The sequence below is a fragment of the Corvus moneduloides genome, chromosome Z, assembly GCF_009650955.1.
Source record: "Corvus moneduloides isolate bCorMon1 chromosome Z, bCorMon1.pri, whole genome shotgun sequence".
NCBI classification, from domain to species: domain Eukaryota; kingdom Metazoa; phylum Chordata; class Aves; order Passeriformes; family Corvidae; genus Corvus; species Corvus moneduloides.
In genome coordinates, this window is record NC_045511.1 from 14,080,705 (window position 1) to 14,152,793 (window position 72,089).

Below are 72,089 nucleotides of genomic sequence, written 5' to 3' on the forward strand. Positions count from 1 at the left end.
ATTCAAAAGGGGATTTTTTTTGTGTGTGTAAAAATGACATTCCATGCTACCATTTTATTTTTTAGTATATTTTTAATCTTGTATTTTTCTATTAAAGTATCTATTTTTGCTTTGGTAGGATTAAAAATTAAGGAAGAGGATGTTTTGATGACATATTTTTTATGATAGGAGTAATATGCAGGGAAAGTCAACAGCTGTAAATACATTTTAAAACCAGTATTTAGGGGAGGAGAAATGACTTTGTGGATCGTAACAGACTTTTTGCCCCATTTTTTTCTCCAGGCATGTGCAACATTCAAATAGTTACTTAAACAACACAAATGGAGTTATTGAATTGGTGATCCTCTATGTGAGGATCACCCTGATGCTGTAAATAATGCATTTTTCACATGTTAAAGTGTCCTTCAGAAGTCGGTAAGATTTAACTATCCATGTTAAACACCCAAGGAACTACCTTCAGGAACTGTGTGTTGAAACAGTGTTCTGGGGCTTACTTTAATCCTGATGCCCTCAGTATCCCTGTAACTTTTGCCATTTATTTCACCAGGAAAAAAACTGAATCTGTGATGAATTAGCTAGTGACAGGTTATTTTATACTAGACAAAGCAGAGCTTTGCACTTTCTAGTCAACAAATGGAAATGAACAGTACTTACTTTAAATGTGGTGAAGAAGACCCATGAAAGTATTGTTGGTGGGGAAGCAGAGCTATGACTGTGGTTCTAAGAGTGCATGAAATACTTTGGTTTATTCTACTCTGATTTCATAAGCAGAGCTTTCTGGTCTTAGCTGTTCTAGTTGGACTTGAAAGTTAATCTCAAAACTGGCTCTGAAGCCTGATGTCTACAAAACTTCAAAGCCCTGAAAAGCCAGAGTATCAATTTTGAGGAACCACTTTGGGGTACCTGGGAGTGAACAGCCAAAACTCACATGTCTGCTTTCTGATGCCTTTTATTTGTTGTGGGACAGGTTTTTTTCCTTATATTTCACTTCTTTCTTAGCATATGGAGGGGTTCGTCACCTGCCCTTGTGAAATACTGTCCTATGTCCCAGACAGAGGACAAAGCTTCCTGACTGTCAGGGCAGCTCCAGTACAGGAAGTAGATTTCCATCATCCCATTTCCCAGTCTGGGCCTGTGTGACATCTACAAAAGTGCTTTAGCCAAAGCAGCACTGATCACTGGACAGTTTTCTGAAGTACTCTCCTTATTTCATGGGCACCAGAGAAGAATGGTATTCCCTTTATTTCATGGGCACCAGAAGTAGGCTAGAGCAGCAGTCCTTCTGCTATGGACTTGGGGAGGAAAAAAGACCTCCTGATTAGTTTTTGGATTTTTTTTTTCCCCAGGCGGTTGAGTTTGTCTAGCCCCTGGGCATGCTTAAGGTTTGGGGGTTTTTTTAGATACTTCCAAAGTGGTTTTGATCTGCTTCTGGTTTTGCAAATAGGCCTTTCAGTATTTTGACTTTCTTTTACCCGCTTGATTACTCTGTCACAGAAAAAAAGGCAGGGAAAACTTTTAAATGTGTAGACGAAAGAGGGTATGATTTGAAGCATAAGCTTTTTTTGAAATTATTTTTGTTGTGACTTGCTTTGCAGTATGAACTAGTGCTCAAACAGTGACTAGTTTGGCATCAAGGCAGTTGTGTAGATGTGCATTTTTCCTGTGCCATGCACAGTTGAGTCACACCAGAAGACAGGAGATCTGGCTGGGACAGTAAATTCTTCTGACAGTTTATTTATTGTGTCGTTTTATGATAACTATAAAAAAAAAAGTATAGTGAAAGGTCACTTCTAATTAAAAAGTAGTAATTCTGATCCTTGGTTTTATGTAGGGTTTTGAATCATGACCTCAATAAGTGTTTTTATGAGGTCTCTGCTGGTGGGATGCTCACAGAGGCTTAGCCAAAACTGTACATCCCAGCACCTCCCAAGAAACGTGAACCTTCTTTGCACCGTAGAGCATTTTAGATCAATGGGCTTTAATGTTTGCAAATTGATGCACACAAACATACGCGGTTTTCCCATGGAAGTGTGGAGATCATTTAAGACATTTCACATAAGTAGATTCCTTCATAGCATAAATAAACTTGCTCTTCTTAGCTGCCTTTCACATCCCTAATGCTAATAGTTCCCAGGTCTTCCATGGACTATAGATCAGAAGCTGCCTAGAGTTTAGATTATTCGGCAGAGAGATTCTTTACTGGCTAATGCACTTTTCCTTTCTGGTTCATCTGCATTAGCTCAATGCCACAATGTTTAGGCTCTCAACTCTGTAAGGGAATGTCTAATCAAAATAATAATAATTGATTCTCTTTGAAAGAGGTTTCAAAACCTACAGTTTTGGCTTCAACAAATTGGCGGTATTACAAACATTCATCTGTATTACAGAGAAGCACAAGGAGACCCTTGACTCAGCTCAACACTTCAGAACACTCTTAAAATATGCTCAACTTCAGCTTCTAAGTGTTTTGCTCACTTGGGACCAAAGGGTATGATCCTGGCCGTGGCTGAACCAAAGGGAAATTTGCCATGTGCTTGAATATAAGAAAGGCTGGCCCTGTAGGCCACATTTATTGCTACGTCTTACAGTTGGGCCTGTTAAATTGAAATTGAACTAGTGGCTTCATACTCTGTTTGTCAAAGTTTGACAAATTCTGCTGATTTAGTATTTACTAAAATTACTAAATAATGGTCAGCTTAATATCTGATTCACCTCAAAATCCTTTTCCTGAGGGTTCTATGACAATTTTCCTGCCTTTTTACCCTCATAACTTCAACATCTAGGTTTCCACTGCAAGTGACAAAGATGAAGCAGAGCTTTCAACAGTATCTGTGATTTAGTTCCCTGAAACCCATCAGAGCCAGATGTCTAGGTGCTTTGTCCTGGGCCACTGGTAGTTCTGGAAGTTTTGTGTGTCCTGAGTTGTCTGAGATGACCACTATCATCAGTTAATTACCAGTTCCTGCTCTAGTGTGCTTCATTGAAGACCACACCCAGCTCAGCTCTGAAAACATTCCGTCTTTGGTAAACCTTGTGATTGGGAGTGGTCTGCACCTTGGAAGATTGTGGCCAGAATTTGTTTTATTAAAGAATTGCATTAATTTCTGAAAATAAATCATGTTGATCTATTTTCAATTTGTTCTTAAGCAATGCACCATTGAATTATTGGAAGTATTTGGTTGGGTTTTTTAGTGGAGAGTTATTAAAGGTGTAGCCAGTGCTTTGAAAACATTTGTGCTGGACAAAATAAAAGTGTTCTCCCAGACAACATGTTTTACTGGGAGGTTGATCTCTGATTCATTTTTTGGCTTAGAAATGCAATCACACTCTCATTAAGCTGACAAAAAAACCTTCTTACTGATTCAGTGGAAGTAAACTTGGGCCCTCATTGGTGTGTCCTCAGGCTTGAAGCAGTTCAGAGTTTCTCGGCTTTGCACTAGAACAGGCTCCATCAGCCTTAGCTGACCTTGGCTCCAGCGATGTTTTCACCTCATGAATGCCATAATGCTCCTGGAGAGCCAAGAATAGACATCAAAGACAGGAAGCTAATAGTCCTGGTCATAAATTTCTTTGGCAATTCAGTCCACCTTTTCCGGACCTGAAGACAGTTCCACATCCTTCACTGCCCTCCTCTGTGCTTCAGAGTGGAGCCATGTAGCCATTCTGGTTCTTTCAGTAAAGCAGTAAAGGTTGTTTTTCCTATTTTCTCCCAGAGTAGAGTGAACAGTCTTTAATTCCCCATTTTTTTTCATGGTCTTTTGTCTAGGTTCAGAAGTACTTTGAAAAGAGGACAGCCATTTTCCATCATTTAGTCAGAAATGCTCCTTCTTCACTGAGGGTGTTGGCTTTTATGTAATTTCAGACATGGTTCATTGCTGCCACACTGCTCAGCTGTCAACACACCTCATGTTGGCCCATGGCCACACCAGCCACTCTTAGAGTTCTAGACCTAGAATTGCCTGTTGGGGATTTTTTATCCCTCTTGTTGCTATAAAATGATGTCAAATCTAGCAACCACCTTCCCCACAGCAGGGCACAGGCGAACAGATACACAAGTTTCTAATGGTACGTTACCTTTTCTGCTGGTTAGCAACATACCTAGTAACTCACCTCACAGCAGTGAACCATAAAGGGACAAATTTCAAAGAGCGTGTTTTGAAGGAGTCAGTTTTAGCTCTTTTTAGAAACAAAGAAATACAGGAGTTACTTCTTGAAATGTATTTTTAAGGACATGCTGGGAAGAGTTTTGCTTTCAGATATGTTGTGTGTGTGTCACCTCTCCTCCCCCCCTTTCCTTCTTGCTGTTGAAAGCACAAAAAGATTTGTGTGTGAAACCTTTCAAGTGGAAGAATGGAAGAGTTTGCACTGTGCATACCCCTGCTTAGAGGCAGAATCAGATGGCTTGAGGGCTGAGTTGTTTTCCATTCTCAGATACCTTTTAACATCTGAGCTCTGAGACTGATGAAAAATGATTGCTGAAATTAAAACAAATAGCTGTTTGTGAGAGACCTCAGACCTGGCTGTCTACAGGGTCAGCAAGCTGTGCAGCAGACATTGATGGTATCTGTTCTCTTCTTAAGAATAACAATAGAAAGCCTGAGCACTGTAGTTTGCCCCAGTGAAGCCTCAAGTCTGTCATAAATGCAGCTCTCCCTTTATCTCAGGCATAGAGGAAGAAAGGAAGAAGGCTAATGTTAGACTTTTTATGAAGTTACTGCTGGTTTTGATCAAGAAGATAAGGCTGCCACAGTTTTGAGGCTTTCTTGGGCTAGTGTTTAATTGTGTCCAGTGTATCACTATATAGACTTTTATTATTCCATTACTTCTTCCAGAATTTACCTTTTAGAAGGTCCTAACTGACATACAACAAACTTGCAGTGTAGAAAACTAGCAAAAAGGAGAGGCTTACAGTTCCCCAAAATCTCTCACTAACCACTAAGTTAATATTCTTCATCAAAAGCAAATTATTCTGAATAACCTGACACTTAGTTTGTATCTTAAGCTATATTCAGAAATCTTACGTGGATTCATTAGATGAAAAATCTTTGAAAGGTTAAAACCCACTCTGTGTGAACTGTTCCTTGGTGTTTCTGTCACGTGAATGTTTCTAGAGGACACTTGAGCAAGCAAAAGAAATGTACCAAATGGGTATTTAAAAAAAAAAAAAATCTTGTTTTAGGGGTTTCTTTTGTAATCTCAACTGGTATGCACAGGGAGCATGCAATTCTGTCCCCCAGCCCCCAAGTGTAAACAGAAGTTTGGCTGATGTTGTGCATTAGCAGCAGGCACAAGGGGCACAGCTACGCTGCTTTCTACTTGGGGATGATCTGGACTTCTCTTTCTCTCAGAAAGGAGAGTCTTTACTGTGCAGGTCTGAAAGTTCTGAGAAAACTAGGAGAGGCAGGATGAAGGCAGTGGGTAGAATTTGCCATGTTTCTTGTGCATAAGGTGTAACAATCAAAAACTAACAGGACTTGGGAGAGACACCGTGGACAGGAACTTTGTCCCCTTTTTCATGGTGATACTGTTCCCTATTAATGGAAAAAAAACTGGACAGCAGAGAAACCTAGTGCCAGTCTAGCAGAAGACAAATTGAAAGCTGCACAGTATATTGTACTGATGTAAGTAGAACTATTTGCATATAATGTAATTTTATTTATTGTTGTTTTTGTGTAGAGGAGAGTGCGTATTCATGACTGTGGATATAACCTTTGTTTATTTGTGTAATGTATTTTATTTCTTCTATGACTTGGTCACTTAAAATATCTACATTCACTGGTGTCCTTTGACTTTTTATTCTGTGCATTTTCTTTCACACTTTTTAAAAATGCAAGAATATCACATAATCTAAATTGTAACAAAATGTTTCCATTAAAGACATAGGAATATATTATCCCTGTTCCTGTGGTTTCTTTTGTCATCTATTTACTACATCCTTGGTCTGTTTCACATAGGAGGGTACTGTCAGATGGTACAGAGTTAATAACAGGAGGGTTATTCTTGATCTAAGACACTGTATAAACCATTGACTTTAATGATAATTAGCAACTGATTAAATCAGGAATCAGTCTAACCTTTCTTTGGGAAGAAAGTTCCTCAGTTGCATTTTAAGATCTGGGAAAGGTTTTAATCAGTGAACTCCAAATGAACTTTGAATACTTTTGTATTTATTCCCAGTTGTCTAGAAATACAAATAATCATGAACCAAATTATTTAAATACATTGGAACCTTAACTAGTAAGCATTATTTTTTATAGCCTGCAGAGGGGCAAAACTTACATATTTCACAAAGCTACAAGTTCATTTCTTTGCAGCAATCTTATCAAATTTGGGGAATTTGATTCTGTTTCTTTCCTGTGTTATTAAATACAGTCTTCACATTATCCTGTTTTGTCTAGCCTTCTGCTTTCTGTATGCATGTGTCTCTTGGAGCAATGTTGCCAGATTTAAGATCTGTGCTTGAGAGTATGCCAGGCCTTTATAAGCTGAAATAACTGGAAATGAGTGTGAGGAAGAAGTGTCTGATCACACTTGTATCAAAACTACAAATACTGAGAATTCACTGGAGAGTTGATGGAGAGACAGAAACATCCTCTGGGTTAACTATGGATCTCTCTACAGCCCAAGAAAGAAAAAAAGCAGAGTAAAAACACGGATTTGGAGAGGCCCATTCAGTTAGAGGAGGGTTAAACTAATACCTAGTAGCAGTGCCTTTCACTGGTAAATCTCTAAATATTTCACTATATTTAATAAGCTCAACACTGAAAAAAAAACCAAAACAAAAAACCAGGTTGTACAGCTGATTAAAGTCCAAAGATATTAATCTCCTGGAATTGTAGATCAGACTCAAGTTTATTTTAAATCTACCTCCTCGTAGATACACTGATATGCATGTTGTACAAATAAAAATTACTATTTCTCCTGCTTTTCCTTGATGCTTATGCTTTTGTCTTCATCCCATTACAGACAGGAATTCTTCGGAAGTACCTATCAATTTTCCAGTATTTCTGTATAAAACATCGTAGAAAAAAAAATGTGCAAATAGTCTTTTGTGTTCTAGATAACTGCAGTAACCATTAAAGATGTTTTGTGAACAAAAGTGAACATTTTACATGACACATCTCCGGTCTCTTCAAGCAATTTAAGATTCAGGTCAGGGTAAGCTAAAGATTAGTGTACTAATATTTGCTAATTTTCTAAATTTTCTAGAGCTGAGAGTAGTAATGGTTAATGCTTTACCCCTTTGTAGGGATACCTTTTCGGGGTAGACAGCAGGAAGACAGACTTTTGACATCTTGCCTTCATTGGCAGCAATGGAAAAAAAAATCTCGTTAGCTTTTCTAAAATGAAGTTTTCACTCAGGTTTGGGAATATTTTCACTCAGGCGTGAGAGATCAGTGACTGAATTTATGTTCAGTGTATGACCCTCAGTCAATCTATCATTACCTTCATAGTGACAGGACTGTCTTCCACTGTCACTAGGTTGATTTTTTTTTAATAGCTTATCCTTCAAAATAAATGTTTGAGACAGGTGTGATGAATTTTGTACAGGTATACATACATCAAAGTTTATGAAACTGTTCATCCAAACATGTCAGGGATCCCTTTGTCAGAGAGCATCAGCCAGTCTGACAGGTAAAAATATCATTTGGCAAAATTACTTAAAGCAGTTGATCTTCAGTGGTAGAAACTTCTGGATATCATTTTAGATACCCTGAAACATAGCTGGACACATTTTTGTGGCTTCCTTAGGAAACTATTTCTTGAGGAACATTCATCACATTTCTGAAAAATTGTGGTGGCATTTGAGCCAAATCTTGGTCTTGAACCTCAGCCAATGTTTTATTGAGTTGAAAGAGCACTGCCAATAAGAAGTAATTGTACAACTGACAGAACCTCTTTTCTTTCCTCTTAGGAATACCATAATTTACAGTCTGTAAAGCCTATATGAGCCAGGAAGGGTCTCCCTGTATACATATGCTACTCTTGGTAAGTCTTCCTGTGTCATTTTAGGGTTGGTTTGATGGTCTTTAGTCCTCTGCCTCAGAAAAAAATAATCATATTCCCCTTGCTATAAGTAAGTACTCTGCCCAGTTAGTTGTTCTGGCAGTGTGACAGTTTATTATCAGTGTCTGTTACTTCTTGATGCTGCCATTTAATTCAGACGACAAATCCCTGCTTTCAAGTTTTTGATACCTGTGTATATAGTTCAAAAATAAGCTGATGGCAAAAATTGTAACTGTGGATTTATAATTGTCCAGGACAGGGGACATAGGAAGCTCATGTCTGTGTAAGCTCTGTTTTTTTCCCACCTGCATTTCTGTAGTATGAAAACAGACAATGTCCCCAGCTGCTCACAACATGAACACTTCCAAAGACAAACAACCGCTACTGTGCTGCCTGTAAGCCAACAACCTTCCCCTTTTGGGGTCTAGCAGGCTAAAAGCACCCTTAAACCATATAAAGCATGTAGGAGAAGTGGTGCTTGTGCCTCTTCCTCTTGTCTTGCCTAGAGCAGTAGTGATGTGATTGGAGGAAGACCAGCATCCTGCATTTGGATGAGGTGTAGAACTGCAGTCTTCCTGCCTCCTAAGAGAAAAAACATTAATGCTATTTGTAGAACAGTGTGTACTCAATTTACTGTTGCATAAAAAATGAGAATGCCTCAGGTGAAGGCATTTAAAAATAATTTTCCCATAATGTACATACCTAGACTACCAGACTACAGCAGACATTTCTCACTTTTTATTTCTCTTGCTGCAGCAAAACAATTTTTTATCATTATTTAACCTTCAAAGGGGAGGAGTGAGAAGACAGACTACACTGTAGCACATGGGCCATTTTGACAGCAATATGGATTTAAATCCCTCTTCAACCCTTAGAGAAGAAAAATTTGCTACAGCCCTAGTAACTAGTATTTGTTAAAATGACAGTTTTAGGAGCAGTCCCTCTGAGTGCGACTTAACGTGTCCTGGCCAAGTTAGATGCCTGAATCAAGGACTGGAATAATGTCTCTGATATCTGAAGAGGGAGGACCCTGCTGTCATAATGAAGAATTTCAGATAGTGAAAAAGTCCTCGCAGCACTGTCTGTCACTGACCTTGCACACATATATAATATGTCCCTGCTAAACAGAATCGCCAGTAACCATTAAGCTGGAGCTTTGCTTGGGCAGTGTTAAGGTGTGGAGTACCCCGAGACTCCCCTGCAGTACTTGGCTCCATGTGCAGGATGGAAGAATTCACAGCCCCTGACTAAATCCTTCTGTGCAAGATTTCTTCAGAACAAATGAAGGGATCCCACTTGCTCCCATTTGATTACTGCATAGGATATATCAATTGAAATAACAGCTTAAGAAATACCTTTCTTTCTTAAGAAAAAATACGTAAAGAAGTATCTCTTGTGCTCAGACATCAAAGGAACCAGTGCAATAAAAACAGATTGATAAATCCCTCAAGTAAGGGGGTACAAAAAGCACAGCAACAGCCTGATGAGTACAGGAAATTAAACTGGAGGACTTAGGCTACTGGGTAATGACTAGAAAAAGGCATATTGTAGATTGAGATGAGGGCTTTAGTCTCTGTTCTCAGGATAGATTTACCAGAGCGGAGGATTGGCCAGTATCCAACCTCCTACCCTCCTGGGATAGAGAGAAATGGGGCTTTCTGCTGGGTCCTGGGCAGTTTCAGGGAAGAAATAACGGAGCCTGTCAGGAAGGCACCAAAAGGTTTAAAGAATGCGGAGTAGTCTCTGCCTTTTTGCATGCCTTCTTAAACAGAAATAAACCTCAGAACCACCTGGGATTCACCCAGCACCAGTTATAAATATGAATAACGGAGTAAAGACATCAAACAAAGGAAAATGCAGGCTATGCATCAGGAAAAATTGTGTAAGACTGTGATCTATTAGCCCTCATGCACTCCTCCCGAAGGGGGTGGAGGTGGAATTTCTATTGCTCAAAGTATTAAAACCCCAGGCCCAGGGGAGGACCAATTCCACACTGACTGGAGGGAGGATGAGGTGATTTAATGGGTGGTCATTTCCACCTTCAAATCTCTTTTATGTACATGCCAGGGTGCCTTTAGTGACAAGCTGCAGTTCAATGCCAGAGCTGAAAGCAGCCTGGACACAGCTCGAGAGAGTGATTCAGAAGAAGTAGACAGGAAAAGAGGTATAGAAAGAGGGGTGGGGGTGTTAATTTAACTGAGACAAGCCAAAGTGCATAAAAAATTTTCCAGTTCAGTTTGGGATGGGAACTGAGGCTGAAATGAAGGAAGAGTGGTTAAGTGATCCCATCATTACTTAAATATTTATAGACACATGTCACATGGCAGTGGCAAGTATGTTAAAGTCTCATTAGCTTGCTTTCCTTCGTCAAGGCCTGAAAAATTATTACCAATATTAAGGGTTTCTGCCTTGGACACAGGTACTGCTGCTCCGTAACCCCTCACCTGGGTCTGACGAGGGGAAATTCTTTCTCTGCCTGAGCTGCAGCTGAAACAAAAGTTTCCATCAACACCAGCACCAAACACTTAATTTCCTCCTCCCTACAGCTCCCCCTTCTCTGCCAAGGAAATAAAAATGAAAGAGAAATAACCTTTCCTAATCATGAATGTCTGCATAAGAGATTATGTTTTATTTCGCCTCTTTACATTGTCAGTTGTTTCTATAGCCACTCCTTTCATTACTTGTTTTCACTTTGCCATTTTTTCCCTCTGTTTCCTCCATCACCCTCTCCAGTTCCTCTACTCCACACCTAACCTTTGTCCTTCCTTCTCCTGCCGGTTTTCCTAAGTGCTTTCCTTCTCTTTCTTTAATGCCGTTTTTAGAATTGTTGTTGACGTACTTTAAAGAGCCCCCCTGGATTGTATACTCCTGGAGGAAAAGCGCCAGCCAAGCTGGAGGCCTGACGCAACAAATCTCAGTCCCAGGAGTCTTTCCACTGTGTCCCTCAGGCTGTGCTGAGGAGTGCTGCATCCTGCTCTTTTGTCATTGGCCTGCTCCGAGTGTTGCTGTACCCCCTTAACTGCAGCAGGGACTGATCCTGAGGGAGAAAGTAGCTTTCTCTGCTTCTGTGGGGCTCTGATTTTATTTCTGGCTCACAGCAGAAATACAACTAACTATGAAAAACTCCATTCCTTCAGGGGACATTGCTTCTGTCACCTGTCCATTCATGGATATCAGACAGTGTCATGATTTATTTCTTTCTCATAAAAAACAACACAACTTTCCTTAGGATATTTTTATTTTTATTTACTAGATATAACTGGCTTTGCTCTGATTTATCAGATTGTAAGAATGATCAAAATCCAATTGCAATATAGCAGCAATTGGATTTTGATCATACAGACCACCCGTTGGAAATAAAGTTTATTGTTTGTCAAACAAACATCATTAGGAGGTTGTGTCCTGCTAGAACACGATGTACCTGATTTGGCAGACTAATGTTAACAGGACAGGTACCTGGTTTACTAAAGGAGTGGTAAGGGAATGGGATTATGCACTCCAGGAGTTTGTCCATCAGTGGGAACGTTTGAAACAGTTGTTTAATTTCAACTGTGTTTGATAGAAGGGGATGAGTCTTAAAGATACTTGGGATTCAGAGATTTCATGCAAATGGTGACTAAGTACAGGGAGGTGGTAAGAGTGGGAAGCAGAGAGAAACAGCCAAAGGTCTCTATTAATGGAAGGAATCAAAGCTGGGTTCAGCATTTATTATCTCTCTTGTCCTGGTGCTGGCCAGGTCAAATCCAAGCACTGAGCTGGTGGTCAAGCAGCCATCCCAGGCTGATTTCACAGTAACAGTTTTGAATGGTAGTGTAAGTTGGAGTCATTATTTTTCATTTGGCATTGAAATAAACAGAGGAAAAAGACAAGGAAAGGCAAGGATAAACATTTTTGCAAAACACTTCTAGAACGCTAATGAGCATTAAATCATTTCTACAGCGGTTTGCAAATCAAAGGAAACAAGGAAGAAACCCTCCTAAGTTTGTTAGATTGGGAACAAGTACTATTATTTTGTTTTTCCACTACTATCTGGAATTTTCCTTCTTCCTAACTTTATCATTTTTACCTTACGTTTAAGCCTATGCAAAGTGTGATTTAACACAGGAGACAGAAAAACAGAGAGGTCTGTTTCTCAGTATCAGGAGCGTCTCTGTTGTGGAAAGTTGTCAGCTCCCAAACATTGTCTACACTGCATAGATCTGTGTGCTTTGGCAGGTTTATAGCTCTGAATCTAACTCCCCAGAGACCTGTTGCAACTTGTAAACCCATAAGGAATTTTTCAGGCCAGTTCTAAACCTAATTCATTCACTTATGGGAACAGTTTCATTATAAGAGTTTTAATAGAGATTTTCAAATGATTGTTTTTCTTTGTCATTCTTGCAGTGACAGTGATTTGAAACATGGAAAAAAGATTTCTGAACCAGGTCTGGATTTCAAGGTAGAATTGCTAAAACTTCGGGGTTATTATCTGGGATGCAGAAAAACAGAACAAAAAAGTATTGCAGCATTTGTTCTTCACTTTTTACTTGGATTTATTTCTAAGTGCACTTCTTGCCCTCTAGGTCAAATGCTTATATCAGCTGTACAGTTGGACAAAACAATTCTAACTGTAAAGGGCAAAAAAAGTGAACCAAGTAATCACCAGATGAAACATTTTATTTTATATTTAGCAGTAGACTTCCAATAACCTGAAATATTTTGGTGTTTTTATTTGTTCCCTGCTGGGAAAACAACCTGGTTTCATTTAATTTTGGTCTGAATCTGTTTCTCTGTCTGCAGATATTTTCTTATCACTTAATTAATTACTAATGAAGAAAAAGCACAAATTGGGCTGTATATTACAAGATCATTTAATCCTACTCTTTCATTGAATGTTAAAATATTCCAAAATTTTCAGGGGAAAAAGAATCAGCTTCTTTTTCAACTAGATATTGTGCAGGAAGTCCCATTTGTATGAAAACTTAGCTCAGTAAATTACTTTACACTTTGTCCCAGGATTATAGCTTCTTTGTATGCTTAGTTTGCTTGGCTGGATCTTTTATCTGTTCTTCACATCAGTGGCTTCCAGTTTTCCTCTCTTACTCTTTCATGTTTTCTCTCTCCATTCTGTAGGACCTTTTCTTTGTAGTCTTAAAGCCACAGATACCAATTGTTTTTCCAAAAGACACATCAAATCTCGACTGATTCCTGAATACCAGGAGTAAATTGCGAATTATTTCCCCCACTATTCCAGCAGGATCCTTCTGCACAGAGATGGGGCTTGCATTCAGTGTAGACGTATTTCATGACAGAAAGAGGATATTTTGGAAAAGTTTAGGGACATTGTTAGAGTACAAGCTTTGCTGTACTCTGACAATCCCTTGGGCTACTGCAACTAGAAAGCAGAGACCCTGCAGTGCAGCTCTGTGCCTGCCCAGGGTGAGAGGAGATGGTGATTTACTGATGCAGCTGATGCTTTCGCAGCCCTGCAGAGCTCCAGCATACCTGGAGCTCTGCCTCACTGGGACCATGAGCAACTCTGGGATCAGCCTCTGGAGGACTGGCTGCCAAATTATTCAAACAGCATTGTATGAAGCACATTTCTGATAAAGTATTTACATACTAGTTTATAGTGTTTTCATGTAACCCATACTTCCTCCTATTCAGCTCTGGTTCATTTACCCTGTCCACATCCACAGTGAGTAAGAGTGTCCAGAGACAGTGTGATTACATCTGTTTTATCAATATGCACCATTCTGTGGAAATGGGAGCAGTAATTAAAATTAAATTATGCTGCTTTTCCCCTTTGAAATAATTGATGAAAAAATAATCTAAAAATATTATCTTAACCTTTTGCTAATATCGCTGTGAACCCTTGGTTTAAGGTCTCTTTATTTAACTGTTTAAAAGAGGAAATGATAACAAATGTTTCAAGGATCATTGTTCCCAAAGATGTAGGAACTCTGTCTCCAAGCAAAATACTTCACCACTTCTTGTTTACAAGAGGTATTTTCTGATCTTCTTTTCTGGTCTGAAAAGTTTCAAAACCTATGTTAAAGAAAAGCAGAGGAGCACCTCTATGGAAGTCACCATAAAATCCTCCACTTGCATTGTAGCTGGGTTGATACAGCAATGCAAGAGAAGATTTGAAAAGTACCCAACAAGGAATTTTCTCATAGGACTACACTCTGGAGTACATAAGCACAAGGAAAGTCAGTAACACCTACCCAAGTTAAATTGCAGTTAAGCTAGAGCCTTCTCTTATTGAGAAATACTAGCTGACATTTCTAATAGAGATTTTTGAAATTGAATTGAAATAAGTAATTTAATGCTGCAAAATGTTTGGAATTTGTTAACTACATTAACTTCTTTAAATAAGGAAAAAAACCCCTACAGATACTACTAACTGGTTTTTGTACAGTGCTGGATGTTATTTTTATCCACATTCTCTCCATGAAGTTGATGGAGCTGAGTGGAAGCAACGTGGCACGTGAGAGGAATCATCACTTTAATTTGATTTACTTATCAAGGCATGTCTAGGAACCTGCAGATTTGAGAGGTTTTGGTCACCAATCTTTAGTTTCAGAAATAGTACTACGGCAGCCACAGGAGAAGCAAGTGCCCCATGGGCTTTCCTGTCCTATGGAGTGCATGCTAAAAGAACTCAGCACTTCTGGAAGGGATAGAGCTCTTGAAACCTCTAAGTATTACCAGTTGAAATGATTTTTAGGATTTATGCTGCTGATGTGGAGAGCATAACCTGGCCTGCAAAATTTAGTTGCTTCCTCAGTTTTCTGCAGCTGTCCTGGACAGTTGTTGACTCTGGTCTCTTATGGGATTTCTCTGTTGAATACTTTCTGACCATTGGACAAAAAGACCCTTGTTTAGCTGTGTTCTTCTTTGCAGTGAGAAGAAAATTCACTGTACCAGCTAGTTTGAGGAAATCTTGAGATGGAGAGAGGAAGAAAACTTTTAAAGAGGGTGATATTTAACATTTTTAAAGGTGAAGAAAACATGCGAGCAAAACTTCTGACCACTCATAGTCAGCATAAAAACTAAGGAACATAAATTTGTTTGGGGTTTCAGTTATTCCCTTTTGAAAGGCTGTAGTAATTAAGTGAAGTCAATAAGGTGACTTGAAATAAGGTTTCATTTTTAAGCCTGGATGTGGATAATGGGTTAATATAGAAAAAGTTCTTTTGCTGTAGCTGGAAAAAGAAACCAGGGAGGCTGATGCTTACTGATGAGGGACATTATGACTTTTTTGATAGTGAGAAATGTATGCATTACTCAGGAGAAAGTAATAATGAGAAAGAACTTGAATTTTCCGATGGATCTTGTAATTTCATTGCATTTACCCTGTGTTCTACAGTGGTCAGATGGTTTAAAGAAAGCTGAAAGAAATCTCATGACATAAAGCCTTCCCAGAGGAGGAATTTCTCCCAGTCTGTATAAGTTAGTGATTATTTTGTGTCCTGAAGGAAAGGATTCATATATAAATGTAAGCAACAATTCCTTCTTTGAATTAATGCAGTTATCTGTCTGTGAAAAGATAGCATTTTCTATGATGGGTTTCCAGAATATTTCTGCCAGATATTCCTGAGCCTTGGGTAATTTTGAAAAGCAAATTAAAACCCATTATATAGTGAATCTGTGAAAGTGGGATGTGACACAATTTAAAAAATGAGCTCTTTGGACATTTTTTCTATGCTAAAACACCACAGTGGGTCTAGGTGAAGGTTGCATAGTACAGTGCACACCTAACATGAAGAGTAACTAAAGGAGAATTGCAGGCTGTACAAACCGTTCACAGCTTTCCTGAGAGAGGCACTTGAACACTGCAACAAACACAGCACGAAGCCTCAACAGTAACTCTGTCCCAGGGCAGGTCTTCAGCCGGATTTAGAGCTTTCACAAGATTACATGGACATGAGGAAATGCATCTTGATTTTTGCCAGCGCCTTGTGTTGTAAAAAAAAATCTGTCTAGCCATTCCAGGAGGAATTTTTGAGGTGATTATTTCTCACATAATTTGACAGTTTTTAAATGATTCTCACTTTCATGCAGGTAGAAGGAAAATGATAGTCAGGACAGCAAGCCATGCAACAGAAGGCTGACCCTGATGGTGTTGTCCTTAATAAAGCTGAAGTGCAAATCATTCCTCATAGAAAATATTTCCTGTCTGCTGGATGTATTCCCACAGCACTAATAGAGAGCTGGTATATTGCTGTAATTGAAAAAGCTTATGTTGTCTAGAAGGCTAGCTTTGTATAAAATGCAACACAGAACCTTTGCTATCAGATAACAGAAAATTCAGAAGTTAATCCAAACATGTCTGTGTTGCTTTCAGCTTAAAAATAAAGAAGTTTCATACATGGAAAAACTAACACATGCTGCTTGCCCTGTGCATTATGCTATGCTACCCTTTTAATAACCCTGACTCTCTGACCCTTTCACAAAATCACTCTTTGCTCTCTCATATTTACCTTAAAAAGCATTTTGTCATTCATTCTGATCTCACCCCATTTATTTTCCTCAGTATTTTCCCTCTTTCCCACCTTCTCTAATGCCTACTTATGCAGAGTTTAATGCTAGTTTAACTCCATGTATAAATACTAAGTGTATGTCATATGCATCAAGTGCATATTAATTGCTTTCATATTTAGTGGAACTAGACACAAATCATCCAGGCACCAGTTATGGTACACAGACTTCAGTGTATAGCTGTTTATCAGACCTGCTGTGTATTCATTCATGAATACTTAAAATGCAATCTACAGCAATTAGGCATACCTGTCTGTTTGTAGGGGTACTGATCTAAATCAACCCTAAATCAAATTGTTAAAAAAAACTCCTACCTCCTTCTCATGCAGAAATTTACAGAGTACTGATTAAAAGCTATTACCCTATAGTGCAGCCAAAAACTCCCTGTCTCAGGCAATGCAAACCGGACAACACATTTGCATATTTGCAAGCATCCTTTCCACTTCATTAAAAAATCTGAAGAGAAAAATTGAAGGGGTTTATGCTATGTCAGAAGGGGACTTCTGCAAAGTGTCTGTCCTCAAGAAAATCATAAATCCACCACTTTTGCACATTCCTAAGTTTGCTGAGAATAGTAAAATGGCTATTCTGTTCTTCCCTCTGATTTTGGTGCTTAATAACCCATTTCTGAGAGCTGGAAGCCCATGGTCCCTGAGTTTAGACACTGTGATTAGTACAGCAGCCACAGGCTCCCCAGTGCCTGAGCAAAACCCTTCACTGCATAACTTTCATTTCATGGGCAATCTGACTTAGAGGTCATGTCTTCACGGATGCACGATGGTGGAAGCAGACAGACACAGGCCTTGAAAAAGATCCAAATCTATTCATCTTTACTTCTGGTAGCACAAGTGATCTCCAAACCCAGACACACAATAAGCCATCTGTATATATTTGCCTGTTTCAGTTTCCTCATGCTTAAGCATTCTTTGGGGTTAAGTTATTCTTCTGAGGAGTTTAGTATTTTCTTCTTCCTACTGTACTTTGAGTTTTCCTTCAAAGCACAGAGTTGAAACAAGCCCTTCCCTAAACTTACCCAAAATGCCCACTAGAAAAAAAGAGGGGCTTTTTAAGACTTACTTTACCTTGACAAGATAACTAACTGTATTTAATTTCTGTCTTGAGGCTCTCAGACATGCAGAACTAGTTTGTCCTGAGCAACAGTTCTCTGCAATGCTATTTGAATGCACAATCATCAAAAACTTCAACATATTATCATTACCTTCTATTATTATCCCTTTAAGGACTGCAAAATTCTTTCTTGGCATTGCTGCCAAGGTTTAACTTAGTAGGAAGGCAAAGGACAGCAGCAAAAGAAGTCAAGCACCACTTCCAAAATAGATGTTGCAAGCTGACCAAGTCCTGTGCATATGGAAATCTCATTTCACATGGACATTTTCAGTGACCTTTCTTGCTACCCTATTGCAGAAGTGATATTCTGCAATAGCTGCGTCCACATGGCCAGCTGTTTCCTACTTAATTTCTATAACAATGGCATAAAGACAGCAGGGGCCTATTTCTGGGCAGGAGTCCTGTGGTGTTTTTTCCAGATGGTGAGCTAGCTGTTTGTGTTCTGGATCTTCTCTTGCAACATGTTGTGACTGCATTGCAGGGCCAGCTGGAATCAGCCAGAACTGCAGCACTCATGGTCAAACTACACACTTCCACTGATTCATCCCCTTTTGGTGAACCAAAGCATTTTCAAGTTGCCATCAGTGGCCGTGAAGGGCCATCCATTCTGCCATGGCCCTAAGAGCCTCTCAAACAAAGAGGTTGACATCTCCACACTGAATGGATTTGTCTGCGGAAAACACACACCATTCTGACAAGCTCATATAGCAGCTCACACAAGGTGATGGCACCAGGAAGAGGATGAGAATACTAAGCAGGAATAAACTGTTTCTGAAATGAATTTGTTTTCTGAGCATAGGTAAACGATTGAACATGCTGGGGAACTGCACTGTACTGCAGATCTGTCATGCTTAGTGGGGAAAATAACAACACAAGAACTGTGATGATTTCTGTTCTTGGGATCTCTGCCATGCCATCTTACAGATAGGGCACCAGCACAGCAGCATGGACATAAAAGGCATGGGAGATTCCTGGTGGTATTACTGCTTTTTCCCATGTGATTTTAATGGCTTAATGGCACCCATCTGCCTGTTCTTTGCCTGCTGTGCCAAGATGAAACATTCTAAAGAAATGTGGTTAAACAGATGTTTCTCTGTAGGTTTTGATGGCCTGCTTGCTCAGTATGGCAGCTTCTCCAACACCAGAGCCACATGGTATCCACTGAACAAAAGAGAGACATTGCTCCAAAATTCACAGGGGATACTCACGGTGTTTAAATTTTTGTTACTGTTTTGGAAAAAAAGACCTACCATTCCCCTTGCCCTTAAGCAAGAGTCCTGCACAGAAAGGTGTATTAGTCTTTCGTGAGAAACTACAGATTGATAGGGGAGTGTATTTAAGAGTTGGAGCAGGAAAAGAGTGCTTAAGTGGCTGACTGTGAACACTACCTCCCTTGTAAATGCCTGCTTGCTTGTTCTAGGTTGATGAGAACAAAGAAGACTGTTTTTCATGGAGGCAAAGAACAAGGTGTTCCCAGATGGCAACTGGCAATGACAACTAATTCAGAGAGCATTTGTGTTCCTAGATGGAACATCAAAATAAAGTGACTTTATTCCTCATATGCATCATATGCATGGGAATTATGCTTTTAGGGAAAATAGAATGACTTTTCACAGAACAGCATGTGTTAAATATATTGCTTTGGCAGTAGAGACCACTGTATGCACCGTATTTTGCTGATGTGTGTGAGGATCAGTGCTTTTATCAGCCCCTCATTGTGCATTCAGCCTGAGGTGCTTTGCCTTACAAGAAACAAATCAGATGTTAACAGCAACGTTGTTACCAATCAAACATCAATTGGACATGTAAAGTCTATACCCACTGAAAATAAAGAATAAAGATCTGGAGAGGGTCTGATTTTCTATCAGTTTCTTGATGAGTTCAGCAGCATAATGAAAACCTCATTTTCAAGCAGGTTATGTCCCATCCGCAGCAGCTCTGCCTGCCATGAAGGGAGCTGGAGACACACAGACAAAGGTGTGACAGAAAATCTCGCCTCTGAGCAGGCAGCATTCTCAACAATTCACGTTTATGACTGGATTGTTTCACTGCCTGAAACAATCTGAGAATTTTTCTCTGAGAAACCAGCAGTAATAAGTGCACTTGTATTTGCCTCTTCATCAGCTTCAAGAGCTTCCTCTGGTTGCCTCTGCCCTGTGGGTACTATTGTAGTGCAGGTAAATGCTCTCTCATATCAGAATTCTGCTGCCTAAAGCCGTCACATAGATCCTTAACTTTCTTTCTTTCTTTCCTCCTGAATAAGATGTCACCTTTTTTCACTTTCTTCTGTAATTTTCATAGATTTCTGGCCTATCTTCTTTTCTCCATCTCACTAGGCCAGTAGTTAGCAGATAGTAACAAACCTCACCTTCGGTGTCTTGGCATTTTGTTTATATTGGCAGTAGAAAATGGTTAAAAGAAGGAAAGGCCCTGTCTCGGGTGTTAACGTTTCCTTGCTTAGGCTGAATTTTCTCCAGGCCAAATTATGAATCTTCCTACCATGAACCACATACTGCTACTGGTTGTGTGAAGTAATGGTCTGGACCAATGGGCAAGAGCATCTGGATTTACAATGTGAAATGGGACACATTTAGCACTCAAACCATGAAGCAGCCACCGGCCTTGAGTGTGAGGCAAGGGGAGAGTGGATTGGGTGGGGACAGGTCAGTAATTACCCCTGCATGTCTGCAGGCAGCCCTAACAGTGTTGGGTATTAATTTTTGGATTTAATGTTATTAGAAGAGGCTCTTCCCAATACAGAGAATATTGAAGAGATGTGCAAAAATTATGAACCAAGTTAGCTCCTCCAAAATCTTGCTGGAAGGGAAATGCCTGCTTAGATGTCATTGCTATATAGCTCTGCCATGCTGTCTGTCTTGTGCACTGAATGACAACACCCCTCTGGTTCTTCAGAAGGCTAAAGATTCACTCATCCTCCTCAGGTTTCTGCACAGATGTCCTAAACATTTGTGGGAGTCACTGTGTCAACAAGATGTCCTGGCTTTCAAGGAGGAGCTGCTTATCGGTAATAACTAGGCCATACCTCATTAGTCTCTTTATTGTTGTCCTCCACAATCCTGGATGATGGAACAGCCATGCATAGAAGAGCAGAAGAATCATTGGGATGCAGAGAGTACCAGCCAGGAAGACAGGGGAGAATGAAAAAGTTCTGGAAGACAGATACAAACTGCAAAGATTAGTCAGCAAATAATAGTCAGTGAAACACAAGGAACTGGAACCTCTCTCAGTGTAGTCAGAAAAGGTCACACCAACTGGCAAGTAAATTCTCAAAGAAAAACGGCAGAAAGAGTAATGTGGCAAATAGTCTGATGCAGGCATGCCCACTGATACTGACAGAAAGTTCCCACTGTCAAAGTTCCGTGAACAAGGCAAAAATTTCTCTTAGCATTTAATATGAAGTTACTTGTCCAATTTATGTGTGTAAACACTGCACAAACTGGACCTCAGGTTCATAGGCTTTTGAAAATGCATGCGATTATGCTAAACAATCAGGTGTGAAAAATTCAATTCTAGATATTTCCATATTGCCCTGTGTAAGTAATTGATTTTTCAGTTGGCTAGGCCAGCCTTTCTGTTTGATTTCACTTGAGCACCCAGAGGAGATACAGACTGCTCATTAACATGGAAAGAAGAAAAATTTCTTAGTCTTTGTACTTCAAAGACTCCTATAAGTAACACAGACTATATCTTGATACAGTCAGAGTAGGAGGTAAGGTTTAGGTCATCATCTAAGATTCTGTTTCTCTCTGTTTTTAGATTTACAAATATGCTCTTAATTTTTGAAAACTGTTGTGTTGTTGATGTTCAATGTAAGTTATCTGTGGAGAGATGTGACAGACAGCAAATGCAGGTAGTCTTAGCTTTGGTATGTCCAGATGAGGTCCATTTTTTTAACAAAATTTTTCAAGAAGCAGTTCATTCATGTTTAGGTTAATAGGCCGACGTCATTTTCTTCAAGGGCAAAAACAAATACAGGGATAAAATGAATTAGGCCAGCTCATACACAGATTCCACATCAATGACGTCTCTTGCAATAATATCCCACAACCTCTGTAGCGGAGATTTGTTACAACACAATGGCAGTGTGACAAGGCCCCAGAAACCACACTTATATTTTTATTAAAACAACACTGCCCAGGCTGGCAAATGTAAATGTCCATATGTGCACCAGGAAAGAAAGTGAAAAAGCACACGTTGTTCATCTTTAGCTACGAGGAAAACATTTTCATGCATAAGGTGGCAACGATTTCCAGATATGATCTCAATGTCAAGGTCATGCTGGCTTTTGAAAAAAGGATCATGCTCAACTTCAGAGTAAGTAAATCTTGGTGATTTGGTAAAAGATTTCACACGACCACTTCTATTTTCAGTTTGCATCTATACTAAATAAAGCATTTCACAAAAGGGTTTTGAATTGAGGCTTGTAGGTAGTTGACATGAGTGGAAATTTTTCAGCGTGAAATTTGCTTAAGAGAAATCATGTTAAGCTGACTCTTGGGATGTGCACCACGGGAATCCAAGACTCATGCTGAATGCAAGGCAGAAGGGATTAAGTGCTTTCCAGTCTCAGCACTGTGCCCGTGACTCAGCTCAGCTGCAGTTTCTGGGGTATGTCTGGGAATGGAGCTCACATACACACCAAATCTCTGTAGTATCTAGAGGTGTGATCTGAGATTAAGTCAAATCCACACCTGCATGGCATTTAATTATAACAAGTGGTGAATTGTATAGTAAATTCACAGGTGTCAAGGAAAGGATTCCTGTGAGCCTCAACCCTGACACCTGGATAACACAGGGTAGTGAGGTTGTGATCATCTGACTTACAGGAGCATTAAAACAAAAGTACCACTGAGTTCAGTGAGCTGATATACTTTTAGCAACTACAGTTTATTGCTTTTTATTGAAAAATTTTCATGGAAAATACACCTCCTTGATAAGAGAGCTTGATTTTCAAGTATAGTTAGCTGAATTTGGGCCAGGGACAGCCCTAGCATCATCTGGAGTTAATCAAGGCAATGGATTGCTGGTGTGAACAAATGACCATGACCCCACAGTTTATGTATTCATGCTGAAGGAACCTTTAAGCATCTCTGCTGCCAGAGGTGAGTGCCAGAGCTCACAGGACAGCAGCTGTGGCTGGGTGAACCTCTGCACCTCTAAGCGAAGACAGCTACCCTGTACCCTCTCCACTTCATGTTAAGAGCCTCAAACCTTCTTCCTTCTCACCATTCCTCTTCCACAGTGTGAGCAGCTCGATCCAAGTCAGGAACATGCCACTCACCTACTGTGCAGTAAAAAACAATACTATGCTGCTAAGAAACCTCCACTTAGCTCCAAGTCAGGAATATTACACTTAGATCCTTGAAAATAATAAAGCATATCTTTAGATTGCTGACAGGAACCCCTGGACCTTGTATTAATTGCTATTTATTAATAATCCCAACCTAAAGTCTATAGGATCAAAAATTCCTTTCGGAAGTAATGCCAGGCAGTCAGATTTCCAGTGTACTTGGAATTTTGCTTCCTGTTGCCCTCAGGTGAAGCATGAAAGGACTAGGAACACTCATGCCACCAGCCAAAGGACTCAGAGGACTATTACCTCATTTTTACTGCATACCGTAAAGCAGAGATTTATAATGCTATATGTATGAGGCCTTTGAATTTCTAGTGTGCTGTAAAGCAAATTCAGACATTAATTTAAATATGTGAAGATTCGACTGTGCAGCTTGGTGAGATATGGCCCTCATGGACAGATATCTGTTGATAAACAAGTGAAGCCTTGGATTTTTTGTTGGCTTCACTCCATGTTGGGGTTTTCTCCAAAGTGGCCTGTGGGTCTCAATGCCTGCTATTTCTGTGTTTTCTTTTAAATAAATGTATGTTCTTATGCACATAGAGTAAAAGTCAAATTTTCACCCAAGGCATGTGTTTCTAGGCACAGTCTGGGGTTTGGAAATACTATGGGCTACATGCTGGAAGGGAGGCTGTTCCATGGCATGCTGCCACATCTCTTTTGATTAGGAAGCTCACAGCTGGATAACTTCTGAAAACAGGAAGGTATGACAGCAAAACTTTATTTTGATTAAATAGCTCCTATGTAAACACAGGAATTCCACTGTCATCCCTGCTCCTTATCCTCAGCAGGTTTTGCAAGGACAGACTGGCTGGGTGACAGGTCTGGTGGCTCTGTGCTGGCCACAGGTCGCTGAGAGCAGGTTTCTTACCTAGCTCAGCTGACAGCTGAATGAAATTGTCTGAAAAGTCACAACACAGCCACTGTTAGCACAATTTACTATTCTTCTGTGGATTTAGTAATTTTTTAAAATTTTCATGGAGACCTAGGGGAAGGCTTTCAACACATGGATCATCTTATACACAAAATGTCTGCCACCTTCCCTTACTGCCAGTGGTTTGGGAGACAACAAATAACTGCCCTGTCCCCTCATGGCATGTGAGAAGAACAAATGGAGTGAAGCACAGGAGAGCAGGGGAGGAGACAGCAAAGAGTGAGGGCTGGAAGACGTTATGACAGGGAGTGGGACACTGGGGCTGGACTGGCAGTGTGTGGAGGAAGGGCACCCCTTCAGGTGCCATGTGGGTGCATGTTCAAGGCTAGGTTTTAACCTTAGAAGCCAGTGGATACTTTGGAAGTACCATCCCCCTTAAGCTCAACTGAAAAGCCCTAAAAGTAGATTAATCTAGCGTATCAGCAGTGATTTTTGATGCGTACTTCTGTTTGTTGGGGGCCTGGCTGAAGTCAATGAGTGGTGCCATTTTAAATGCTGGCAGCTGCTGACTAGCAAAGTGTGGTTTTTAAGAATTGTTTTTTGTGTATTTCAAACATTATGAAAAAAACTCAAAGATGTCTTTGAAATTGAAAAGAAGTATGTTCTTTCCCAGTTTCTGGTGAAAGAGATCACGTCCTCTCAGACATATTCCCTCTCTTCTCACAGAGCAGTGACAGCTGTTTTGGTGAAGGAATTTAGAAGGCTGAGGACACCCAGTGAGCTACTGCTCCCAAATCATAAAACTCAATCTCACACAGCAAAAAGGTGAAATTGAACACTTGGTGTTCATGAAGCAGTATTACATCATTTAATTCCATATTTAACTCACCTTTTAACCACAGTGATGCTTTCAGTATTTGTATACTTACAATGTATTGCAGTTTGAACAAACCTCTTTAGAAGTTGCAAATATTCAGGTGAGAATCAGGTGGAAGAAAATAAGAACAATATTTCAGAATTATTATTTAATTTCTACTGTCTCTGCATAAAATTTTATAATACTAGTGGAAAACTGGTTTCTTAATAATTTAATCCTCATGCCTGCTGTTAACTCTCTGCTATGCAGTTCACAAATTAGTGGGTATTAGACAAGGTTTGTCATTCCTTCCACAAACTCACGTGGGTTTTAATTACAGACAAGTCTGAAAATTTTCTGTATTTCCACCATTGTGATACCATTCTCACACTGGTGATAAATTCTGAAAAGTACCTTGTACAGATGAATTAAAAATCCATCCTCAAAGTTGCCCTTAATAGTCATACATTGTTTAAACATACTGTGCAAACTGTGACTCCTTAGAACAATTATACAGATCAGTTGCCTATATTTCTTTATAAACAATACTGAGATTAATTAGTTGGAATGGCTTCCTTTGCTTCGCCTCTGATGTCATGAAAATGCTCTTCCTTGGACAGAATAAACAAGCGTATCTGATATGCAAGCTAATATAATGTCCTTTATTTACATGATTGTAAATCCTGTTAGCTTTAAAACAATTTTGAATTTAGGAGAGAGCCAAAAAGGAGAATAACAAAGGAGAGAAATGACCTCAGTGATTCCACAGTGACGTATCTTCAGCCTTAGAACTGCCATGGGAAGGTTGTGTTATCAGTTGGCTTGGGAAACCTGAGTGCTGGCTCTGCCATTCTGCCCAGAGCAGGACATAAACAACTGCTAATTGTTTCAGGAGCTCATATCTTTTACCTGTATCTCAGTTATGCTTTCTGTGTAGCATGCATAGGGTTTCAGACATACTGAATACAGTTAATCCTTTAAAATGAGCCAAACTGGGATTTTAGAGCTTCATCTACTAACAAACTTTGTATTCAATACCCAAGTGTTCTAGGCTTCTACTGTAACATCCATGAGTATTTTTTCAGTGGCTGCACATCATATTAGACAAGTTGTTAATTTAAGTATGTAAATGAGAAATCTAACCTCTTTCAAAAATGATGATCATATTCCCTATGAAAATATGGCTGTATGATACAAAAATGCCATGAAAGATCAGCCAGCTGGTGCTGTATTTGTGACGGAGTGCTACCCAAGCTTAAGCTCAGGCTGATTACCTAAGCACTCTTACTAGTTTATTTTGAAAAGTGTAGGTGTTCATGTTTCTTCACAACATGAATGAGCATATATTGTGAAAGTGATGAGCGTTTAGCACACTTCGTCTATTTAAACATATCTTTTCAGCTACATTCCCCACTTTGTTGTGAAATTGTTAAAGACCAACTCTTGAAGATTACAAATAAAGAACCGGGGTGGAAGCCAGATCCATACTATGAATGGCAGAACTCCTAGTTTTTTCAATGGAACTGAGGGTTCAGCCCAGCCTTTGTCAAGGAAGAACTCACAGAGAAGTGGCTAGGACTTTTTTCTTGTAAGATCTTGGGTTTGCCTCACCCGTAATTGGTTGACATCAGGACTTCATTTGCACCCAAACATTTTTTTCTTCTATTGCAGTACTTACATTTAAGTTTACAGAATAACCCAAATTATATAAGGCTGGGGAATTGAAATTGTGTTCAAAGATATCCATACAGGTTAATATTTTTTTAGAAAAGCACAGAACAGCCATCTTGCCCAAGGTCTACCCAAGCCTCCTTTCATCAGAACAGTGAACAGAGAACAGTGGCAGCATGACAGACATTTTACAAGTACACAAATATTTTGATTTTGGGGACTTCAAAAATTGTCCTGTCCCCAAAGGTAATTATTCCCTAATGCATGCATAAGCTATGAATGGATGCTGAGGCAATGACCCACGTACTGAATTCAGCCCATTAAAGAGAATCTTCTGGCCTACACCCCATGTCCCAGGTGTAATAATCTGTTTTTCAGCCCCTCAGGAGGTTTGCCTGTGTGCATGCATTCTGTCAGCACACACATGGTGAGCTATGTTGGGTCTTCTACACAGGGATCTGTTCTTGTTCAGAAGGTCTGGTCATTTGTCAGGGAAAGGATAGTGACACTCAGGCTCTGCCTGCCTCACTTGCAGGGGATGGAGGCCACTGTTCTTGTAAAAGCATTCCCTTTCTGTAGTAAACGTGTGATTTATGGGATCAGCCTTACCATGGTATATGCAAGATTAACTTTTGCTGATATCAGTGACATTCACCTCATGATCTGGCACTCTTCCTTTCTAAGAAAGGCACAAGAAAATAACAATAGAAAAAGTAAGTTGTTGTTTTATCTTAAAAAAAATTAGCATAGTTTTTGTTTTTTCTCTCTCCCTTCATTTTTCCATGACAGAAATAGATAGAGTTACCATGGGCCATATATTACAAAGAAATTAGAAACTGTTCAGAGACTTAAGCTCTTCCCAAAAACCTGGGAAAATGTTTACACATTAGAGAGCTTGTAATATTTAATTCTGTGTGGTAAATATTCTTCAATTTAAAAAAAAGCCCACTGGGAATTTCCAAGTATAAAGTTGAGCCTGAGTTGGGACGTGTTAGACTTGTGAGTAATCAGAGGGTTCCAATTTAGCAGAGTGAAAAAATTAGAACTGGATTCGGTCTTTATAACTTTGCTGTGAATTTGCATTTTCCTTCTGGACTCCATGTCTCTTGAGTGTGCCTGAATACTGTATAACTTTTGATACATAATATAATTGTGATAGAATTCCCAAAGCCTATGCCATCTATAAGAATTAATACAAGTATATGTAGTTGTATTTAAATTTATTAATGTGCTTAATGTACATTAAAACATTGAGAATTCTGCTAAAGTTGGCTTATTATGCAAACTGGTTTTTAAAAAGGCAGCTCACAAGAAATCTAAATGCACTTATTTCCATTTTGTTGCAGCTTTTCTAGAGGAATGACTAGTCTTTAAGTGGGTGCTTCCCTATTTTACCCAGGCTAGGCCCTGTGGGCAAGTCTGTGTGACACCAGACTTAAAAGCCTGGTGGAAGAGAAGCTGCTGGTCTGGTCACAAGTGAAATAGTGCCTGTTCTGCATTTCCTCATCTCAATTAACATTAAAACCATGGGCACACTCTTCTCCCCCCTTGCCTCTGCCCATTTCCAGTAAAGGAATTTTGTCTTTCTGGTTTGTTTTCTGCTTTCTGCATCAAATGTTTAGCAGAGCCCTGTAACCTTTTCCAGCTACAAGAAAAATTGGATGATAGATTCAAGTGTTTTTATTTGCAAAGAGTGTTTTCCTGAATGAGAGATGAGACTTTTTTTTTTTTTTTTTTTACTGTAGTGAGCCCCATTCCAGCCAGCTCTAAGTCCCCTAACTGGATTGTATAGTTTCCTGTTTTATTCTTTGGTGTTTTGTTCTTGAGGGAATATTTTGAGTTGGTGTGTACTCAATTCTATTGAGTTTCAGTTTGTGTTTGCTGTGTTTGTGTTTTCTGTTGGTGTCTTTTACTGTTGTAGTATTCATTCAACAGAAAAGCACAATTTATCCTTACAGATTTGCTGAAGGAGACCTGTGCACTGCAGTCATTATCTTTACAAGGTTTAGCTCAATGCAAGGGATCACTCACTCTGGGATATGAAGGACAATAAAGAACAGGCAGAAAGCAGTGTGAGGATTACTAGAAAGTCTTGAAATTTTAAGGAATACTGCCATTTAAAATGGTGTTCAATTTCATGTGCAAAGCAGATACTTTTGACAGGATTAAGTCCTCTAAGATTTTCAGAAAGCATTTAGATTAAGAAATTGAAAAATTTGCCTGTTTATTTTTATGTATATAAAACTTGCTTGTTTTCACTCTAATTTTTTTAGACTTTTTTTTATCTGTTTGTTTTGCTTTATTTTAATATTGTATATTCTTTTATCAGATGATGAATTGCACTCTATAACCATCTGAGTTACGTGTGCTGTTCACTATCCTGACCCAGGAACAGGCCTGGACATGACATGATGTAGCAGCCAGGCATGCTGTCCTAAGGGCTCATAATTAGTGCAGGACATTAGTAATTGGAATGCCACTGTTTCATGGGTCTGCTCTGTGGTCTAGGACAAACTTTTTAACCTCTTTCCTTCAGTCTTGGAGCTCAGAAGATGCAATACTGCAGACCTATCTATTTCCATGCGGAAAAACCCCACCAATTTCTGAGTTTCTTGGTGGTACATCAAAGACAATTTGGTCTCCAAGAACATTAACAGAGACAAGGGAATAGAATGTTGTTCATTCAAGACTATTGGCTGAAATCTAGGGTTTAGTTTGTTGGGTAAGGTTCTTTGTCTCTCTAATCCTCTAAATGTAGAGTAGACATAATGTAGTTTTCCTTCTCCCATCTTCTTTTTGTTGGTGGTTATTTATACGATACCTTTTTTCTGTGAGTTCTACCACGTGCGTGTATAATTTCGTACCTCCAACATTAAATGAAGCTTTGACTTTTTAAAAACTGCTTGAGGTCTTGAGGTTTGGGGTTTTTTTTCCCGCAGAATCCACAGTAAAATTTGTCTTTATGCGGTTTTTAGCTTTTTCAGAACCATTTTCTGCTCTTCTATCCAAAGTGAGTCACTCTATCCTCTGATATCTTCTGGAGAAAATAAATGTTCTGACATTCCAGCTGTTTCAAAGTGCAAATAAATCACTATTTGCACCCAACACATGACCTCTTTGCACTGCCAATATTAAATCCATGGTTTTCATTATTTTAAGCTACTGGTATTGCAAGTACTGTCTAACTGCAAAGCATTTGGTCTCAAGATCTAAATGGCACCACAGAGGTATGAAATATTATTGCACTGCCATTTTGTTTTATTGTTAGGATAAATATAGCAGTGATGTCAGGAGAGATGTATGTCTCACAGCAGTTCTTGGAAAGTAGGTTGTGGTCTGATAGAGCATAAATGCCTTTTTTCTCCATTTTTTCTTCCATTAAGGCTGGCAAAAACAGTAAGCAGGACAGGACAAATCCTAGGGCATGGTGAATTATGACTTTTTCAGTGACACTCATTGTCACTGAAAGATGAAGAGCAGGATTTTTAGTTCTGAAACAGGAGGCCGTAATGTTGGGATGAATAAAAAAAAATGCCAAGGGATTTACATATCATTCTACATCTTTGAACTGTATGTTTCTAAGCTGTGCTTTAAATGTTTTTCGGTACACCACAAACTATTTAGAATAGTACTTGGATTGTAACATGTCACATTCCTGTAAAGATGCCGATATCTGAGTTATTCATTACTATTTAAGGAATATTATTTGACTCCTTTCTGTTTCTTCATGCATCTTTACATCTTCTTCCTTCTGAAATCCACTTATGCCTGACATTTTTCATTGCACAATTTTAGCCGGAGTTGCTATAATTTCAGAAAACTCAGTGTATTAGACAGTAATGTCTTCTGCTGGAGACCTGACCTTTAAAGATGAAAATCATTTGAAAAGCAGGGAAGGTGAAGATGATATTACTGCATCTCAAATTTGGGTCTCAAGGAGACTGAGGAACTGACTGTGTGCAGTCACAAATCACAGCAATGTGCTCTGGCTTAAGGCTGTTTTGATCTGCCCTGATCTGATTGCTGACTTGCAAATGGTTGTGAGAGCAGCAAGAGTGTCCTGTAATTGCCATGACATTCACATTCAGATCAGCTTTAGGTGAGCACTGAAAAAGGATGACTAGGATATCTCTGCTTACAAACGTTCAGGGATGAACTTAGAAGCTGACACCAAAGAGAGCTGCAAGTGCATACAAGTTATTAGTGCTAATACCAGCTTCTGGAAGTAACTTGCACTGGTTTTGAAAACCATCCTTAGTATGCACTCCAGCTACTCAGAATCACTACATGGCAACGTCATTTACAGCCGTTCTGCCTCATTTGTTACTTTCAGGACATACCTATATATGTATGTTTATAAACTCTGTAAATAGACACCTATGCTGAGGTCAAAACTGATTCTCCTTTATTATTGAATTATTTAGTCTCTACCAATAAAACCTCTGAGCCATTTCACAAATTTCTTCAAGGAACAGCTGGTGTCTCATGGTGTTTCTAAACACATCATCAAGCTGTGGAGAAGAGACCTGCCAGCTTTCACCTGGCCTATAGCCTTGATCTTCCTCCACAGGGAAAGGCTGTAGATCTGGGGTCATTCCTTGGTCAAGTTAACACCAAAGATGATGGATCCCTGCAAGCAATATTTCATTAATTGGTGGGTTCCTTTTGTGAAGGAAATGGCTGGAGCACAGGAATCTCACTCTCTCTTTCACCCTACCATTTGTACTTTTTCTCTGTGTCCATTTTTGCCTAATCTTTTATCAAGTGAAATCTAAAGGCAATTGAAGAAAGAGAAAGGATAACGATATATCTTGAAACTGTTAGTGTGAATGAGGATTGATTTAGGACTCTGCAGCACCAAAGCGAAGAAAGGAGGCTCTGCCAGCAGGTGAACCTAACGGAAGACTCTCTTTTAACTGTCACATTGTGGAAAACCTTTACCCTGACTTCTAGAAATGCTGAATCAGATGCCAGAGAAAACCATGATAACTCTGAAAAGATGTCTCAGTCAGTATTTGTTGATTTTGTATTCAATGTCATCTTGGTGCTCACTAGCCTAGAAAAAAAAAGTCATTTTTCTAAACTCATTCTCAGAGGTCACTTCAGGCTTTAGGATATATTGAACTTCCAAGTACTTGCATTGTTTTTTCAAAGGGGCAGGAAATGATTTATAAAATATCATTCTTCCTCACAGAATTTGTGCCTGGAATTGGAACAGGAAGACGGCTGCAATTCTTCCAGCATTTCCATCATTGCTTTAGCAGCTTTGATAGCTCAAAGAAACTCAGAAACAGGTCTTTTTTATACCTATCTGTATGACGTTCTAGATCCTATTCTCTGGACGCCTGTTTGGTGTTTAAAACATTTTCTGCACGTCTTTACAGATTGGCATGTGGGAGTTCATTTATTAGAAAAGTAGTAAATCTGTATAAAATATTCTTTTAAAAAGTAAGGACCATACATGTTTGCTTAAAGTCTTGCACAGTTTCTTCATGAACTACCTTTTATCCTTTACCATTATCTTCTAATGTGTTTGATCACTGGCATGCTGCCAGCTGTCTCACACAGACCACCCACCCTTCACAATGACGTCAAGGAAGTCCCCAAGTTTGCATTATTCAATGGCAAGGAAGCCTTTGCTATCTTTGACTACACAGATGGTGAGCAAAGGGATGGGAACCTCTGCTTTGGACTGCATCCCTTGACTCTGATTTGTTTTCTCTTCTCAACAGAGCCCCTCTGTAACAAAGAGATCTTCTGTTTCGTATACTTGCAATAAGAAAAAAAATGCTACGATCGATGACAGGTGCTTCTCAAAGTGCGTCACACCGCTAGGAAAAAACCCAGCTGAAAAATGCATGGAACTTTAAAAAGCCTTTTGCAAGTCCTGCTGTGCGATCCCTAGGAATGTGCTTTACTCAGCTGAGCTCAGTGCAAGGCTGTTTGCTTTTACTTTTTTACCCTACTTCTCTTTCCTAGCATCGCTGTAGTGCCCCAGTCTGTGCATGTGCAAACAGGTTCACAAGGGCACAGAATTACAGAACAGTTTGGGTGGGAAGGTTGGTCGTCAAGTCCAGCCCCCCTGCAACAAGCAGAGACATCTTTAGCTGGATCAGATTACTGAGAACCCTGTCCAGTCTGACCCTGAATGCTATCATTTGTAGCGTGCACTAGAATTCTGATTTCCTTCTTTGTACTCCGCATCCTCTGCCATCTGCTCTGGGAGTCTTCCTGATGTTTTTAAGTTGCAAAACTCTTTGAGACAGGATGTTTTCCTTTTTATTTGTTAAGGACCTAGTGTAGAGTAATGATAAACAGGAATCTGAGGCTATGATGGATATCAAGCTGCTGTATTTTCCTGGCATTGTGGAATGTGTCAGTTACTCAGGTGTGTGGGACTGATGCAGACAAGAAGGAGAGAGCCAAAGATCAGCTAATACTTAAGAGTGAGAATGATACTAAAACTACTAACTTTTTTTGATTTTGCATCCACATGTCTCCCTATTTTCAATTAAGAAAAGTCAAGACCTGTAAATTCAGATTAAAGGACTTCTGGAAAATGAAATGTTTTGAATATTCATATACGGGAGAACTGAAGGGTGGAAAGAGTTTGGTTTCCATCTATTAAGCCAGGGTGAAAGACTGTGGTTGCATCAAAATTTGCCTTCATTCAAACCTGGTAAGCACTTAAATGTGTGCTTCTACCTTTGCTTTCCTCCCAACCTCAAATTCAGAAGATGTGGGAGGCCAAATGATCAGGGGTGGATCAGGCCGCCCTACAAAACTCTTTTAAACTAGGCAAGCCCTACTCCTCTCCAAGGGTTAGAAAGATTCTAGGGTGAAATAGATCTTTGCTTGGTATCATATTTCAACTTTCTGTTTAGAGAAGATTCCCTTCTGTTTAGAGAGCTGCTTGGTGACTGTATAGTCCTGTTCAAAGGCACACAGAGCTGCAGATTAGATTTGCAGAACCACGAGAAGTTAGTGCTTAGTGCAAAAGGCATAACCCAAGAAGAAAAAAAGGACAAATTTTACCTTAAAATCAGCTGAAATATTAAGCTAGAGTTGTGGAAATATGTGGGGAGAGAACAGGTGGGGACCTAAGACAAAGCTTAGCTCCTCAGAACACCTCAGAATGGGGTGGTTTGTTTGAAGGAACATAGTAAACCTCAAGATCTCCACTGACCAGCATGCAATGACATCTCTTTTTTACCCCTTTTTATGAAAATTGAATTGTAAAAGCTTGATTTATAGAGTTCACCTTTACAAGTGTAACGCATTTTGAAGTAATTTGCTTCAGATGACAGAAATTTTATGAGATGCTAGGGAGCAGAATGGAAGAATCATGATTTACTTTTTGTGTTCTAACCATTAACACATACTTTATCTTCCTGGACCAAACAGGAAGAATTATTGAAACCTGTTACATTAATTAGGCATGCATTCGGAAAAAAAATTGCTCTAAGGCTATTAAGTGGCCATAATCTATTCAAAATTTCTTTTACAGCTTTTTTGTAATAAATATTTGTTGGAACAAGTGTAAGGGGAACTCAGATTTACATATGTACCTTGGACAGATCTAAGTTTCAACAGATTGTTGAAATTTAGTTGCATGAAGAGACATGATTTACATATTAAAGAAGCATGTACACATTAAAAAGTGTGTACAAATTCTGAGCATCCTGTTGAAAATGTGAATTTTCAGTTTAAGTGTCACTGCCTGAAGGAACACTGAGAAAACCAAAAGCTTAATACAAAACAATTAAATAAATTGGCAGTGAAATTTAAGTCTGGCAGTCCTAAAACATGTATCTTTGGTTTAGTTTAGTTTCAAACAGGAGCTGTGAATGGAAAATAAGTGTGGGGGAGATTGGTTCAGTAGTACAACAAAATCCTGTAGGCCTGGATTCATTCCACTTAACTGGAAGTGCTTATTTGAGTGGCCCACTACTAAAGACACCTTTTTCTCAGTCTGTTTTCTGATCAATGGAGGGAAAGGCACCATAAATTAGTCAGCCACCTTTAAGCCAAAATCATCTTTGAAAATTATCAGCCATCTACTGTCTATTAATTATAGAAAGAATCTGGAGCAAATGAGCTGGTAACTTAGTTACCTTATGGATACTCCAAAAGTCAGAGAAATGAACCCAAACCTAAATGGATGTCATAACAAACCTGGAGCAGAAATTTGCTTTTCCTTTCCGTAGATTCAAAAGCAAATAGAAAGCATCAAATGAGTTGATTACCATCTTCTAAAAATCTTTCAGCTTCTCTTTCTAAGCCCTAACCCTTTGTTCATCTCTGTAATATGCAATTTTACATTACAGTCTCTAATAACACAAGTGGGAGGGATATTAGGTACTGCCTTTCTACTTTGGTTTCTCATCAAGTACCTGCTAATTAAAAAAAAGATCTGGGAAAGAACCAAGTGAGAGAAAAATTCTGAAAAATGCCATAAATATGTTTCTACACTCTTCATAAAAGGTATTTCAAGTTCTGGTGAAACTTGGGTATTTCCATTAACATTAAATTATTTTTCTCAAAAAAAAGAAAAAAAATCCCATCTTTCAAGGAATCTCTATTTTGGAGTTATCCTATTTTATTAATAAAATATGTGGAAGTAGATCCAATACTGACAGTTTGGAATTGATTTATTTCCACTGGGTTGAACTAAAAATCAGCTATGACACATCATATGCTCCTTCCAATGAATTAGCCATTTCTTCCAAACTGAGAACTAAAGTAATTATTGTGCCTCCCCTAGAAAACAGGAAGAAATATTTCTGAATCTTGTTTGAACAGTACTTTCCGTCACTTTAAACAATAGATCAACTTGTCTATTGAGTTACTTTCAGGCAACCACTTCTGTTCTTAGAGCTCATCAGCTGCATTTCAAACCTGTTCTTGTTTCTGTCCTCTGGCCTTCATGTCTGCAGTAGCAGTGCTCTCACCTTCTTGATAAGCAGTAACAAGTTTCTTTCCCTGCACATATCTGCCGGCCAGGTAAACACAGCATAGCGCACATGAGCTGGCAGTAGTTCAGCAGTTTTTCTTGATACATCCACAGCAACCATTTTGGTCTAAAACCAGCACTGATTCCCGATTGCTTAATTTCTAATGTGCTGTCATCAGTATGTGAAAGTGTGTTTGCTGATTAGAAGCAAATGAAGTGTGGGAGCTGGGAGATCTGGCTGAAAGAATTCCTCAGGCCCTGTCCAAGCCCTTTTGGCTTCTTCCTCTGGGCCCTTTGTGTTTCTGTCATGAGGCCACAGAGAGCAGAGGCCCAGGGTGTGCAAGGGTACAATTCAGTGTTTGTCCCAGTTGCTCTTTCAGAGCAGAACCTGCTTCCTGGTCAAAGGAATGCCATGATCAGTTAATAGGCGTCAAGGCTGCTCTTTGGCTCTAACAGAAGAGTAGAAGATCTCAAGAAACTGGAACTTGAATTTCCAGTTTAGGAGTCATATCAGTGACTGCTGTAGCAAAGAAAGGAAATGCATAATGTAGCAAGATGTCCCTTTTACAGCTACTATTTTCACATGGAAAACAGCCCTCAGCTGCTACAAAATGGGGAGCAAATTACATTCCTTTTTGTTTTGGAATTCAAAACCAGGCAGAGATATCCTCTTGCTCCAAAAATGGTTCATTTTCACTTGTGTCATCTCTTGCATCTGTGCCGGCTAAGGATAAATTGCTGCTGTTCTGATTTGGTTGAAATTACTTTTAAACTGCCAGAGGCTGTAGCAAACCAAATGGATCAGGTTTGTATTTCACTTATCCCCAGGCAACCCTAGTGGGTTCAGCAGGTTCACAGGGAAGTGATTAAAAATCAAATTCAGTCTGTGTCTTTTTTACAGGGTTATGTGCAATCTGTCACACATGCTTCTCTATTTTCACACAGTTACTCTTTGTATTACACTCCAGCATCACATTCATTTCAGTTTAACCACAAACACTAGCTGAGAAGGAGAATTCTCTAAAGAGTTTGTTGCTCAGTCTCTCCTGATATGATCTATACCATGCTCAGGTTGAATGTTTCTTTAGGTATGTCCTGCTTGTCTCTAAGAAGTATAAACAAGCTTTTATCCAGATACTCATGAAACTGGTTAAGAGAAAAGACTGTAAACCAGCTACCCTAGGTTGCACATAGTAAGTCTTTAAAAATGCTGGTCTTTCTTTTCCAGCCATTGCCTTGTTGCTCTAACAGGGGGAGTTTATCAGCTTTGTTTTCAAAAGACATAAATTTGGGCTGTACAGCTTGGAGAGATATTTTCTTAACCTTAAATAGTAGAAGAGCATAAGTCAAAAGAGTCAGAACCTCAGACGACAAAAAAATAGATGGATTTGATAGGAATGATTTATAATAGCCAAGGATTTGGCACAGTATCAGAGCAGACAGTGTAGCACCATTTGATGCAAAGGATTGTTAGGTAACATACCTGGCAAGGAAATTTTAGTTATTCTTCTCTGAGGAGCTGGCATGCAGAGTTTCTTCTAAATCAAGCAATCCCTATCACTAGGCTGAAACATAAGGGTTCAACCTTGAAGGCAAAGCTGACAACCTTGTTTGTTGAAATGTACCCTCAACTTAGGAAATGTCCTCCCTTTATATGATGGATTTGGTTCTTCACTGGAAAATCTTCTGCCAGAAAGATTGCTTGGGATTCCATGGGAGTTCATCTGAAACACATCCAAGATGGAGCTCAGAGTCTGTACACATACACACACAATGTACTGAGCTGTGCTACCTAGGGTGAACCTAGAGGGGAAAATGAGCAGGCACCTTCTATCCTGAAGGTGACTGTGCCAAATCCTTCATGTGCCATTTTCTGTGTGTGAAGACAGGAATTTCAGGTGGCTCAGGGAAATATGCCAGAAATGGTACATAGCACAAGCATATTTGAAAGGGTTTTAAGGCAAAATATTCTTCTAACAGCAACTTGAGGTGGTTGAAATTCCCATTTATAATCTAACAGAGACAAGCAGGTAGAATGAGTTGCTGCGAGATCAAAATCCAAATCTTCTCATCTTCCAGGGAGGACATGGCATTTTCACAGGATTTTCACAGGATTTCACAGGATATTCTGAGTTGGAAGAAACCCACGAGGATCATCAAATCCAACTCTTGTGTGAATGGGCCATATGCAGATAGAACCCACAACCTTGGTATTATTAGCACCATCCTCTAAACAACTGAGCTAATATCCTATTTCTACAAATAAATTACTGGGAATAAATTACCCTTTAACCTGAACAAATTAATCTTGAGAAAACAAACATAAATAGCATTAGGAGTTTTCAAGATGTTTATTTTATAATCTTTCTGTAACTGTGACCCAGAGAAAAATATCTCTTATATGCCATGATATCAAGAGGTACATATATAGATTTTTGCACACACCAATGCTCCAAATACTCAGAGAACATCCTGAAAGTGGCCATTTTATTTAGATATTTTTAATATTTGCCAGAAGATGTGCTTGAATAAAAAAATACTGCTGTGAAACTACAATGGATTAGATGCCTAAATGGCAAACCACAGATTTCCAGTTTACTACAGCATGTGGAAGATTGCAAAGTCTGTAGGCAGCTCAGACTTTCAGAAGAAATTTCTAGAAGAATCTTTGACCTCTTGGGCATGGCCGTTGTGAAAAGCTCCAGTTTAACGTATGACTACAACTTGCTGGGATTTACCAGCCAAGTGTTCTTCAACCTCCTTGCTGGAGAGCCAGACTGAGGGTGTTCTGAGAGTGAGCCTGTCAAGACTGGTCCCATCCAAGATCTATCTGAAAAAGCTAAATTTTTTTCAAAATATACGTGAAGATGATGCTTCCCCAGCCCATTTATACCTAAGATTAGTGTATGGACTGCTTGGGTGTGTGAGAGACCCGTTGACAGCCCTTAATCTGATGGCCTAGGCTTAAACCTTTTCCTCCTACTTTACAGGAAAAGACCCCTGTGGCTAAGGTGTAGACTGACAGCCATGGGTGCAGCAGGGTGCTCTGAGGTGGCTCTCAGCAGGAGTGAGGACCTGGCTGTCCCACCACGATGCTGCATTACACTGTGCACATGCTCCAATTTCCCCCTACCACCCCTTCCTAGGCCAAACACCAGCCTCACCCAGAAAGGCAACAAAACCCTTCTACCCTTCCTGTAGATTCATAAGGAATGGTTTCTCAGTGTAGATTCTTCCACAGTCCCCTACACAAACAGCTCCCCGACACAGACTCCCAGACTACATTCCAAATAAATGCTAAATAGTTTCTGGGATACTAAAGCTGCATGTGGCCATTCTAGTCAAACTTCTTTTGCTAAATATCCTATTTTAAATTTCTAAATTTGCATCTGATTTGGTATGCATTCATTTACATGCCTCCCTTCAAGGCTTAGTGAGGTCCTTCAGAGAATAGTCAATAATATTTTTCAGCATTGTGTTCAATGCCTTTACATAAAACAACTCAATTGTCTTCGATGCTCTGGAAACAACATAATAATTTACTAAAAATATAATTTAGAAAATAAATCTCCAATACTATAATAATACCAGATTAATATTGACTATAAATTATATTAGAGCCATCTCCCAGAAGAAAGTATTGATTAATGACTTATTTCAATAATTATTGCCTATCTCATCTGACCTTTTTTTGACTGGGTATTCCAAAGCAATGGAAATATTATTCAGAAATATATAATGAAAACTGTTGGATATATATACATTTAAAATCAAATTTTACAACAAAAATACAGATGTTAATAGCATGAATAAATGCCAAGATAGCCCTTATAAGCTTTGATAAAGAGCAACAAAATACAATCTAGTTCTTATCTTGCATTCTGTAAGAACTGTGTTACTGGGCAGAATCCATTCCATCCCAGAGGCCCAGAGTAATAAAAAAAACGTCCAAGAGAATTGTCCTTCACCAGGAGTTATGCTCAGTGCAGTAAAAACACACAGACGATAGAGAAGAGGTAACAATGAACCCTTAGACAAACTTCAGCAGGTTAGAGAACTAAGTATTTTACATCAACAGTACACTAGGGGGACGAGTTTTACTCTTTCTTCAATCCTGAACATATGTCACAGTCAAAGAAGACAGTGCAGCTTCAAGGAATAAGTATTTTTGGCACTGCTGGTAGTGGATCCTGCATGTAGCAGGCCAAATATCATTACTCTTTCTCTTCTTAAATCCGAAAGTAACTTCATACCTAAAAGTTATCGGTCGTACAATTTTTTTTCCCCTTCAAGTCAGACAGATGTTTCTCTGGCAGAGAATTGCAATTGTTAAATATGAGTGTGTCAGGAAAGAAGAAATGAATGCTCATAATACTGAAATTAATAATTTCAGCTATCATTAAGTAGAAGAGATTGAACACTTTTCTGCTGGCATAAATCTGCAGCATTTTCACTACATAGAATGGTCTCGCTTCAGAACAACTGCTGTCCAGCTCCCAGCTTATTTTATATGATACAGCTAGGAAAATGGAGTTTCATGCCACAGAGCATGTTTAAATTTGGGTTTAAAAGGAAACTTGATTAGTTTGTTAAATAAACTTCCCTTACTTCTTTGAATAGATGAATATAATTAAGTACTGAAGTGAATTGAACTTTTTCTCACTTAGATGTTTTGTGCAGAGAATTAAAAAGAGTAAAGCGAGAACTCCTGACTTCTCTGGTACTGCCTCTTGTCTCTTTCAAAAAGTCACAGGAAGTCTTGCCTTAATTTCCCCCAAACTTTTGTTTAATCTTTGGTGTGCTGGCAGTTCTAAAGGCCAGCGTATCGTTAGGGCACTCTCGAGGGGCTGTACTGCATGGGTGAGATTTTCAAGAATCCAGCACCTGAATATTCCTGTTTAATTGCAAACATAATGAATTAAAAACTGGATCTGGATTTTGTCACTGAGCTGTCATTCTCAACAGGATCTGTGGTATGGTGGATAGGTCTCTTAAGTATGTAGAGTTTTAAAATTTGTTTCAAATTTACATTTCCTTTGTGTCACTAATAAAATTATTAAGAAAGATTATATAAAAAGGTGATGATAGTCTAGCATTCAACTTGCACCACACTGTGTTCTTTACAAAGTATTTCTCCAGAGTGTTTCACCTGCACAGTTAATGGAAATCTTCCATGATGCTGTCTCGAAAAACTTATTTTGAAGTCTAAGGCTATTTGAGTTAAGAACTTCTTACTACAGCCTAACCTAAACTTTCCCTTCCTTAGTTCCAGGCCATTGTTCCATTGCAATTGTAAATATTTCCCTTCCTTCACTTAAGATAAACTTTTAAGGAAAACATCCAGCAAACACCAAAAAAAAAAAAAAAAAAAAAAGAGAGAGAGAGAAGAAAAAAGAAAAATAAATTAATCTTCTCTCCTTCTTTATAAGCAGTGAAATACCACAGTGTATTTCAAATGCGTGCAGCTTTTAATATTTGTGCGAGAAAGCAGTCCATGTGGAAAGTCACAACTGGAGAATAATTGTAGATGTCATTGTAAGTGTTTCAGTTGCTCTCTCCTGAGCAACTGAAAAATTCTCAAGGACAAAACTCTCTTCAAATCAGGGTTTCAAAGGAAAGTTCACACTGGTAATTTGTGGAGACACTGTTCTGTCACATGTGTAGCCCCAACTCTGACATTTACATCTGGCCACCAAATTAATATGAGTGCAGTACAGTTCAAGGTTTGTTAAACATTTCATCTGTGGCATTTTGATTAAGGAAAGATAAAAATTAAAATACCAATATTGCACATACTAAATAAAATAATAGCAAATATCAGTTCTTGAAATATAGATGCAAATTGAGAGTCACCAATGATCTGCTGTTTAGTAAGACCCCAAAAGCCCTTTTCTGGTTCTGAGATAATTATCAAATTTTATAGATGGTCTGAAAAAACCATGAAATCTCTGTCGGCCAATTTTGCAGATGCCACAAAAAATATGTAAGTAATGTAATGAATGAACGAACTGCTTAGTATAATTGAGTAATTTCACAAGGAAGTCACAAACAAATTCATGGAATCACTGGATCAGTATATCTAAATGGGCAGTCCTATACCTAGAAATATTCTTGTAGCATGTGGATGGCCTTCCTGGGGGAGAGTAAGTTGGTGTTCGTGGCAGATGGCTAACTTGGATATGAGCTGCCATCATGATGCCATTTCCAAAACTACTATTGTAATCCTTGGATAAAGAGGAAAATTTACAGTAGATAAAAAAGGCATACGTTAGCTCTGTATTTGACGCTGCAACTATGAAAATTCTGTCCAGCTCTCTTGCCCAAGACTGGACAGTTGGTCTTGTTATCTGTGTGGTGATAAATTAGAGAAAGCTCAGAGCAGAGTTGCAAAAGCAATTGGAACATGAAAAACATAATACAGTAACAAATTCATGAAGCTCAGTCTGATTCAAAGGGTTATGTGATGACAGCATCTGCCAGGCAGCATCCAAACAAGAAGTCAGAGTTAAAAGAGAGGATGCTAAAGCTAGTCAAATACAGGCTAAAAATGAGTCTTTGGGGAAAGAACAAACCAAACCAAAACCAACAACAAAATCATCATTGGTGGCAACTGATTACAGAAAGAGTAGTGGATTTGTAGTGGGTTCTCAATTTCTGGAATTTTTAAAGTCAATTACTTTCCACTGACATAGGAATTAATTCTTGATGCCCTGTGCAACTTAATCTAAACCGGTCCCACTTTGAAGAGGGGGTTGCACAGAATAACTTCCTGAGGTTTCTTCCAGCCTTAGAACTGAAACTACTTTTTAGTTCTATGGTTTCCACTTTCTGGGAGATCTGACTGGATAACCCTTTCTGGCCTTTAGGTAAGTTTCTACTTGTTTGCAGTATAGTGTAGAGATAGCAGCAGCAGTGTAGCTGCAGGGAGCACAGCTCAGCAGAGATAATTTATCTAGAGATCAGTGTACCTTGTCCTTCCGTAACCTGAGGCAGATCTGATTTGCAGTATTCCAGAACCAAGGTGTGCATGTGTGCCAGTGGAATCCAGATGCTCCACTTGTTTGAGGTTAGCCCTTAGTTTTGATATTTGTTTGCAAATAACAAACTACAACTGATTCAAAGTCAAGTTAGCACTGGCACAGAATTTGGTACAGGAAATATCTTCATTCCTTTAGCTCCCATTAGAAAGGGAGGGATGAAACAGGGCACAGGACCAACATACCACTACCAGCACAGGGGAAGGTATGACCCTTGCCCCAAAAGAGAGCTTGCAGAGTTTATTAAGATAGGATGTGAAATAGCCGTAAAAAATAATAAGAGTGGAGAGGAGCTGGAGTCAAACCCCCACATCCACACACTGATGAGCTGCGCAGTGAGGCATTTCTCATTCTCCTAACATCTGCTTGAAGCAGTAGTGGTTTGTTTTGTCAGTGTTTACTCAGTTACCAGCATTCTGTTGATTTCTGTAGTTCTTTATGCTACAGGGGAGGGAGGAGGAGGACTTAAGAATAAATGTAATACTCTTGGACATTTTCTGTGGTAGTTTGTAAGGGACTATCCTGTATCAAGGCAGGCTTGAAAGCACCATGTGGAAGAAAGCCAAACACAGATTCACTGGTGGAGTAAGAAAGGACAGAGAAACTCCTAAAAAAGATAAAGGAGAGCTGTAGTTTCTACACTATTTCCTGCACTTGTCTTTTTTATTTTCCTGTGTTTTATGGTTTATAAGTTTTCTTTTCGATAAATTCTGGCTTTAGTATTCTTGTATGGTTGTTGCACTGCACCCTAATGCTGTATTAATTTCAGTTTTGCATTTCAAATATCTGTATTCAGCAGATATTTGTCTACCACTTTGATGGATGATGGCTAATCTCAGTGCTTTTCCTTGGAAATTTTCTCTTCCTAAACCCCTGCCTATTATCATCAGTGAGTATGTCTAAGCCAAACAGCTCAGCTAAAGAACTCAACCTTCCAAATAAATATATTAGCTGATGTAGCCCAAATACTAAAAAGGCACAGATGATTGTTAGTTAAAACATTTAGTGTGTCCATTCTGCTTGGCCAAAAAGTCGGCTCTTTCCACATTTGAAGATCAGTCTGCTAAAGTAAGTTAAAAGCAAGTGAGGAAAATGAAACATTCAGCACCAAAGAGAATTCTCTCTTACAAGATAACAATGTGCACACAAGGACCTAAATATCTGTCTCTGTGTCTTAGCCCCAGCTTTACACATGGACAGAAGCACAGGAGGGGAAGCAAATTAGGTATCTGTTTCATTTGGATCACTTGACATTCATTTTTAGAGTACAGCAGAAGAATTTGGAATCACTGTACACAGGTCTGAGAAATATTTTTTCATTAATGTTTTTGCACTTGAAAAACCAGCAAATATTTATTGGCCCAGTGAGTCTGTGCATTAAATGAAACCTCAGTGCTGGCTGAGGAGAATGATGGGACCAGCAGCAAGAAGAGCAATGAAACAGCCCAAAGAGCCACACTGAGGTAAGACTTCCTTTCCTTTGCCTTCTCATTGTTGTTGTTGTTTTTGCTGCAGCAGCAACTGCTGAAAAGCATTGATCTGAACTGATGTTTCTGCAAGAAATCTAGGGAGATATTTTATATAATGGGCTTTTTATTGTTGAGACAGGCTTCATATGTCCGGGTTGTAAGTGAGGTTCCTGAACTTACTTTGTTTGAAGAAAATCAGTAAAAATTGATTCTTATGGACAAGGGCATTAATAAAATTATGAAAGAAAAGACAAAAAGGTACTAACTTTTGTGCTTGTGTGGGAATGAGTAGTGCTAATGGAAGAAAACAAAAGGAAAAGAACTGCATGGTTCCGTGAGCCTCAGGATAGAAAACAACCTGTCCCTATCAGTTTTCCTGGCTGACTGAAGTGTAAGAGCTCCAGAACCTGTTTCTGCAGCTATGTGGGGCAAACCAACTGGAAGACAGGGCAAGCTTTAAGGATTCCACTATGGAGTTCCATAGAATAGAGAGCAAGAGTTTTGCCTTTACTAGAGAGGAGGGGATCTTAATAAAAGGAAGGGAAGAGCTGCATGAGGATGAAGTGAAAAGACATAATGCTGGACAGGCTAACCAATGCTCTGTGCCTCAGTTTCCTTTTTTCTATAGTGGGTCATTACCACTGCTCTTTCTCCCAAGTGTGCTGGTAGATACATGATCATAATAATGCACTATTTGGAGGCTCTAAAAATAGAAATTTGGTAAGAACAAAGCATATGTCAGAGGATGACTGAATTTCCAAATTCAGATTTAATGAAAACCTCCTAGTAAACATATTAATCAAGAGCTTCATGTTATGGAAGACTCTGTGACTACAGACCAAAACTGGGTCCTCTGAGGGGAACACAAATATTTGTCTTGTGGAAAGGACAATGTACAGGGTACATTGTGTACTTACTTCTAAGCGCAGCCACCCTGTATCTCAAATGAGTGCAAAAAGCATGTGAGAATGCACATGCTTCTTGGGCACACAAGCTACAACCCACAGCGTCAACACAAGTTGTGCCAAACAGGTTTTTTTTTCACTCTACTGGCACAAACACAGTTTTGCCCTCACCCCTTTGCATCTTCTTTACGTTTGTTAAATTTACACAGCTGGATCTCGCTGGACACTGACCGTTCCAGCAGCATCCACAGCACACATCCCTGCCTCATTTCCCCTCCTGCTTTCATGCCTTGGGGTCCCTTGCAGAAATGCAGGCAGGCGTGCGAAAGCACTCATGTGTCTCCTTCCTTGGCCAGGCAGCCCATTTGTTTTAGATAATGCTACTGCTTCAGATGAAGGACATGGAGAGTGTCAGAGTGTTTCATGGTGCTTATGTCTTCATAAACACAAGATCTGCAGACTAGATATAAAGCAAATGGAAGGTGAAGTCCTGCATCACAGAAATAAGAGCAAAATAATTAAAAATACAGGCTGTCATCTTTCTCCCCAAAACCTGAAGCATGACTGCTGTGCCCATGAGCTTGGCTGCTTTTCTTCCACCTACCCTAGCTAGTCTAATGAGACATACTACTTTAATTTGTAAATCATCTCCTCTTTTCCTTTGTCCAACAGAGGCTTTTTCTTCATAGATATGTACAAATACAGTATTTGGATAAACGTCCATTAAGCTTTTGTTTAAAACTTTTTGCCCATATATCAAAGGACACCTCTCCATTACATTTTTTGAATTAAAGAAATTTACATGATATTTGGTATCACATGCACAAAGGTGTATGGGAAGCTGTGATGCTGAGTGCAACTGGAGATGTATCAACACTGCAGCATGAGCACAGGAGGCAGGACTAAGGTTCCTAAAACCTTTCTTCAACAGTCAGTGTGTGTTCAGTGGGATCAAATTGACTGCAGTGTGACAGTGTTGGGAAAAATTAACCCCTGTGAGGATGTTTTTGTCTAATGAGAACTGTCAACTCTAAAGAGCGAAATCTGTGGAATATTACACTGCAAAATGTAGACTGCACAATCTGGATTGCTCAGTTTTAGTTTGATTTGGGAATCTCTGTAGTCTGTAGAAGTATAGCTGTGATACCACAAAGGCCAGTGAAAGAAGTGGTGATTGTTTTCCACATTTAAAAATAGCATATTTTTTTCTCAAGCTTTTTCAAGAAAGCTATTCTGGTTTTGTAGGCTCACACTCTAATTATTGAAACTGCTTTTTTGTTATGTCTAATTTATCATTAATATGTGAATTACAAAGACCAATCAATAGTGTGTTACAAGAACAGACAAGCTGTTCATCCTCCCTTTTGTGAACATTCTGTGAGTATCTAATACATTTGTAGAGATCTTGATTTATTCAGGAATGATTTGTGATCAAATGAAAGAGAAACCTTAACCCAAACACCTTATGAATGTGTAGTCTAAATCAGTTTCTAAACAAAATTTCCAGACTATTTATTGACATTGTCTATAGAAAACTCCTAGTGTATGTACATCTGTCAGGAAAACTGCTGAAACAATAATTGTTTCCAAATGTAACTCTACCCTGAGCTGTGGGAGTTGATGTATATTGTTCAGTGTACCAGAAGCAATCACTTTCTGTGGTCAGGGAAAACTCTGTAAGGATTAGAGAGAGATTTCAGCAGTTACATGGCCAAAACAAACAAACACAATATTTACTATTTTTTCTAATTCAACCTGACAGTTACTGTTATCAGCAACTGCAGAGTGTTGATGTGACAGATCTTCCCACTGAAGGGCAATGAGGACTGTGTGAAACGGTTATTGGCCTGGGTTTAATCTTTTGAAAAGATGTGAAGGTTTCTCATAGCAGAGAGAGTGCAGATAAGAGAAAACGATGTGCTTATTCTGTGGGATCACTGTGTGTGTCTAGATGGAGCACAAACAGCCAAGTGGAAGGATGTAAACTCCTTAGGTGCAGCGTGGTCATAGACAAAAAAACCCAGGCTGTCAGTGTGCTTCAGAAAATAGTAAGCCATGAGGCAGGGAAAAAGGCTATTGTATTGAATGTTAAAGTTTGCGATTTATGCTTTGTGTAACACCACACTAGCAACAACAGGCACTGTCTTCTGAATTAGAAGGCTAAATGAGAAGAAAATGTGCTAATGTGCTATGCACATGAGTGTTAAGAAGATAATTACCATAGGAACAGTGACCGCATCGTTCATCCCTTCCAACCTTCAGCAACTAACAGAAAAAGAGAATGATATGGAGTATGGGGTTGCATTACCAGATCATAGACTGCCCAGCATACCAGGGGAGACAGAAACACTGAGTGCCCACCAACTAGCCAGTGACAGTGTCTTTTTATTGTCTCTTTCTGGAAAATTTAAGACATTTCTAGACATGTGAAAAAAATGAAATGTAATTATTCCTTCAGAAAAGCCATTTAATTTCCCTCATTCCCTCAAAATCTGGACTGTTCTGCATTTGTTGCCTGGCATACAGAGACAGATACTGGGCACTGCCACTGCTTCCCATGCTATGACCACAACACACCCTGAACATCATTTGCAGACCCTTTGAAATACCAGCCCAGCTTTATCAGATGCTAAGCAAAATTTCACCACATCCAACTTTAGGAGCCTCCAGTGAGAGCTCTGTGATCTGAGCTGGCTGTCTATGTTCTCCTCTTATCCAACACACAGGAACTGGCTCCCAGAAGAGCTGGTTGTCCAACTTACATGGACATCTTCCTGCAGGTGGCTTCAGCAGTAAACTGCCCTTTTCTCTCCATTATCTCTAAAGGAAACCTGGATAAGTGGCTGATGTGTACCTTGCTGCAGTAGAAGGTTATGTTTGGACAGATATCCTACCTGAGATATCAGAAACAAATGCTCCGTTTTTTTTCATGGATATCCCTGCCATGCTTTCCTTTGCATGGCTTCTCAGTTCTTCCATGTAATCTTCCCCTCTGGAGCATCCCCACTGCCTGGCTTGGGGTGTGGGCTCATTGCCAAACATACTGCACAGATACTACTGCTCCTCCTAAGTCTGCCTCTGCCTTTCTGCCAGCTCTCATAATGTCCATTGCCCATCATCAAATGCATTTTTTAAAATTCTTGACCTGAACAGGCTGGACTCCAATTCTAACTTCATGGCTCTGAAAGTGTCTCAGTCTCATGAGGTGAAATTCTCCATCTTGACATTCCTTCAAATTCACAGCAATTTGAAACAAAACCTGAAAAACCAGACTATGCTGTTTACACACAGCAGTCCCCTAGGAAGTGTGCATTGAACTGATAACGTCTCATCAAAATCAAAACCAGTATCCTTCATGCTTTAAAACTGTTGGGAGTCAGTAAGTTTGGGCTATGTGACAACTCCAACTTGCTAATGAGCACATAATTATAAGCACATAATTATGGAATGAGCTCAGCTGAACTCTGTGGAATTAGATTTGTCTAAATCAGGAGAATATGCTTGTAATTATTGTTTGTTCGGAGTATTTACCCTAATAAATAGATAGATCAACCCTATCCTTTTCTTTATAGAAAACAAAATTTACTGATTTCCTAGCTGGCCCAGGGATCAAATAGCTTAACTATTTTGTTTTCTTTTCATTTTTAAAAATTATTTTAATCTTTTTATTCTTAATTAGTTCATTTGTGATTTCAACTTTCCCCAGACTCTGAAAAGTTTGTATATCACACTCACATAGAAGATTCCAAAGTAAATTGTCAAGCATAACCGGTTTCACAAGCATTCCTGTCACAAGATCTGGATAGTGTTGGAGGTTATATATTCTAAAGCACAAACAGAAAAATTATATAGTAAGAATTTAGGACGGGATGCACAGTCCTCAGTGATCTGTTTTCAAAATAATAAATGCTGATCCTTACTTGACAAAATATGCTTCCTTCTCTTTCTTTATTTCAACTTAATAATGGGGTTTTATGCTATAAAAAGGGAACATTTCATTCAGATTCTATCGTTATTAGAAGAAAATTACCATTTTGCGTGGTTTGTGGTCTTCCAAACTTGCAAAGAGTAACTGTCTTGGCACTTTCATGACAAGAACAAAAAAACCATGGAACTGCATGGGCTGTCACAATTATTGAAGAACAAAGAAACCTCATATATAACTGAAAGGAGAGTCACTCTGTATTAAACACATCTTTGTTCAATGTGACTGAGCACCCTGAAGGTATAAAATGTAAATCCAAAGGGCTTCCTGATAAAATATATCACATCCAAGTCAATTTTGCCATAGTTTTCAAATCTCCTTGTACCTTTGATGCAGTTTCTGACAGTAGCTTAATAGTGGGGTTTTTTTACTCTGGCACGTTCAGTCTCAGGTATGACAGCAGAATTATTCAGAAGCTCATGTTGTGCAGAGTGTAATTTTCTTTTCAAAGGATACCAGTAGGACTTAAATTTGCAAGCCTGAATTTTGAAGGTGGGCCAGCAGTTTGCCACTGTCATGGGAGAATAAACAGCACAGCAAAACTAACAGTACTTTAGTTATTACTGGCCATGCAGGAAGGTGCATTTTCTTTTAGTCTTGATTATTTATCTGGGGGGGGGGGTTGAAGGCCTCAGCAGCACTTAACTGTCAGTAGAAAACTTACTTTAAATCCCATTCTAATGTTGCCTTTATAATAATACAAACCAATTCTTTGCATTCCTACCTATCTTACCCATACTCTCTTAAACCTTAATGAAGCTGTGTTAACTCAGTCTCTTATGATCACTTGCAGAGTGCTTGCATCTTCGAGAACAGCAATCCCACTACTTTTTCTGTGTGGAATACACCTAGAGAAATTGCTTTTCCTACATAGGATCGGATTTGAATATAGAAAGAATTCTTTACAATAACCTGTATGAGCAGCTTCACCTATTCCATCCCTTAGACTCCTGATCTTAGTATTTCAGTTGTTTCTTACTGACCAGAGCTTGGACTGCAGCAGGCACTTTCTTACCATTTGCTGACCCAGCTTCTGGGCTGTTTTGGGAAAGATCACACAAAAAATTCCTGCCAGGATGTATGTTTTTCCTCTCTGTACTTACGCAGTTTATCCTTTTAAGTTACACTCTCATTGTAATCAAGAATAGTAAATGCAGGAGAGGGATTCAAATGCAGGCTGTAGCTACCTGCTGGTATTTCGATGTCTAAACAGAGGCATTTACATGCAAGATAGGTATCTAAGCTCTTATTACTAACAGTATGCCAATTTCACAAGTTCCTATTTTTTGGAAGGAGACTTGAAATACAGAGGGATAGGACAGCTCTCAAACTCACAAACTAGAAGAAAGAAATGAACCCTCTTCTCAAAAATGCCATGTCAGTCACTTTTCTGCCATGACTTAAATTGCATGGTTTTCCTTTTATATACATGTAGGAATAAGTTCTCAATTGATCCCTTTTTTCACAGCCACAGAAAAAAAGTAGCTAGAGCTTCACCTTGCATAATTATATATGGACAAGAAGACCTTCATAACAAACATGAAAAAAATCCATTCTGGTTTATCCATTTCTGTAATTTTCTTATACTACAGCTATTCTTAAGCACATGGATTAGTCATTATGTTTGAGGTAGTTTAGAAGTTTTTTAGGTGTGCATAAAAAGCTGTAGTGCAAAATCATCCTGCTTATTTTAGTGAGGACTCAGTCCTATCAAGTTTAGTGTGTGCAACTGAATATGATAAGCTATAATTTTTAAAGTGATTTTGGGAGAAGTATGGGCTCATAACTAGTGAAAATACAGACAAGAACATAGTCAAGATGGAGTCTCAAGGTCTCCAATATTAGTTTTATTGCTTTTAATAGGCACTCCAATATCAGAGTAATTAGCAATAATTAATTAATAAGCAGATAAAAGAAGCTTTGTAACTTTAGCTATGAATTTTAAACTATGAAAGAGCCTAGAGTTAGGAGAGGCATATGAAAATAACCAAAGAAAGCAAATACCTTACAGTGTTACTGGCTAAAATTACTATGTTTTCTGGAAGTTTAAAAGCCCAGTGATAAATGGAAGTTTCTGAGATGGTAAAACAGATTACAAAGACAAATTCAGATGGTCTCCTGATAGGAATCTAGCAAGCAAGTACAATATTTTTTTCAAAAATAGTGGATTTAATTTAGATCACTGCAAGTTTGATCTGGTTCTCAATCATTACTTTGGCTTAAAACGGTGTCCTTCAACTTCACTGGGCTTTGGACCAAATCCTTAATGGACATAAGAGTTGTCTGGTAGTCAGTCAGAACTCAACTGCATGCCTAAAGCCTTGACTGCTTCTTCTACTCATAGAAAAGATACTACCTTCACCTAAAAGCATGGCTGAAGTCCGTCATCCACCACAGCATAGTGGATAAAGAAAGATAAGAAAAAACAAGCAGAACTTCTTCCTAGACTGGATAATTATTCTAGGATTTTATGAGATGTTCTGATTAGTAAAGGCTGTATGTTATTTGCATTGTCAAAACTGACTGTTAAAATTCAAAGCTATTATTTTGTTCTGTAAGTGAGAGTACTGCAATTCTCTATAAAATGAAAGCTAGGGCAGCAACTGTCTGCAACAGATGTACAATTGTAGAGAATCCCTTGAAAATAACATGTATTTATTTTGTGGCTCCTATTGATTCAAACAAAGCAGCTTTTTACCTAATTGGGTACCACTGTGGCCATTAATCACATCTTGCTGTTCATAAATAATAAAGATTATACCCCAGTGGATTATCAACTTCAATTAGGAAGAATGTTTTAACAGGACTAGAAGCTTTTGGTGGTTTATTTGGCATTTCAAATAACAACTCTTCATGTCCTTCTGAAAATAATGTTTTGGTGCACTTTGTGAAGTGTCTGGTATATTTTAAGAGAGCACTTTGATCCTTTAATTGGTTCCTGTAGCTACTTTTTCTCTCTAACAAAAAAAGTTTCGCTTTCTGTAAACAGAGTTCAAAAACCCGTAATGTAAACTGGTATACTCAGGGCATAAAATAACACCAGTCTCATGTAATTTTCTTCCTATGACATCCACACCTGCCAAAGACAGGAAGTGGAAACATTCTAATTGTAATCATTCCCATTTAGGCAGAAAGAAACATATAAATTCTTGCTAACATTCTGACAAAGGTAAAAACTTTACATATCTAACACAACTCCTTTACCTTTAAACAACAAATAATAGCTGTCACAACTTCCAGAAAACTACTTTCTTTCCTGTTTTTAAGATTTATAGAGTTCAAGTGAGGTAGAATGAATCAGTTCAGGAAGGGGGATAGCTGCAGCCTGAAATTTCTTCTCACTTAAGTTGCGAAGTCAAAACAAATATTTATGCTTTTGGATTGTTTCTATTATTTTTCTTATTTAAGCAAGGAAAAGACAGAGCACCCACCTTCTTACTGAGTTCACTCAAGATAAAGAAATATAGATACTGTGGTCTTTCATGGAAACCTTGCATTGTTCCTTATTTTGTTGTTTTAATTTAAAATCAAAATAATGTTAATTGAAAGAATATGGAAGTCCTTTATACACATCAGTTCTTTATACACAAAAACAAAGCAGTCTAGGAACAATTATTGGATATCTTGCACATAAAAAAAACTTTCTTACACAATTTGTGGCTGTTTTACAGATTTACAGTACTTTCTTCTTTAATATACCTTGCAAAAGCATTTGAAATTTTTTGTCATCTCCAGAGCTGAATTTGACTGTGATTCTTTGAACTGCCCCCCAAAAGTTGAACTCAGTCACAGAATACTGGGCGGGACACATTTGTAATGCAGAATCTGTCCCTCCTCACACAATGCCATTGAAATCAGGGAGTAGAATAGAGCATGTACATGTTAGCATCCACAGAGCAGAAGAAAAACTCTAAGACAATTAGTAGTTTTGTAATTTAAAGTGGGATTTTTACACTGGCTAACAATTGGCATTTGCATTTAGGCCACTTTGGTAAAGGAGAAGGCAGATAGCTGTGCATAATCCAGCTCAGGAACAGACAGAAACAGCTCTTATGAAAGATGACTATAACTCAAAATGCAAACAGGGCGACTTACATATTAAAAAATAAATTTGCCCTAGTCTTTCCATATCATATGTATCGACCATATTTAAGTTGATATATTCATATAGAACCCTCTTTGTGAAGGTAGGATGAACAGAGATGGCAAACCTTTTCCCTTTCCTCTGTGAGGTTATGCTGACCAAGAGGAGCATCTGTCATAGGCCTGCTCATGCTTACCAACTTGATTGCTAAGAGGCAGCAGTGGGTGGAAAAGATTAATAAATGTATTAAAAAATAATAAAGAAGTACTTACCATAATCTTCAGAACTATACCAAGACCTGCTACTCTGAAATAAAAGCCATACTGGGTGTTGTCTCTGTCTCTTTCTTGCTCTGCAGAACTTAGGAAATACTTCTTGCCTTGTCACTAAGGCCAACAAATTCAGTCATAGTTTCTTTTTTGTCAAGTTTTACAAATGCACAAAATAAGATTCTACATAAAACATAACTGATGCAATGGTAAAGCTAAGATTTATATATTTGTTGATACTGTAAAATACCACTTATAAAATATTTTTTAAAATAAAGCATTTACAGGAATTTTTTTTTTTTCTGAAAGCTTATTGAACTGAGAAATTGATCTCATTCTCAGTGAAGTTAAGACCTTTGAACTCTGGATTCATGACTTTTTATTGGCCTGAATTTGCCTTAAAACCTTTGTCAAATTATTTAATTGCTAAGTAAGTTGTTTTATTAACCAAAAGCAAGTATATGACATATCCATCATCATCAAGATATGTGGTATGCTAAGAATTTCTCCATAGTATTTTACTGCTACCTACTACAAGCACATGGAAAGCTGTTTAGTCTTCAAGGGATGATGCATAAAACAACAAAATCAAAGAAGTAAGTTTCCTGATGGCTTCTTCAGTTAGAGTGAAAGTTTCATAGGATTTGATCTTGTAGATGAATAAACAAAAGGCAGAAATTTTAAAGAATAATTGATGGTATTATATTTTTGATATAAAAAAATAACCCCCACAGTAAAGTTAATATATCATCTAAACTTCAAAGTTTTGCTGGCATATTGATCTGCAAAGTAAATCTGCTGGGGAAAATTCAACCTGACATCTGAATGCCTCAGTTTGGAATGCCTTATCAACTGGGAACAGAAAAATATGCCAGCAAAGACCCAAGCAGAAATGCAGCCAGAACCATGCCAGCAAACTTTAGCAGCTGTTTTGTACAGTGTTTCCCAGGACCAATAAATCTGCCAGGACAGAAACCTGCCAGTACAGTCCACACCTCTGCTACAGAACCTCCTCCAGACCAGGAGAATACCTAGACCCAGCAGGGGCACACAGGCATGCTTCTGAAATGAAATCCAGAAGGCTGAGCTAGGCATTTTCTGTTTCACACGAGGTGTTAATTTAAGCAGGGCCCAGAAGAGGCAAGAGACTGAAAGAGCCTTCGGTCACTCATTGTCACCACAGTTCCCATGGCCAACCCATAGGAAAGGAGGGTCTGTCTGAATGTTCTGTCTGATGTTCAGAATGGAAGATAGACATTTGCTTTCACTCAGTGGTGAGATCAAAGGTAACTCTCCTTTCAAAGACCTGTCCACATAAGGGAAAGACACAGCAGCTTTGGAAAAGATAGGCATTGGGGGAGCACTGCCTTCTTATACTGGCCCACCAACACACCCTGTGCACAACACTACAACACAGAGGATCGTGGAGCTGCCTTAACACTTGCACATCAGAAGAGGATGCAGGTAAAGCCGCTTTCTTTCTGCTGTAATACTAAGGATAGAAAGACGCTGGCATCACTAAAAGAAGAAATGTTCAAGATATGCAAGTTTTATACATATGATCCACCTATCATGTGAGATGGTGGGATCTTAAGCCCAAATGTTTTAAATATAGTAACTGATTTTTTTATCCAGAGGGAATAAACAGAGGGAAACAAAGACATGAAAATTGTCTGAAGCATAAGGAATCAGTTCCCTGGAAGCCCTCCTGCCCAAACACAACTGAGGGAAGTAATCTGCTGGGGAGAATTCAAACTGAGTCTTGTAAACCTCATCATCTGGCTGATGGCATTAGGGGCCCCTTCCACAGTCACAGCTGGCAAGAGTGAGACAAACAGTAGCTTGTGAATTCTCTTAAAAACTAGACAAATGACTGAACATTACCAGAACCATGCCAGAAACATTCAGTCTTTCTTGCATTTCTTTTCACAGCACCTCCTTGCATTAAGAGATGCTATTAATTAATTATTGTGATATATTTCAGAATCAGGTGGCTGAAATTGTAATTCTGGATTTTGTACCCGTTACTCAAATATGTCTTGGTTTGAAAGACAGATGTCTGCCAAGGAAGGCAGGAGCCTCTGTTGAAATGAAAAAAAAAATGCAACTCCTTTCCCTCTGAATTATTATAATTTTGAAATTAAGGGGCTTTCAAGCAAAGATGTGAGGAATAGGAATAACAGTTCTTTACTATTTTTTATATATATGTGTATAACAAGGCAAATGACTGACTATGGCAGTACCAGCAAACAGAAGCACAAACCCAGCCCCAGCCTTCTCGGCTGTCGGGCCCTTTCCCCTCGGGTGCAGTTTTGCTCGCAGCCGGCAGGGGCGCTGGCGGCTCCCGGTGAGCAGGGCAGGTGCGATGGTTCCCCCGCGGCTGCAGGGGGCGCTCCGGAGCGAGCTCGGGGAGCACGCGGCAATGGCGGCCTGGGATCCCGGGAAGGGATGGGACAAAGGCTTCACAAACCCCTGGGCAGCCGATCCCGGTGTCCGGCCGGACCTTCGGGAACAGCAGGCTGGAACAGCAGGGACAAGCACAAATCCTGGGTGGCAGATGAGAAGTATCGAACTCCGGAGCTGTGGTGGGAACCCCCGGAAGTCTCAGTAGGCAGGCTACGTGGAGAGTAGTGAAGGCTCAAAGCAACGGTGGGGGCAGGGCGGCCACCGCCCGGCTCCCAGCGGGGCAGGGAAGGCAGGCTTGGGAATCCCAGGGTTTCTCTGGTAGAAGGAAGGAAGGCAGCCAAAAAAGCAGAAGCCTGCCATGCTGATGAATTCCTTCCAGCCTCTCTCTCTGTCCAAACGCCAGGAACAAACAGCCCACAAGCCCAGGTGAAAGAGTGTAGCCAGATGGACCCCCTCCCCCTCTGGCTAAGTCTTTTGTTTTCCTTAAGCACCCAGTAATTTGTCCCCTTGGCAATATGTATGGGGAAAACTGTTTAGGAGAAAAGGAAAACAGAAGGAGAACTCCTAAAACCCCAGCAAAATACTTCATCACTGTTATTTGCTTTCTCCCATTTCAATTCTTCTAATCTTTCCATCCCTAGAGAAAGGACAATCTCTTCAAGGACATTAATTAGGTGTGCCAACAACACTGCTCAAACAGCACAGTAGCCATGGATGTGGAAAAATAACAACCTCTAACAAGGCCTGAAAAACCATGATGCACATGAATTTGTGACAACAAAAGGGGTTAGGTTATGCTATTCATGGAAGAAATGCACCCTGCCATCTGAAAGTGTATTTTAGAGAAAATGGTACTGCATATCACTACCAGCACCATTATATAAACCTGACTATGATTCTGTGTTTACTCAGCGTGGAGAAGAAATTCCACTTATCATGACTAAAAGAAGAAGGATCAACTCCGTGGATTTTATTTCTTTGGATTGGTAACTACAGTGTCTTCTGAGCATTGTACAACAATGACTACACCTTTGACTGCTTGAGGATGGCACAACTATTAATTCTGGACATTGCTGTTAGTGGATGATTTGGGTTTGTATATTGTTGCCAAACCCAGGTTTGTCAACCCAGCAGTGCAAATGAAGATGGGTAATGTTAAAAGAGTATCATTCCAAAGCAAAAAGTTTGACATGAGTACAAATGGTGTGATTCAGATTAAAGCGCCCTCTATCCAGTAGCCTGTCTCTGATGGTAACCAGTAACATGAAGCCAAGGGGAAGAGTTTTGAAGGAGGTGAGGTTCTTCTGTAGTACACCCTGTCTGCTGGCATTCTGCAAATGGACTTTCTGAGCCAGGATTTACATCTGAAACAGCAAATTCATCTAATGTCTGATTGGCTGGAAGAACTACTAATATATTTTTGGGTACTGCTTGTACATTAGGATAGTATCACCATGTAAATAAGAAGGATTGAAAAATAATACAAGTAATTGTTAGAACCAGGTACTCCTTCATAGCAGAACTGCAAAAGAGAGAGAGAATTGTAATCTACATCTTGAGAGAAGCACATCTGCTAAAGAGGAAGCAGGAATTTACAGGTGCAAGTAGGATTCTGTTCAATATTGATTAATGAGTGTTGACATATCAGGCAATGCTTTCTTTTTTCATGCTTTTCTTCATGCAAAACCAAAATGTATGGAGTATGAAAACTGCACTCTCTTAAAAATATTTATATGCATATATATAGCGTGTATACATAGATATAGCACATTTGTTTTATTTAATATTAATCTCTGAGTGCAAGTAAACAAAGGATAAGAACCCTTACCAGGAAAATGCGTGGTGTTTATCTTTCCCCAGTGTTTTCAGGGTGACTGTTTGTTATCAGTATGATTGCAAAGGCTATCCCAGGTTTTCTTGTCCTTTCTTTGCTCCCTGTGGAGACTTGGATGGATTCACTCCACCCAAAACAAACTTGTTCCTCCACCCATCAGAGATAACTTTTGTAGTTGTACCAACATCAGTGTGTAAATCCTGTTCTGATAAATTTGAAATGTCAATTCTGTGAATGAAGCTTCACAGGATGTTCTTCTGAGCAGTTATAAACAAGATATGAATATTGTATCTGACATAACAAAATCTGTACCTCATTCACAGCTTTCACAAGGAAAATAAAACCTTCACATCATTACACAGGGGACTTCTTGGAATTGCAGTTGGAGATGATGATTATGCGGAAACTGAGACTTATAAATGCTTTATTGTTTTGATGGATATCAGCCAAGAAGGCAGATAAAAGACTTAAGAAGGACTAGCTAGGAAACAAATCAGAGACCTAAATGACCCTACTGGAAAAATAAATTCTAGAACCTAACATCTGGTTCTTGCAGTTGTCAAGTCACTCAGCAAATGGTCAGACTGATTAGCTGCTTGCATAGAGAATATGGGGACTGGAGTAAAGACCACATCCTATCAACAGTAGCAGGCAATGCCAAGTGAGTGCTCATAATCTGCACTGATCTTGCCACAGGTAGCAGATGGCAGTGTCCAGATAAACGAAGTTCGCGTTCGTGCTTTAGTACGTCTTCACTGGTACAGCCACACAAACAATAAGTAGTGATTAGCTGGTTGTTAAGGAGATGAATATGCAATATTAAGCCTCACATGAAACTTTTAGTAGCAAATTACCTTGGATTTTGTTGCAAACTTTTAACTGAGGACAGGTTTACTCAGGTCGGGACCTGTACTTCCAAAAGTTTCAACTAAGTTTGGAGTGGCTTACAGTCAGTGGCTTATCGACTTAGCTCAAAACAGTGTTTTGATGCAAAACCACCATCAAGTCAATGCGTTTGAAGAAGATTTTACCTTGAAAAAAAGCTTACAAATTAAGGATGTGTATTTCTCTTGGAAGAGAAATACCTTCTCCTGCATGCACCAAACATGCAAGACTAGCATTCTACCTAGGCTGTACTAACACCACACAACAAAAAGGAGGTTTAGGGAATTACATGTATTTGGAACCTGAGACAATAAACCCACTCAGTGCAGCTTAACACAGTACAAATCCACGTATATCAATCATCTTGGGTCTTGCCAATCCTTGCACGGTGTGAAGCATGTGTGGTACCAGGGCCACATTGTTTGCCTGCTTCCAGATGCCAACTGTCCTTCCCCCAGATCACTGTAGGTGTCTGTCCTGGCCCTGAGGGTTATGGGGGCAAGAGGCACAAGGCTTCCCTCTGAGCCACGAGTTACGAGTGCCAATAGTAGTGGTGACCCAGCAATTACCCAGCATTGGTCTTTTATTCAATACTAATCAAACAGTCAAGAACACAAAAACATTTTTCTTTATTATTTAAGGAAGTTCTGGGAAGTGCAAGGCAAATATGTTTGCTCTGCCACACAAAGTACAGCAATGTGTTTGTTTCCGTGTTCCCTCTAGTCTGGCCTTTGTCCAGGATGGCAAATCCAACAGCAAACACTTGGAGATACCATTCCCCAAAGTCTGATGGAATCACAGCCTCCTTTCATGATAAATTATTTTCACTTTTAAGCATTTCAGCATATTTTGCTTGCAGATAAGTATTGTTCCAGTGTAGAAACAGGGCGCTGGTGGGAATCTTTCATAACACTCTCATTTGTGAAAATCAGTCTTCTTGCCTAAATATTCAGCAGCAAATAGTGGACCATTTTCTGATAATGCAGTGATTAATATGAACAGAGACAAGGTGCTGAACACACCTGCACAAAACCTCACCCTTTCCCCCACTCCCCAAATCCCCAGAAAACACAGAAATTTGACTGTTATTCTGTCAAGCTTCTTGATAGTGAACCATCTTGGAAGGCTACTGGTAGACCTCCAGACAGCCCCCATTATAGCCTAGGGGACCAAGCCTAGACATGCAGGCCTTCCTGAGGACAGCAGTAAGAGAGGACTGTCTCTTTTTCTGCCCTGCTTACTTCCTGTGAACCACACTGAGTGCCACCCAGGCATTTCCATGGAAGTTGCACTTGCACTTACTTTCAGCAGATTTCAATGTGGTGGTAGACTTACAGAGCAAATTTGTTTGCAACATTCCATTTTACAAACACAGCTATATTTCATTCCTTGCATTTTTAAATTTCTAATCATGTGGGTCCTCTATAGTTCCATCAGCTCAAGGTGCCTAAATACAAAGTAGACTGAAGCCCATAGGTTAATCCTAATTTATACAATTCAGTAGAATTTTATAGTCTAACTGGGGTAGAATATGGCTCCAAATATTCTTTTACAAGTTCAGAGATTCATTATCTTGTCACTTCCTACAATCCCTAAAATAATCCTCTTTTCCTCAATAGAAAAATGTGCTGCTGCACATTTTAACCATCAAGGTGACAAGACCATGCTCAGAAACCCAACATTTATAGATCGTTCTAAGCTACAGAAGTAGCAGTGATCAGTTAGGAAGATTTTTGGACTGGAACTTAGGTGTCTTACATTTTTAAGGCCAGCACAGAGCCCATTAAAGAGCACTTCAGGATATTTAAGCATGAATATCAAGTTTTCAAACCCAACTCTACTTGGCTGTGGTGCAGCCGCATCCTATGTCCAGTTGTCAGTGACTGAATGACAGACCCAGACCGGCAGAGAATCTGAACGTTTTATTCAAAGGAGTGAGTTGGTTTTATACACCTTTCTAAGGCACAGTATTTCCTTATATGGCGTGACCTATCCCATGTTGCCACATCAGCAACACGCTTCCTAAATGTCTTTCTATGGGGTGATCACTCACTGTTCACCCGTCCGTCAGCTCCCGGCAGGCTCCTCTCCATAGGGGCCTGCTGTGTGACACCTCCTCCTCCCAGGGTCCGGTGGAGACAAACCTCTCTGTGCTGCCATGTGCTCCTTTGTTCTGCCATGTGCCTCTGCAGGCAGGTTTTACAGCTCACAACCCAATTATACCTTATAATTCCCCATATCCAGTTTTGGAGCCCTCACCATGGAGAAAGACATTGAGGTGCTGGAGTGGGTGCAGAAAAGGACAATGGAGCTGGGGAAGGGTCTGTAGCACAAGTCTGATGAGGAGTGACTGAAGGAGTTGGGGGTGTTTATTCTAGAGAAAAAGACGCTCAGGGGAGACCTTACCACTCTCTACAATGACCTGAAAGGAGGGTGTAGTGAGGTGGGGATCAGTCTCTGCTCCCAGGTAACAAGTGACAGGACAAGAGAAACAGCCTCAGGCTATGCCAGGAGAGGTTTAGGTTGGACATTTGGAAAAATTTGTTCATTGGAAGGGCTGCCAGACATTGGAACAGGCTGCCCATGGAAGTGGTGGAGTCACCATCCCTGGAGGTTTTTAAAGGACACGTGGATGTGGCAGTCATGGATGTGGTTTAGTGATGGGCTTGGCAGTGCTGGGTTAGTGGTTGGACCCAGTGAACCAAAAGGTCTTTGCCAACTTTTACACGATTCTCTAACTTCATGTTCATTCATTGTGATTGCTGAATTGATAAATCTTTGATTTGGATGGAACACGTGAAACCTTTACATTTTCTTGGTCTATGTCACAGTTTGAGCTGGGCAGTGGAAGTGGAAAAAAAGTTGATTTAATGAAACACTGTCACGTTTCAGGGTCTTGCACTCTCCCCATTAAAATTCTTTTGTAAAACAAAAGCATGCCATTTCATTAAAAAAAAAATAACTACATAGGCTACTCCATATGTTATTTTCTTTCAAGGTTGATGCATGTAAAAAATCTGTATTGCGTTAAATAGGAAGTGAGTGTAAATATGACACATGGAAATCTTCCAGATGATTGAACTGCAAAAAGTGATTTAATGCTGCAAAATATTTCTCCTCTCTCTTAGCTAGCAGCATGCATTTCTTTATAAAGACAATACAAAACTTTTCATATGCTTATTTTAAAGAAATTTAACCAGCACTTTCAGGAGAAAAAAAATCTCATCTTATTACTGTATTGCTGTATTGGGATTTTTACTAAAGTCAGAAGAAAAACAATGACTTTAACATGAGGTCTTTAATATGAGGCTTATTCAGTCAGTGCATATCAAAATCAACTTTGTTGCAGTCAGTGAAATTCAATGGTACAGAAGTTACAAGGCTGGGGTCTGTTCCACTGACTGCAGCACAGTTACCTCTGACCTGTCCCAGTGTGAGATCAGATTCAGTCCAATATGGATAGACTTGCACATTCCACTTAACTCCAGGAACAGGCTTGAGACACAAAGTTTAAATCCACATCCCCACCTCCCTAAAGACAGGGTGTCGAGTACATTCATTTGGGGCTTGACAGTGAGAAACACAGGAGCCAGTTGCAAGTTCAGAATACTTGGATTTAAAAATTGAATGTCTGCAAATAGAAACCCTTGCTTGTATTGTCAGAACCTAGCTACATGTCTCTCAATTTCTACAGTATTAAAAACTAATATTTAAAATAGAGCATATGCTTGAAGTATGAGCAAAATTATCTGCTGTTGCAGAAGAAATCCAGAACTCTGGATTCAGTTCTTGGCAGATAAATGCCTTTGGATTCATCTGTACACCAAAACCTAATGTTGACATTAAAAAAAGGACAAGATGAATAAAACTTGGTTTTCTAACTCTTCTGAGTGTTCTGCATGAAGTAAGATAACAAAGCTGGCTAAAGTGGTGAAGGGATTTGGTGTACAGAGGTTTGAACTGGATGGTAACATGCAGAAATGTTTTTATATTTACTATAATCCTTGAACCATCCCCATTCCTACAGCTACCTCCTAAGTGGCCTGTTTTTTGAAGTTTAAAACTATTTCAATGAGTCTTTTCCACTTTTGGTTTCTAATTGCATCTAATGTGCCAAATGTCTCAAGGAAGGCTGCTCTCTCAATTTATTCAAGATGTTTGAATATGTTTTAAATCCATATGGAAACCCAACCTAAGTATAAAGCCTTTGGATATGTCACCTCATTACACCCCTGAAGGTTCCAAAAAACCAGTGCCAACCCAACTAGCAAAGTTGTGAACACCTCTACCTCACACTGCACGCTTGTTACATTAAACCAGGCAGCAAGCTGTTTAATAAAGATCACGTTGTCAGTAGAGCATTATAGACACCTACTTAAGAGTGTATATTCTTTTGTTCCATTTCTTATTTTTAAAGCATATCAGCAAAATCAGGAGGGAGCCAAGATTTCCTCACAGTGTTGGCATTAAGGGACTCTTGCTAGGATCCCATGGAAGGACAAGGAAAAGAACTAAACACAGCACATCTGCCTTTTTAGCCTGACCCAAGAATAGCCAGACGCTAAAGTGAATTCAGACCTTTTCTCTTTTCTCACTCTCATATGGAGTGAATTTCCAAACAGAGGAAATGAAGAACAAAGTGAAGGTTAGGTGACAGTCTGGTCATGACCACATAATCAGAGCAAGACAGGATAGGGAACGTGCTGCAGTCTTCAAGAGGTAGTACAGTACAACATAAACACAGCATTTTCCCTGGAGACACTTCCTTAATGTATTGGAATGGCAGGAAAGTTCTGAAATCCATTAAGACTTAGACTGATGAGTGTTTAAATTCCTGGAAATCCATATAGTTTGAGAGATTAAAGACCTAAATCCAGACAAAAAGCTGCCTACAGGATAGGAGTTGAGTGATAGATCAGCAACCTATCCTTTAAAAAAATAGCAATATGATAAGGCTGCTGTTCTGACAAACAGCATGATAAATACAGATGGTAGAGTTTTGTTCAAAGTCTCTATGTTGTATTTGATGGTGCAAAAAACTGTAAGAGTGTATACAGAAACTATAGACTTGACTTGGCATGTTTTTGTAAGTTTACTTACTTTTGTATTGCAGCAGTAGCATGTAGAACTTGAAATAAAATAAAAGGTGATTAAGATGTCATATAAGCTTTACTTGGTTGTTGGTTGTTCTTCCCGCCCCCCCCAAAAGATTCTATATAAAAGATTTATGGATAGAAGAAATTGCAAAAAGAAAATATTATTCCAACTAAGTTCTTTGGTGAATGTATATTGTTTTCATCTGTTGTGCTGCATGATACTTCACAGAATGGCAGATCACTGAGAAGATCAAGAGACAGCAACTGTTCCCAGCAGGAACTCCAGAAGTATAATATAAGGGCCCTCTGAGACCATCTCACCCTGGTGCAATTATCTCCTGTTACTAGACAAATGCCAAAGTGCATTCAAGTCACTATCAAAACAAAATGTCAAGAAAAAGCTGAGATGTTTATTTTCAAAGCTGGAGACTCTGCCCCAGGAAAGCAACCCTCTGAATGACCCTGTTCTTCCTGGCTGCATCAAATGACAGATGTAGGTGTAGGGTCGTGTCATCTGATAGGCACCACAGCAAGGGAGTGACATTTCTCCACCATGAAATGGGACTCACAGAAGTTAACTGTATAAAAAATAATCCATATTTACTGGGACTCCAATTATACTTATGATTTTAAAAAGATTCCTGGGAGTTCAGCATGTCCAATGAATGTGAAAGCAAGTTATTGAGGAGGCCCCCAAAGAGCAAGTTCCTACTGCTCATGAGACAGAACCACATCAGCCTGGTCAATCCATATGGGTCAGGACAGACTTCGGAGAGATGGCAGTCAGAAGTTAGGAGCATCATCCCTGCACCTCCCTGCACATCCCTGCACCTCCCTGCATGCCCTGCTGGCATCTGTCAGCAACCTGCATCTCAGGAGGGCTTTTCTCTCAGCTTGTCCTGTGCTGGTTGTGCTTCTCTTCAGGACCTGATGGGCAAGAGCTGACTCTCTCTCTGGTCATATGGGTCAGTGACAGGTAACTTCTATTCATTGACCTGTTTTGGTTTACACTGTCAAAATTAGGGCAACACAATACTGCTTCTCATGAGAAAGGCTTTGGGTTGTAGGGTTTTTTATAGTTTTATTTTAATGAAATTTAATTGAATTTTGAATTTTGTATTGTGAACTACCCTAAATTCAGCACAAAACTGAAAAGACTCTTTGAGAGTTTAATTTTTTTTTTTTTTCTTTCTGTAACTTCTTAGAAGAAGGCTTAGGAGATGATGTTCCAACTGTATTAAAACAGGGGAGAGCAAATGAACAGTATGAGGATGTAGGGAGGGTGTGAGGGGAACAGTCTGAGTGTGTAATCTCCAAAAGCACCAAGGAAAGAAGCTCAGGCTCCAGACATGCATTTAGGATCCATTCAGCCTAGGCAGCTGCTGATCAATAGAAATCCATGAAATCTCCAGAGCAAACATACAGAATTGAGAAGCTGGTTAACAAATTCTGATGTCAGATTTTGGTTTAACTCTTTCAAAGCACTCGGTTTAAACTGAAAGGAAAAAATCCCCTTATTTTCTTGTTTTGACGCTGTGTTTTGTCATTTCCCAGTAAAACAGCTGGAGAAAACTACTTTTCCTGGGATGATGGAATTAGTATTGAGAAACATAATTGTTTGGCTTTAGATCACTGACTCACACTGGAAGGGACAAAAGCCTGTCAAAATTCAGTGACTGTTCCAGGCTGCATATAGAACTAATTAGTAGCTTCAGTTTTATTCTCAGTTGCACAAAGATAAAAAATACCACTACCATGACTTAAGCCTTTTTTTGGCAATCCCAACAGAACAAGACAGGTCAAGCTTGAAAGCAAATGAGTGGGATGGGGTGGGAGGGGGGAGATTCCTTCTCAGTCCTACAGGTGCACTATCTAAGCCATGGAGGAGGCAATAATAGGAGATTTGTGCTGCCAGAACACCAGATAGATCTCCTCTGAGCTTAACTAAATGACAAAAATTCAGGTTGGAATCGCCCGAAAACACTTCATTTAAAGATAACGAACCTCCAGCGTCTGTCACCAGAACTCTTGAGTCTTCCCAGGCCTCCAGTGGGTCCCAGGAAGTTAAAATAGAACAAACTGTAAATAGAGTAATCCTGTCCAGCCCCAGAGTGAAGCAGAGCACGAGGCACAGTGTACCTTCATTGCATTTGACAAAAGGAACACTTTCAGCACATTTTTATCAGCATCTGGTTTTTATTTCCTCATTTGTAAGGTTCCTGATATTAAGTTCATCTTAAGGCAAACATTCACTGTGTGCTGATAACAAACTGGAGACGCTTTGCTTTTGATAGTGATAAAGTAACCCCTTTCTTCCATAAAGTACAAAACCATATTTATTTAGCTAAGTTTGGCTAGGAATTGATCCTGTTTGTCTTACAGTGTACAAGGAATAAAAACCTTCATTAAGCTACAATAAACAAAATCTATATAAAATTTTTGCGTGTGATATTGGGAGATCTCTGAATCACTTCCAACACTGCTATCAAGACAGAAAGGCAAATGCTGAATGCTTTGCATGTGAAAGGTCTAAGGTTTTACTCTTTGCATCTCGATAAATTGCTGTGTCATTTTAAAACAAGTGGTCATTTAATACTTAGAGTAAAATGTTTGAATTTTAGTTATTAGAATGAAAGAGAGAGAATTCCAGTGAACAAATCACTGAATCTTATTATTTTATTCCCTATTTTACAGTTTGTTATTCACAGACTGCTATTTCCAGGAATTCATCCATTGAAAATCATTCCAAAATTGTGAAACTATTCTAATTCATAAAGTTTTTGAACCCAAGGGAATTTTTCAATGAGGACAGTATAGTAAGAATTCAATACTAGTATCAGAGTGATCAAATGCCTATCTTATGTTTAAATAACCACAATAAATATTTATACTTTAAATCTGAGTTTGCTTATATTTCAATGGAACTAGAAAGTAACAGTTAAGGGACAATTCTTGATTTGGCATATATAGGAATGAATTCTCCTTAAATTTTTTTTGTATTTGCTCCAGGTGTTCTTAGATATTACTCCTGAAAAATATGATTCCTTGAGAGAAAAGTCAGAAGAAACAAAAGAAAGATAAACTGATAGTCTAATTCAGTTCAAAATGTGAAGAAAATACTCTTTCTTTTAAGGAAAAAAAAAAAAGGATAATTTTACCTAATTCTTATTGAAAAGGTGTCTTTTACTGACATACTTTATCTAATCCTACTTATTTAAGAAAATAAAGGTGCTTTATGGCAGCTCTATTTCCAGTTCTATGGCATTAGAGTGCTTGCCAAGTTTTTCTTGGCTAACATTATGGATAATTATTTTTCAACTATGTGCATTTTAGCACTTGAACCACAATATTTACCTACATAACAACTATGGGGAGAGTGAAAGTTTCCTCAAATCAGTGTGGTTGAGCCACTTTTGTGATCAAAAGCCATAGTGCTAAGAAACTAATATAAATGATAGCTATTTCAAATGTACAGATACTAAGATCTCCTGAAAGCACAGGGTTATGCTGTCATGTAATTCACACTGGTGTTACCAAGTGTGAACTACAGAATTCAGAATGCAGCACAGAACATTTCTTTAATTCCTGATGATTTAACAAGTTGCCAGCAAACTTGACAATTAGTGCCATTAGTGATCTGTGTGCTACAGGGGGGTTTGGTTTTGTCCTCCAGAAAATAGAGACTGATTATTTCTTCACAGTCCCCTGCATGGCTGTGTGCAGTGCTCTTTGGCTAATACAAGCTATGCCAGCAGCCTGAAGTTCAGAGCCTTTCCCTTCCCATCCCTTAGTCCTGAAGGATGAAGAAGAAGACTGTCCTTAATGACCTTATTTGCCTGCTGGATTGTTGCAGTGGGGATCCTGCAACACGCATATACCAAACCAGGAGTCCCGTGGAAAGGAAATATATATGGACAGACAGATTCTTGATAGCTGTTTCAGAGAGATGTTTATTTCTCCAGCCGCATGGCCGGGGCTGTGCTCAGGAACTGTTCCAGTCACGGGACCAAGGGTCCTTCTGCCCGCGCAGGGAACACAAACCAACCAGTGGGAACGAGGCTGAGCAGGGGCAGGGAAACCCCGTGTCTGTGCCCTCAGGGCCCCTCTCCCAGGGCTACACGGCAGGGGAGGGACCCCAACACTGGATCCAGGCTATGTACGATTTTCCCACCTTCATGGTATCTAGACATACAGAGGGAGTGAGGAATATCCAGCTTTTTAAGAAGGAGTCACTGGCTACTTCCCAGCAGCTCTCAAGTATTTCTATTAAGTAGTCTCCCATATGGCACAAGACTCTTATTTAATGTTTGCATCAGCTGGTTTATTTGAAAACCACTGACACATCTTTTCTATGTCCTAGGAACATGTTCAAGTGAGATTTCAAATATTGGGGTTTTCTTCTGTTACCAAATAATATTAAATAATAGAAGCAAAAAAACCAAACAAAAAACCCCCAAACCCACAAACAAAGAAACAACAACAACCCAACCAAAAAAGCCCAACAAAATCCCATTAAACTTTCCAAAGTTTCTGCTTCTCTAGGGGCCACCTCATATAGCTGTAGGGGTAAATATTTAAATGCACTGGCGTTCACTAGCCAAATTGATGATGCCTAGATGGAATGAGCTCTTTCAAAAACATTTCAAATTTTATTTATTTTTGAGGTGGATGTTAAGCCCCTGCACCCACCTCAGAAGGCAAATCAAGTGGGAGAAGCTGTGATATATGAAAAGGACAGTCTGTAGTGATTCTTGATTGAATCATGGCTAAAAGGCAAGTAATTGTGTTTGGATAATGTTCACCGATAACAAAAGCAACACTGATCTCGATGTGTGAAATGCTTCTTGATATGGAGGCTGGGGAAAAAATTGTAGTAGCAAGGTGTGCCTGTGTTCTATGTTAGTTACCATCAATTGCACCGCTGCTTGCTTACAAAAATTGACAAGATACCAGTCTGTGTGACCCAACAGAAACAGATTCCCATTCCTTTTGAATATGCCCCTTATTTTCAAAAGCTTATCAAGGGCTTTGCTAAACAATTTTTGGAATAACTTCGTGAAATATTCTCTATAGATCTTGCTTTTTAGTTTTCTGTTTGGTTGTCTGAACCTTGCATTGGAAACAGGAGCAAAATTCAGCCTGAAAAGACGGACAGTGCATGGTTTCACTACTGTGGCCAGACCCCATGGTACATTTTATGACTCTTTCCCTACCTCTGATAGAAAAGTGATGTGTTCTTTGTCCACTCAGTGTCCAAAAACATCTCTACTTACACAGACCCACTCCAGTTTTGAATCCCAGTGAATCCCAATCCAGTGCTGTGCAACCCAGGAAGCCTTCGGTGGCCCAATCATTGCCTGTGGTAGATTACAGGAAATACAAGACAGGAGTATTTTGCACGGAGTATTCTTCTTGTTCCCAAACTTGAAGAAAAACCTGGGAAGATGAGAGATCAGATTTCTGCTATCATTAATCATTTGTGCTAGAATCTACAACTCCTCTATGATTTATTTGCATTCTCTGAAAGAGAGAAAAGTTGTCCAAATAATAATGATCCAATAATGCTGTAATTCCCTACAAGTCACTCTGCAAACTGAACTGGGATTTTATATTTGTGTAGGGATTCACATAATAGATTTATATAATTTCATTAGCCAGCTAGTTCCCTCTTTATGAAGCACAGTGAACAAAACAAACAAAAATATCCCTACTTTTATTGCTCTGATTGCTTTTTGATGTGTTGGCAGCCTGGGACACTTTTACAACACAAATAAACACTCCCAAGAGACAGACTTCAGAATGGTCCAGCCTACAAAAAACTAGGGTAAAGGTTCAGGTTCTGATAGTTGTTTGTTGGTGCTTCTATTTTGCAATATTTGAGAAAGGCAAAATCACAACAGAGCAGTAGATATGTTTACTTGCTCAGTTCTCTCATCTGCTTTGGATGCTCAGGCTGGCAGGTCCTTGGAGCTGTGTGAAAAGGTGACCAATACCTGCAGCAAAAAGGCTCAAGTATCCCTTCATAATTTTGCAGAAAAGCAGGATAATTCCCTTTAACTGGAGTTCTTATAGCAAAACATTCACAGGGAACAAAATTCTCAGGTTAGAAGTGGCCCATTTTTTCTTTTTCTGAAAGTCCAGTAATGAAAGTTTGAAAAAGAAATTACTTGTCACACACACATACAAAGCTAGTGGCTCAACTCCAGGCCTGTTTTTGCCCATCTGGGGGAGGTCAGCTGTGCTGATCAGGCTACCCTGGAATTGTGTGCCTAAATGGGTAAATACTGTCAAAACTGCATGGTTGGGATGGGTAATGGTTGCACAGCTGCAAAGAGCTCTTCACATTCATGAAATAGGTGTGTCTGGTACAATTAATATTGTGATAATAATTAACTAGGAAAGGTAATAATGTCTCCCGGGCCAATGGTTTCTCTTTTGGTTTGTTGCTATTATAATGGTGCTGCAAGGGGTTTATCCAGGAGACAGTCTTTAGGCTAGTGTTCCAGCTTCTGGAGACTTGAAACACCACAACATTCTGAAGATAGGAGAAAATTCTTCTGACACATTCCTCACTTTCACTTTTGAAATGCAGAACAGTAGTCACTGCAGACGTAATCTCATGAGGTCTTTCCTCATGAGCAGCTCTGAGCAGTCATTCTGTCTCTTTTGCTCTTCAATCCTGTGCTTCTGGGCTGATACCCTGAAGAAAACATGGCTTGTTGAGTTTGCTAGGACAGCCTAGAGATAAAATATTTTGTGGACAAGTGTTGAGGTACAGCATATCAGCTGCATAGTGATTTTTGACATGGCCTTCTTCAGAACACCACAATTCTGAAGAGCTGACAACAAATCGATGCACTTGGTGACAAAACCAGTCATTCCACAAGAAAACACCACAGAACCTATTATCTAACCTTGAGGATCCCAGAGGATTTGTAGTCCTCTTCTCTTTACTGGACCCCCCTGTCAGCTCTGAACTCTCCACGGTCTCTGCCAGCATGCATTCACTGAGACATCTAACAGTCTGGCTCTTCTCACAGCCGCCACTCTGTCCCTCTCTGTCTGCTCTCTTCCTCAACCAGCATCTGCTCCTGCTCCTGCACGAGCCTGCAGTGCTGAGGTGTGGGAGCAGCTGGAAGCATCAGGCTTGTACATCCGAGGCCATAAGCACAGCTGGAACAACCAGCTGAGAGAGAGCTGCTGCTCTGGGAGAACGACAACCCCCAGCAGCCAAGACATTGGCAGGGCCCCTGTAACCGTGACAAAGAAAACTCACCCCAGCCAAAGCTGGACTCCTGGCACATCTCTGACTGCTGAAGGAGTGATACAGTTTGAACAAAAAAGCCTTTTTAAGGCTAAGTGGGGAGGAGGAGGCTTTTCTCCTACCTAAAAATTGTCATGCACTGTAGGCACAAGGCATTTAAGTTTTAGTGGTGATGGTGATACAACTTTTATTTTACAAAGTATGTGCATACTGGGAATGAACCAGCTGGAAAAATGTGGCCAAGGTAAAAACCTTTCAGGTCCATTCATGCCTGTGAATTAATATAGCTTTCCATTTTATGATCTTAAGTTATGAAATGGTCATGCAAAGCATTACGAGCTAAAGTGATCCAAGAGACAGTCTATTATGCCAAACACTAATCACTAGACAGTAATTAGGCTGTCAGTTTCAAAACACAGCATTTGTGGTATTTCCAAATGAAGCAACAGCCAGTGCCATATGTCAAAAACAGGGATTGGTTCAGACAGGTAAGAGTCTCTTCTTTTGAGAGCTGCCGGCTTAACTTCTGAGCAAATTAAAGCCTTGTGCCATTGTACCAGTGAGCCTTGGTTTGACACAAGATCTTACAGAGACATTCTCAGTGCAAGCCCACAGATAATGAAAGAAAAATTTGCTAAGAATACAATCGAGATTTTCCCCCCGATTTTCAACACAAAGACAGATTATTACTCATCTCTTTATCTGAGACCTCAGGGCATTCCATTAACACATGCATGAGCAGAAGTTAAATATCACAACAACCTGAAGAGTTTAGTGAAGCTTGTTTTATGGCTTTTTTTGGATGTGGGGAGGGTATTAAGTCCAACATTTTTGAAGAGTCACCATAAAAGTTATGCAACAGGATCCATTTTGAGGGTTAAAATACTAAGTCAGTGGTTCACTAGATTAGGGGCCCAAAGCACACTTAGCTGTCAATGTGCCCATATATTTTTTCCTAGGCTTAAGGTAAACTTTTCCTTACATTTACTCACCTTTACCTACAGTTCCCCAGAGCCTTCTTGCTGGGAGAGGTAGAAAATTAAGACGCACATAAATCATTGCACTCATGAATATTGTTTTACTAGCATAAACAGAGATAAAGAAAACATTGAAGTTCAAATGCAGAAACAGTAACTGATGCTGACTGTAGGTGATGTAAACAAAACCAGGGATATTTTACATTCAAATAAGCCACTTGGGTCTCCCACAGCAGCTTGTTTGTGGCTGAACTGTCCAGCTTGACAGCAGGAAAAACATCTCATACCTGCATAACTGACCATTGCAGCAGGTACTTGACATGCTGGTGATGAAACTTGTGGATTTACAGAGTAAGAGTTATTTACTGAAGATGTCAGTGCAAAATTTTCTGTGGTGAAAAACTGGTGCTATAATGGCCAAAACCCACCATGGTCCTTCCTCAGTGCAGAGAACTGCTGTGTTTTTCCTGAGGACACCTATGTGTATCTGCA